This window comes from Coregonus lavaretus (assembly GCF_964263955.1).
Source record: "Coregonus lavaretus genome assembly, chromosome: 16".
Taxonomy (NCBI): Eukaryota; Metazoa; Chordata; class Actinopteri; order Salmoniformes; family Salmonidae; genus Coregonus; species Coregonus lavaretus.
In genome coordinates, this window is record NC_140003.1 from 7,339,527 (window position 1) to 7,411,615 (window position 72,089).

A 72,089-nucleotide genomic window follows, 5' to 3' on the forward strand; every position below is an offset into this window, starting at 1 on the left:
TGATTTATTTCAGCTTTTATTTATTTCATCACATTCCCAGTGGGTCAGAAGTTTACATACACTCAATTAGTATTTGGTAGCATTGCCTTTAAATTGTTTAACTGGGGTCAAACGTTCCGGGTAGCCTTCCACAAGCTTCCCACAATAAGTTGGGTGAATTTTGGCCCATTCCTCCAGACAGAGCTGGTGTAACTGAGTCAGGTTTGTAGGCCTCCTTCTTGCACACGCTTTTTCAGTTCTGCCCACAAATGTTCTATAGGATTGAGGTCAGGGCTTTGTGATGGCCACTCCAATACCTTGACTTTGTTGTCCTTAAGCCATTTTGCCACAACTTTGGAAGTAGGTTTGGGGTCATTGTCCATTTGGAAGACCCATTTGCGACCAAGCTTTAACTTCCTGACTGATGTCTTGAGATGTTGCTTCAATATATCCACATAATTGTCCTTCCTCATGATGCCATCTATTTTGTGAAGTGCACCAGTCCCTCCTGCAGCAAAGCACCCCCACAGCATGATGCTGCCACCCCAGTGCTTCACGGTTGGGATGGTGTTTTCGGCTTGCAAGCAACCCCCTTTTCCTCCAAACATAACAATGGTCATTATGGCCAAACAGCTCTATTTATGTTTCATCAGATCAGAGGACATTTCTCCAAAAAGTACAATCTTTGTCCCCATATGCAGTTGTAAACCGTAGTCTGTTTTTTTTATGGCGGTTTTGGAGCAGTGGCTTTTTCCTTGCTGAGCGGCCTTTCAGGTTATGTGGATATAGGACTCGTTTTACTGTGGATATAGATACTTTTGTACCTGTTTCATCCAGCATCTTCACAAGGTCCTTTGCTGTTGTTCTGGGATTGATTTACACTTTTCGCACCAAAGTTCGTTAATCTCTAGGAGACAGACTCCTTCCTGAGCGGTATGACGGCTGCTTGGTCCCATGGTATTTATACTTGCGTACTATTGTTTGTACAGATTAATACCTTCAGGCATTTGGAAATTGCTCCCAAGGATGAACCAAACTTGTGGAGGTCTAAAAAAAAAATTCTGAGGTCTTGGCTGATTTCTTTTGATTTTCCCATGATGTCAAGCAAAGAGGCACTGAGTTTGAAAGTAGGCCTTGAAATACATCAGCAGGTACACCGCCAATTGACTCAAATGATGTCAATTAGCCTATCAGAAGCTTCTAAAGCCATGACATCATTTTCTGGAACTTTCCAAGCTGTTTAAAGGAACAGTCAACTTAGTGTATTTAAACATCTGACCCACTGGAATTGTGATACAGTGAATTTCAAGTGAAATAATCTGTCTGTAAACAATTGTTGGAAAATTTACTTGTGTCATGCACAAAGTAGATGTCCTAACCGACTTGCCAAAACTATAGTTTGTTAACATGAAATTTGTGGAGTGGTTTAAAAACTAGTTCAAATGTAATTCGCTGATACTCCGTACTGGACCGTATAGGTTACTGGCTTAGACTACTTTCAACCCTAATTTAGTTACATTTCTGCTTATAATTCTCAACATATGGTAGGCAATTTCTTTCTCAACTATAGTTCTTTCTTTTTTTTGGGGAGGGGGCTGGGGGGGGGGGGTGGTAGATCACCTTAATATTGCAGATAGATTGTAACTTCCATCAATGTAATTGTCTACATCACTTCAAATCCCCCATGTTTTTTTAAAATAGATATATATACATATATACATACATATACATACACACACATACATACATACATACATACATACATACATACATACATACACATACAGTGGGGAGAACAAGTATTTGATACACTGCCGATTTTGCCCATTTTCCTACTTACAAAGCATGTAGAGGTCTGTAATTTTTATCATAGGTACACTTCAACTGTGAGAGACGGAATCTAAAACAAAAATCCAGAAAATCACATTGTATGATTTTTAAGTAATTAATTTGCATTTTATTGCATGACATAAGTATTTGATCATCTTTTACCAACCAGTAAGAATTCCGTCTCTCACAGACCTGTTAGTTTTTCTTTAAGAAGCCCTCCTGTTCTCCATTCATTACCTGTATTAACTGCACCTGTTTGAACTCGTTACCTGTATAAAAGACACCTGTCCACACACTCAATCAAACAGACTCCAACCTCTCCACAATGGCCAAGACCAGCGAGCTGTGTAAGGACATCAGGGATACAATTGTAGACCTGCACAAGGCTGGGATGGGCTACAGGACAATAGGCAAGCAGCTTGGTGAGAAGGCAACAACTGTTGGCGCAATTATTAGAAAATGGAAGAAGTTCAAGATGACGGTCAATCACCCTCGGTCTGGGGCTCCATGCAAGATCTCACCTCGTGGGGCATCAATGATCATGAGAAAGGTGAGGGATCAGCCCAGAACTACATGGCAGGACCTGGTCAATGACCTGAAGAGAGCTGGGACCACAGTCTCAAAGAAAACCATTAGTAACACACTACGCCGTCATGGATTAAAATCCTGCAGCGCACGCAAGGTCCCCCTGCTCAAGCCAGCGCATGTCCAGGCCCGTCTGAAGTTTGCCAATGACCATCTGGATGATCCAGAGGAGGAATGGGAGAAGGTCATGTGGTCTGATGAGACAAAAATATAGCTTTTTGGTCTAAACTCCACTCGCCGTGTTTGGAGGAAGAAGAAGGATGAGTATAACCTCAAGAACACCATCCCAACCGTGAAGCATGGAGGTGGAAACATCATTCTTTGGGGATGCTTTTCTGCAAAGGGGACAGGACGACTGCACCGTATTGAGGGGAGGATGGATGAGGCCATGTATCGTGAGATCTTGGCCAACAACCTCCTTCCCTCAGTAAGAGCATTGAAGATGGGTCGTGGCTGGGTCTTCCAGCATGACAACGACCCAAAACACACAGCCAGGGCAACTAAGGAGTGGCTCCGTAAGAAGCATCTCAAGGTCCTGGAGTGGCCTAGCCAGTCTCCAGACCTGAACCCAATAGAACATCTTTGGAGGGAGCTGAAAGTCTGTATTGCCCAGCGACAGCCCCGAAACCTGAAGGATCTGGAGAAGGTCTGTATGGAGTGGGCCAAAATCCCTGCTACAGTGTGTGCAAACCTGGTCAAGACCTACAGGAAACGTATGATCTCTGTAATTACAAAGGTTTCTGTACCAAATATTAAGTTCTGCTTTTCTGATGTATCAAATACTTATGTCATGCAATAAAATGCAAATTAATTACTTAAAAATCATACAATGTGATTTTCTGGATTTTTGTTTTTAGATTCCGTCTCTCATAGTTGAAGTGTACCTATGATAAAAATTACAGACCTCTACATGCTTTGTAAGTAGGAAAACCTGCAAAATCGGCAGTGTATCAAATACTTGTTCTCCCCACTGTACATATCCTTAAAAAATATATATATATATATTCCCCTTTATTACTTTCCAACCCCACCACCCTTTCCCTAATTGGAGTAAGCTAGTTAACAACAATGCTTAGGACTCTACTTCCAGCTTATACTTACTATATACATTTTATGGACACAGTCAATTTTACAATAATTATATTTTGTTAGTTTTTTCTCCTGAACTTCTTCTACTCTCAACCTCTCTGATCATTTTCATGATGTCCATCCGGTTTGCTTCTATATGCCATATCTTTCTAACTGTGCTCTTTCCCAAAAGCTCCCAACATACAACCTATATACTTATTATGGACACAGTATGCTTACATTATTAGCTATCTTTGTTATTATTTGTTGTTATGTGTTATTAGTCCCATCCTTCAACTCCATTCAATACCTCCCATCTATCTCTTAACACCATCCATATAGGATTTCTATTTGCCATATATATTTCAACCGTACTGTGATGATTTACAAAAGTTCTGAACCTTTCTATTCTCATTGCTTCTACAGATTTTGAGTTAAAAATAAACATTTTTGCTAAAAGTATTATTATATTATTGATTGATTGACTATGACTTTTCAGATCACCCTGTAATGCTATCTGCAAGGTTAGCTCCAGGTAAATATTGCAATCCTTTAGCCATTCCTGGACCTGTGTCCAGGGTAGGGGAGGGAATGTCCGGCAGTGATGTAGCTCAGTTGGTAGAGCGTGGTGATTGCAACGCCGGGGTTGTGGGTTCGATTCCCACAGGGGGCAAGTATTAAAAAAATAATAATGTATGTACTAGCTGTAAGTCGCTCTGGATAAGAGCGTCTGCTAAATGACTAAAATGTCAATAACTCCACCTGTCCTACCGATGAAAACATTTTGTCAATAAAACTATAGTTAGATACATTCAGCTTCTCTTCTGTCATAACTTGTTGCCCTAGAAGACAAAATAAAGTAGTGCTCACCAGAATAATGTCTTGCATCGATAGAATGAATGCTTTAGTAGCCTAATCTACACTGAACAAAAATATAAATGCATCATGCAACAATTTCAAAGATTTTACTGAGTTACAGTTCATATAAGGAAATCAGTGAATATAAATACATAAATTAGGCCTTAATCTATGGATTTCACATGACTGGGCAGGGGTGCAGCCATGGGTGGGCCTGGGAGGGCATAGGCCTACCCACTTAGGAGCCAGGCAAACCCACTTGGGAGCCAGGCCCAGCCAATCAGAATTAGGTTTTCCCCACAAAATGGCTTTATTGCAGACAGAAATACTCCTCCTCCTTTTACTGCAGCTCATGAATCATGGGACCAACACTTTACATCATGCGTTTATATTTTTGTTCAGTATAGTTAACACCGAAAAAGTTGTCTGTTTCGTCTAGGGACCAGGCAGAAAACGGAAAATGTCATCAGTTTCATCGGTTTTAAGGAAATGAAAAGCTGAGAACTATGAAACATGTTTCTGATAAGACTTCAGTTCCTCTTGGGTGCATATTTTATGTGGTTGAAATAATGTCTGCTTGCATAACAGTGTCAAAGATAAGTTACACTAATGCACATTCACATTTTCTCAAGAGATGCTGAAAGAACGAAATCATATTACTCCACTCCTGTTCCTATGACAAAATTAACATTTGTTGTATCATTTTACTGAAAGAAATGCATAATTCTGCAGGAATTCATATTATATTAGGCTACATGTGAGAGGTTATAGGCCTACAGTCAGTGTCCAGATTGCAGTTACTATTCCATTTAACGCATATGAATTTAAATTAGGAAAATTCTGTTTATTCATGGATACAGGGATACTCGTGAGAGGGATATCAAAGGTGCATGTAAACAGTTTATCGCGAATAAGACCTTAAGCGGGATATGAGCTATTATCCAGAATACTGTGCACATGTAAACGTGGTCACTTATGGGAGAGACAGGGGCGGACGTGGACGGAGATGTATTGCAACTGACGTCAAAGGCGTGTACTGGAATTTTAAGACATGTCCTGGTAAATGCAGTGGATGTGTGTGGTTGTTTCTGGGGGTTTACTAAACCGTTTTCTGTGTACGTCCATGCACATGAAGTGTTCATTATCAGAGATTTACGGGATGTGTGCAGGGCCGAACACGGCTGGACACGGGCCCTCAAATTTCCAGAAACTGTACATTTTAGGACCTGTGCACTGGAGTGTTCAACCCGTAAATGTGCCTTTTCATGCAATGTAAAAAAAACGGATTGATTGAATTTTGTCTATTTAGATTAAAAACCAAATTTTGAAAAATTTGAAATTAGAAAGATTCACCGTGCATGGGTTTGTAGTGAGAACGTACATGGCTCGAATGCAATGCAATTTCGTGGGAAGTGCAAATATGATCTGTAAGATGCTTTCATGATGTTTATTAAACATTACATTTGCAAGCAGTATAACGGTGAATGGACATTCCCCCTTTCTCTTTAGTTTCAAGTTTCAAGTTTTATTAGTCATATGCATGGGATACGCATGGTACACAACGTCCAATGAAATGCTTACTTGCAGGTTCCTTCTCGACAGTGCAAAAACAATAAGAAATAACAAAAGATAAGAATACATAAATGGCTCAGTAAAATAGAATAAACATTTTAGCATAAGTATAATACACAGTTTATAGTCAAATATATACACGTGTATTGGGGAAGGGTGGGAGGAATTGTATAAACTGAGTACGGGCGTTAGGTAGCTTAGTGGTTAGGAGCATTGTGCCAGTAACCGAAAGGTCGTTGGTTCTAATCCCCGAGCCGACTAGGTGAAAGATCTGTCGATGTGCCCTTGAGCAAGGCACTTAACCCTAATTGCTCCTGTAAGTCGCTCTGGATAAGAGCGTCTGCTAAATAAAAAATAATAAGAGTCTTTATATTGGATAGTGCTGAGCGATTAACCAACATTTTCTTTGGTTATTAAACAACTAATTGACCAACTTCGGTTCAATTACTTTAATTCCATGTAGTTTTTTTTAAGAGCCCAACGTGCCGTTTCTCTCAAATCATTGACAAGAGAAATCAAGTCAAGAACTATGTGGGATGCTGGGCTGAAGGGATTTGTAGTTTTCATTAAGCAAATATTCAACCTAGTTCAGTGCAGAAATGTAGTATTTAACTCCAATGACCATAATGCATTGTGACATTTTTCCCGGCTGAAGAGAAGCGAGATGTTTCACTCTCACCAAAATCTGTCCAAAATATTTATGGGCTTATTTTGGACCTAAGCTTGTCACCTGCCTTCCCGCCTTTGGGATGACGACTCACATTGTTAGGGCAAAGACATGAGCATCTCGTCATTGTATACTGATCTCTATACAGGTCTCTGGACGGATACACTTTTACGCCTTCTACATTAGGTTAAATGCACACAGACCACATAGACGCATGAGAGTGGAATAATGGGATTATAATGATGACAGAACTACGTGAGTTTGATACAAGCTTGAAAAAATCAATTATACATTTGCAAATCGTACATGCAACCACGAACCTCAATATGTGACCACGAAATTCTAAATACAATCTCACGTAGTTCTGTCATCATTATAATGCAAGTGGAGCTTGTCAAAATGGGGCATGAATTGTTGACATAATTGTCATCCAAACCAAACCTTATTTTACTTGTTGTGACGCACACAGGTTCCAAACTCTGTTTTAGACGAGACTGACTGTATGACCAAAATGATCCTATTTACACTTTGCAGTCAATTTTGACACTATAACAAATGTTCCTGAATCATATCGGTCCCACCTAGGCCGTTTTCAAATGGATTAGTTGGTTTTTAGGGTCAGTCACACTTTAAAATAGAGCCCATTATGTAATGTTCCATTATATACAATGGATGGTGAATATCTTCTGTTTGTCTTTTATTGTTACAAGAAGGCATGGCTTTGATGTTGACATTTGTTTCCCGGAGCCAGGTTTGCAGCTTATGTTAAAGATATGTAACCACATATAACCACAGATGTGAGCGCAAAACAGCCAAAGGCGGGGAAAGAGAGCTTTTGTTCTTATTTGTTTGTTTCTGTGCCCTGCCCCTCAGGCTTCATAGAAAGACTTCATAGATACCACCGCACCTTCATTACTTTGGATAGCCCAAGGATACACATGCCTTGATCCATCACTGAGCATATTAGGGGATAGGAAAGGGACTGATTGCAGGCTTACAGTACCAATTGGGCCATAATCTTCAACTCCCGTTACTGGTATAGAATAATAATAATATAATATAATTATAATAATTTATCCACTGTCAGCCCTTTCATTAATCAGGTTGTCCCTCCATTTGTCCGTTCGTATGTCCAGTCTTCTGTCTTTATGTCCGTCCGTCCATCCATCCATCCACCCGTCCACTACAGCCTATCTGCTAGGGCTGCACGATTTGGACAAAATATTGAATAGCTATTTTTTTTGTGTCCAGATACTGCAATTGCGATTATGAATTGCAATTTTTTAAGACTTGGGTGAAAACTTGGTAATTCCATCAGACATGGATAGAACAAGTGTCAGGGTAGAGAACATACATTTTTAAATGAGATCATATATGAATGAATACATACTGTGCTAACTGAATACAAAACCAAATGAAACAAATCTCTTCCAACATTGTTATAGGCTACATATGATAATATATAGGATTATTACACCTACATATTAACAAACATACATTTTTAACATGGTCATCAAAATATAGTTTGCTATAAACGCAGCACTAATTCATTAATTAATTAATAACATTGAGTTCCTATTTCCTATTTTACCATTGAGTTCTTAAATAACCTAAGTTAATGATTTATTCAGGCACCATGGGCTGTAGATGGAATAGGAAGCTTATGATTGTGTGATTATGTATCAGTAGGCTCAATCATTATTAGAATTGAAATGAAGTCAGTGCCTTAAAAACATGTAACACTTAGCCTATTGATTGCAAGGTGCAGCCTGTGTCCAAAACAAAGTCTTGTTCAGTCATTGAACGTGATGGCCTCTACCACGTTTCCGCCTTTATTGTTATGCACACTTGTTACACCTCACAGGCCCCAGGCGGCTAAAGCTTCTCTCAAGCCCAGAGCGATGTTTTCTCCCGTGTAATCTCCGGGGAAGTAGCCTATGATGTTTGCAAGCACCGACCTTTCAGTTGAAACTCATCATCCATAAGGTGTACTTTCAAACTAATGTAGGGCTCAGTTCTACTAGACCAAAGGTCTGTTTAAGTCTCGTAATAATCAGCGTGTGAGCTCTGTTTTTAATAATCAACGTGTGAGCTCTGTTTCAACTTCTCGGTTCATTTTGTTGTACAGTGTTGGGAATCTTTTATCTACTTTCCAGCTTGTTTATCATCTTCTTGAAGCTGTCTGCTGAAAGTGTAAATAGGAATCATGTCTTTGGTGATAGCCTCAGTGATTTCTATGTGTCTGCAGTATGTTTTTTCGTAGGGCGTCACTTGAAAACGCATTGGCAATCAATGCCTGCTTAATGTAGGTGGCTGGCTATTAATGAGGGTCTTTTTTCACCATGCAATCGTTGTAAAGTATGGGATGGTTCTTCTTCAAATTATTGAATAAATGTGTCATGTTGCCTTTTGTTGTCACCAAAACTGAGGCACGTTTTGCACAGCACTTTCATTTGGTTGACATCGGTTTGCCTGTAGCCGAAATACTGCCATACCACCAAAGATGCACCACTTTGGCACCAAAACAATGTTCTCGTTAGCACTAGGAGCACTCATCTTTCCGACACTCTGTGAAGATCTTTCTCTCCTCACTAACATCTAACTGCGTGCTCTAAGCGGGGACGATTGTGATTGGCCAGCATGTGCATGTCATGCAGAGAGTGAGAGAGCCCGCTTGTGATTGGTCAGCATCCTCTGTGCATGTAGAGAGTGAATGAATGAAGTCTAGTGCATCTCATTGGAGGAGGTACCGTAGTCTAGTTTTTGTTGTATTAACGGAGTGTCAAAGAAAGGAGAGAATCGCAGCCTCTTGCGATATGGATATTGCACATGTCAACATTGCAATTTCGGTCTGAATTCGATTAATCGTGCAGCCCTACAATCTGCCAAGCTATCCATCAGCTTCTGTTTATGTGTCAATCAATTGATCAATCCATCCTTGTCTCTTTCGCAGGGAACTAAAGACACAGCTAGAGAAGGAGGACACCAAGAGAGAGCTGCTGGGCACTGGGACCAGCCTGAAGAGTCCCACTACATCTGCTGCCTGCAGCCCGTTAAGTTCCTGGTGAACAGCAAGCGCCAGTGTCTGGACTGCCAGCTGTGCCCCTGCAAGGCCTGCAGCCGCAACAACAAGAAGGAGCGCTGCTGGGTGTATGACCCCTGCCGCATGGCCAGGTGAGCTGGGGAAACATGGTAATGATAAGATGTTAACACGCTATCTTTTACAACCCCCCAAAACTAAATGGAGGAAGACCACAGGCCATTTCAGGCAACCAGGAAAAATAAAAAAAAATAAGGGAGAATGTAACACATATCTTACATCTTGCCAATGTACAGGTTCTACTCCCAATTCCTACTCGAGGTCTGAAGGCAAGTAGATAGTCCCTTTCATCCACCCCTCTGACAAATCTCCCACATACCTGGCCAGATGCATTTCGCAAACTCCACATATCTAACATACTGTGTGTGATCATGATCCAAGTACTCTAATATTGGCTCCTACTCTGCACAGGGCCAGATTATTCAGATGTAAACCTTGGTAGGCTACTGTACTTTACAGGTAACTGCCAAAATAAAGGAAACACTAACATAAAGTGTCTTAATAGGGGGTTGGGCCACCACAACCCGCCAGAACAGCTTCAATGAGCCTTGGTAAAGATTTTACAAGTGTCTGGAACTCTATTGGAGGGATGCGACACCATTCTTCCACAATAAATTCCATCACTTGGTGTTTTGTTGATGGTGGTGGAAAATGCTCCAGAAACTCCCATAAGTGTTCAATTGGGTTGAGATCTGGTGACTGAGACACACACACACACACACACACACACAAACTCACCCTTTAAACCCCCTATGCTCCTTTGAAACCCCTCTTTCAAAGTCGCTGAGATCTCTTCTAGCCATGGTAGCCAAAATAATGGCCAACTGGGCATTTCTATACATGACCCTAAGTATGATGGGATGTTAATTGCTTAATTCAATCAGGAACCACACATGTGGAGAGCACCTGCTTCAATATACGTTGTATCCCTTATTTATTCAAGTGTTTCCTTTATTTGGGCAGTTACCTGTATGTACAGTATCTATTGATGTGTCTATATGCACTGTTGGGATTAATTACATTTAACAAAAGTAACATGTTACTTTACAGTATTACTTTGTGTGGAAAGTCATGCGTTATATTACTAGTTATATGACTTTGCGTTACTTTCATGAAATAAATCAAAAAATCTCCACCGCGCGCTCTACCAAAGATAGGCTACTTACTAACTCAGGTTAGATCACTAGATTCTCCTTTTATCTGTGGCACTGCTTTCCTGTGCTAAGTGCTGTGCTATATATGGGCTGCCATATATAGCCATATATAGCCATATATACTGTAAGCCAGTGGTCACCAACCTGTTCTGAGTCAAGATCACTTTTTGAGTCTAAATGCAAGCCGAGATCTACCACTCAGATCTTTTTTTGTTTTACGTCATCCTATGCAACAATAACCTATTAAAAACAGTTCTGTAGCAATGAGGTTTGTGCAGTAGGCTATAGGCCCAATACATTATCACTGCATGTTGGCTATGCTTGAATTGCCCTGCCAATGTTGTTATTCTCAGACCATTTTGAAATTATATTTATAAATATATATGATCACAGTGGTAATATATCATTTGTTGTATTACTTGTGAGGCACAGCTGAGTGAGCATAATAATTGTTTTACTGGACTGTACTGGATCTGATGGTCAGTCTGAGGGAGGGAGCAGCGGTGAGGCTGCCTCTCACCCGACTCACCGTCCCTCCGCTGAGAAAAGGGGACATGATGGCGAAACTCAAGTCGCACTGCATTATTTCTGTCTCGTGCACCAATTTATGTTGTTACTCCTATGACCAGAGAAAGTGAAATATTCCTTGATATTAAAAAAGACACAAGCTGCTAATAATAACAAAGCAAGCTTATAGGAACACTTTGCTATACTCCTTTATTGCAGCTGCAGTGCTGGTTGTAGCATGAGTGGAATTAGGGAGAATGCACATTTTATGGTTTAAAGTGTTGACAGTGCTGAATAACAACTTAACCATGAACTTACTCGTAAAAACAGCAGCTCTTTGCTGTATTCGTGGAGTCTTTCTCTAGTCATGGTTTTAAACTTTTTGAAATCTCACAGTATCAACTTTGCTGCGCGTTCAAGGCTTCTTTTTACACTCAATGGCTCGAGGAAATTGTGCAGACACAGTGATCTGAGCTATCTGATTGGCCAGTGGTAGGCCTATGGGTGCACTTGATTTGCTCTGTGGGCAAGCCGGGTAGGCGCAGTTCTACCTTCAGACATAAAATGGTTCAAAATGGGAGCACTTTGCCTTCCCGGCACTAGGGTTGCTGAATCAAGTGCACCAACCACTTTAACTCTACCCACATGTACATATTACCTCAATTACCTCGACTAGCCGGTGCCCCCGCACATTGACTCTGCACCAGTACCCACCTGTATATAGCCTCCCTACTGTTATTTTATTTTACTGCTGCTCTTTAGTTATTTGCTTTAATTTTTTTACTTAGCACTTTTTCTATTTTACATTTTAAATGCATTGTTGGTTAAGGGCTTGTAAGTAAGCATTTCACTGTAATGTCTACACCTGTTGTATTTGGCGCATGTGGCAAATAAAATTTGATTTGATTTGAATCTGAAATCAAACAACACAACATTTCTTTATTTTTTGTTTAAAGGAAATATGTGACTTGTTTCAGAAAACTAGGCGTATGTCGCGCGTCACTACTTCACAGGAGAGGCATTTGAACGTAACTTTTTTTTAAATCAAAATGTGTTTGTTGGCAGAAATGCCTTCTGGAATATGTGAACTTTCATGTGCCTTAATAACAAACTTGTATGCCATCTGTAAATACCAATAAATTGTTAAATTACTAGCCTAGTTGGTTTAGCCACGGAAAAAGACAGGAACCTTTCCGCTAGCCATGATTGGCTGAGATAATGGGTGGGCTAGATATGCCGAGAGATGAGTTTGGATTGGTCTGCCATGTAACACGCTTCTGTCTATAACATGGTCAGTATGTGTAGGTAATCCTTTCTAACGCTACTTTTTTGAAAGATATCACATAGTAGAACTGCAAAAATGTTGCTCTCCACTTTCTGGAGGGCCGAGTTTTGAAATCAGTGGAATTCCCAGTGGAATTAGAGTATAATAGCTAAGGAGATGGAGAAAATACTGCCGTTTGATTGCAAATATGCAGAGGAAGTCAAAAAGAGAACACACAGAAGGCTGTTATATAAAACACCTGTCTCTGGATTACATCTTCAAACTAAGGGCAACCATGGCATCCATGACAGAGAGGGAGAAGCTTCCATCCATGTATACGGGTAAGATAGTCTAGCTAGCTACATTTTCAGATATTATACATTTCTAATTTTGTCAGAAAGTCGTTCTCATTTCAAGTTAAAGCGTACTGTTAGCTAGCTAATGTTAGCTAGCTGGCTCGCTAGTTAACGTTATGTGTTTGATCTGTGTAGTAATATTATTCGTATCTCAGAGCCATTTGCATTGCTCGTTATAGCCTAATGTTAGCTAGCTAGCTAACATTGAACCTGGTTGGTTAGCTACCTGCAGATTCATGCAGGGTAGTAACATTATGAGTTGGGATTATGGTTCATTGTTTAACTAGCTAGCTACATGTCTAAACAAAAGACTCCACCATGCAAGTAACCATTTCACTAAACCTTCTGTATCCTGTGCATGTGACAAATAAACATGAATTTGATTTGATATAGTATGTGTTTACCAGAGACAGTAATGTGATGAACATGACCTGCACCAAAGTCAAATTAAGATATAACGTTAGGCCAATAAGACAGGCCAAAATGATAATCAAGGACAACAACCACCCGAGCCACTGCCTGTTCACCCCGATATCGTCCAGAAGGCGAGGTCAGTACAGGTGCATCAAAGCAGTGACCGAGAGCCTGAAAAACAGCTTCTGTCTCAAGTCCATCAGACTGTTAAACAGCCTTCACTAGCACATTAGAGGCATTAGAAATCACTGGCCACTTTAATAAATTGAACACTAGTCACTTTAATAATGTTTACATATCTTGCATTACTAATCTCTATGTATATACTGTATTCTATACTATTCTACTGTATCTTAGTCTATGCCACTCTGACATTGATCGTCCATATATTTATTTATATATTCTTAATTCTATTGCTTTACTTAGATTTGTGTGTATTGGGTATATGTTGTGAAATTGTTAGATATTACTTGTTAGATATTACTGCACTGTCGGAGCTAGAAAAACAAACATTTTGCTACACCCGCAATAACAGCTGCTAACCACGTGTATGTGACCAATAAAATGTCATTTGATTTGATTTGACAGTGTCCAAGTTCTAAAATTCTCTGGTAGAAGGCCCGGCTTTTATTTTGTTACACTCACAACCGTAAGCTATTTTCTGTAATTGGCTCACCATTAACTTGTAAATAATGATCTTGTTGTGAGTTTATTTTCCTGTAATAATGAAGACAAATGAGCTAAAGTGAAGATGTTGATAGCTACTGTATCTTATTTTGGACCCCCAGGCTGCTGATGTCATGCAGCCTGTAGTTTTTGTGTATATACTTTTTCATAACGACAACGACAAGTTTGACGACAATAGAATGTTCATGATGTCACTGCAACAACTGTCTACAGACATCTCAATAGACATAGTAAAAACCAGCCTTTAGTCTTGAAATCTTTGGTTGTTTAGTACACTACCATACTCACTCTGTTTAGCACATGGCCTCATATGTGATTCCTTAAAGAGAAGGGCTTAAGAGGGTGTGAACAATGGTGAATGGGTGTAGACAAAGAAGAGCTCTCCGGTAGGTGTACCAAAACATTCAAGAGCCATTTTCTCAAAAGTGGGGTTACAAGCAGAATTACTTTCCCATTGTTCCTCAACTGTAGTGTATGATATACCATTTTCTAGCTCTGAGTCTCTACTTTTATCCAATGTAAAAAACACAATATCAAATTTTGCTACAGAAGTCCGATTCGAGTTGTCGTTCACAAATAGTGTCCACTTGCCAAAATATAATATAATATAATATAATATGCCATTTAGCAGACGCTTTTATCCAAAGCGACTTACAGTCATGCGTGCATACATTTTTGTGTATGGGTGGTCCCGGGGCTCGAACCCACTACCTTGGCGTTTCAAGCGCCGTGCTCTACCAGTTGAGCTACAGAGGACCAAAATGCATCCACCCCTGCATCCCAAAGGCTTTATTGTGCGTTATCCTTGATGATTGTGTGGCTTTTTCAAGTTTGATGTGTGCTTGTTTTTTAAATGGTCTAATTAATAAGCTAAACTAAAGTACCTTGCTAAAACTTGCCAAATTCTGCCCGGGCTATGTAATGAAAGAAAAATATATATAGCGTTCATTGCTATGCTGGTTGCTATGTTCTGATTGTTCTGAGGTGCGCTGAGAGAGAGGCGCGTGCAGTCAAAAGACGGGGGAAAATGCCATTGATTATTTACGAGATGTTTTAGCTTTAATACTCACTGATTATTGGTGGATAAAGTACAAAACATGATCCATGCGTGGTCGTTGATGTTTACTTTCTTGCAAAACTTGATTGCAAACCTTGATTTAGCCAGCACGCGCATGCGGCAAGCAGGCATGGATGCTGCAAACGATGGATGCAAACACTAATGTTACTGCGTGGTAAGACCACTTTTCCAAATCTCTTTATTTAGCTAGCTAGCTAACTAGCTAAGCTTTGTTTTGCATTGAATTATTTGTGTTTGTAGAAAATCAGTTGATTTAAATAGGATACTTAGTATTAAAGAGAGCTATGACAAGTGTTATAACAAGTGCTATATCAACTGTAAAATGTTATTGGGAAAAGGTGAACCCCATTAATCAATCTTCTGGTCATGAGTGATCAGATTGTACCTGGGTCCACCATAAAAGAGAGGCTGGTTTCAGACTATATCTAGAACTATAGAACATGCTGTGGCCTTTACCAGGGAAATGCATAAGAGGAAGGACCTGTACTAGTAGATCATAGGAAACCCTATCGCAATGAGGTTATTGTAGAAATAACAATACCTATTGAATACCAATGTAGGTGTGTAAATGAATTAATTTCTTGCTGAATTACTACATTCATGATAGCTTGGTTTTTTATCCATATACTAAAATTAATTTAGTATATGTCAATCTAGCAAACCAGGCAACTAAAAGCAACTTTCTAAACAATGTTTTGGTTCATTTCTAGCTTGTTAGCTGGCTAGGCAGTTCAAATAATGACCACATCATATAGCTGACAACGTTTTCACTTTAGCTCATTAGTATTCATTATTACAGGAAAATAAACTCACAACAAGATCATTATTTACAAGTTAATGGCGAGCTAATTACAGAAAATAGCTTACCGTTGTGAGTGTGATGAAATAAAAGTAGGGCATTCTACCGGAGAATGTTAAAACTTGGACACTGTCTCATTGGCCTAATGTTATATCCTAATTGACTTTGGTGCAGGTCATGTTGTTCTTCACATTACCGTCTCTTGTAAACACATACTATATCAAATAAAATCTAAGTGTATTTGTCACATGCATAGGATACAGAAGGTGTAAACTGTACATTTCAATTGCTACTTGCATAGTGGAGTCTTTTGTTTAGACATGTAGCCAGCTAGCTAGCTAAACAATGAACTATAATCCCAACTCATATCATTACTACCCTGCATGAATCTGCAGGTAGCTAACCAACTGGGTTCAATGTTAGCTAGCTAGCTAACGTTAGGCTATAACGAGCAATTCAAATGGCTCTGAGATACGAATAATATTACTACACAGATCATACACGTAACGTTAGCTAGCGAGCCAGCCAGCTAACTTTAGCTATATATCTAACAGTATGCTTTAACTTGAAAAGGAAACGACATTCTGACAAAATTAGAAACGTATAATATCTGAAAATGTAGCTAGCTAGACTATCTTACCCGTATACATGGTTGGACACTTCTCCCGCTCTGTCACGGATGCCATGATTGCCCTTAGTTTGAACATGTAGTCCAGAGACAGGTGTTTTATACAACAGCCTTCTGTGTGTTCTCTTTTCGACTCCCTCTGCATATGTACAATCAAACGGCAGAATTTTCTCCATCTCTTTAGCTATCATACTGTGCTTCCACCAGGCATTCCATTGATTTCAAAACTCGGTCCTCCAGAAAGTGGAGAGCAACACTTTTGCTGTTCTTCATGATATCTTTCAAAAAAGCTGTGTTAGAAAGGATTACCTACACATACTGAGCATCTGATGATATAGACAGAAGCGTACTACATGGCAGACCAATCCGAACTCATCTCTCCGCATGTCCAGCCTATCCATTATCTCAGCCATTCATGGCTAGCGGGAAGGTTCCTGCCTAGTTTCCTGAAACGAGTCACAAGTGTTTACCAAGACAATTGTTGCCTATTTGGTTCAGTTCAATGTTGACTCTAATATCTTGCCTGCTCATTTTAAATGTAAGTAATTTAGCAGACACTCTTATCCAGAGTGACTTACTGGAGCAATAAGGGTTAAGTGCCTTGCTCAAGGGCACATTGACAGATTTTTCACCTAGTCAGCTCGGTGATTCTAACCAGCGACCTTTTGGTTCCTGGCCAAAACCCACAGTCCTTGTGTTACAAGCGCAAAGCTCTACCAACTGAGCCACATGGGACTCAGACTATGCTGTGAGGATGGCACCATCAGGTCTGGGTGTCTCTCAGTTCACACACTAACTCACTCTACTGGAGGTCTCACTCAGGTAACATACACATAAAACACATTTCAAATATTGTTTATGGACATCTCTCATCTTTTTTTTTTCTCTCTCTCTCGCTCTCTTCCTCTGTGTCTGTTAATCTCTCCCTCTCTGTGTCTGTATGGTTGGTCTCTAGGGAGGAGGATTTCAAGTTTGTACGTCTATAAGAAAGAAGAGAAAGGAGTTCCAGGGCTACGCACCCGTCAGCCCAATGAACAAGCAGCTTTCATTCAAAATTGGAGGGGTGGGCCTAAAGTCAACCTCACAGCTGTCTCTCATCTTCCTCATGGACCCAGCCTGGAACTTAGCAAAAGAGGACCGCTGTAACCACTTCAGCCAGAAGAGGGACATTGTCATCATTACGTTTATATAGTAAAGGACTCCGTAGAGGAGAACATAGTGAGGATTCAGAGGCAGAAGTAGGATTTGGTGGCGGAGAGCCCTAACCTATATATCATATAGATGATATTCAAGCCCTAAAGGCAAATGGTTTGATTTTGATTATTGCTCCACTTCACCTTTCAACAAAGTTTAGAATTGTAAAGAATAGAGAATAAAACCGTATTATTTGTAACTTCAAGCACTGCTTCGGGACTCCTGGTTATACACCACATGACCACACCATCAGACCAGGCTAAACATTGATGTGTGATTTTGACTCCCTCTGTCATTACTTGTACTCCATGTAAAATCTGTGTTTCAGGATTGTTTAGCTTTGTTTAGCTAAACTGAATAGGCGATATTACGTTTATTTGGCAGGGACAATCTAAAAAAAGTTTCAGAATGTGAGTAGTGACGCTTTCCACCAGAGATGTCCTTAACATAAAATAGCCCACCAAATCATGATTTATATAATAAATATATATGTACAGTATATACTGCACATGTCCTTATCACATTGCACATGGTCTCCCCCTACATACTGCTGTTTAGGAGTATTACTAAGGGGATGAATAAGTGCTTCTATCTGTTGAGTCTGCCTGAGGAGAACATTTGAAACTTTGGGTAAAGTACATAGTAAAGGTCTGAGATTCTTTTATTTGGCCGTCCCATGATTGTTTGTTCACACCCATCATATTAATTGATGTCTGGACAGTCATTTTAAACTAACTGACAATTTCACAAACCTGGCTAAAATGCCATATAATAGAAAGCTCTCTATAACAGACTGGTTAGGAGCATGACCTTGGGTTTGACTCCAAAAACCCTGAATCTACCATAAGTAAAGTCCACATTAATTAGGACCACACCACAGGTGAGTAGCCACCAATGGGTTTTAATCAAAAAACATTGTCTTGACATGTATGAGGTGGTGGTAATCACACCACTGCACAAAACTCTCAATCAATCGTATGTTATTTATAAAGCCCTTTTTACATCAGGAGTTGTCATTTATGTCTCCTGAGTGGCGCAGTGGTCTAAGGCACTGCATCGCAGTGCTAACTGTGCCACTAGAGGTTTGAATCCAGGTTCTGTCGCAGCCGGCCGCGACCGGGAGACTCATGGGCGGCGCACAATTGGCCCAGGTTAGGGGAGGGAATGGCCGGCAGGGATGTAGCTCAGTTGATAGAGCTTGGCGTTTGCAACGCCAGGGTTGTGGGTTCGATTCCCACGGGGGGCCAGTATAAAAAAAATATGTATTCACTAACTGTAAGTCGCTCTGGATAAGAGCGTCTGCTAAATGACTTAAATGTAAATGTAAATGTAGTGCTTATACAGATACCCGGCCTAAACCCCCCAAGAACAAGCAAAGCATAGTGGCTTGGAAAAACTGACTAGAAAGGCAGGAGCCTAGGCCCTAGGGGAAAACTAGAGAGGAGTGGCCATTCCTCTTCTAGCTGTGCCTAGTTGAGATTTAAGAGTGTCAGAACGGCTGATGTGGATGTGGTGTAGGAGTCAAACGCAGGACACAGAAGCTTCGTCCAACAGACTTTACTAAACGAAAAAAATAATAACACTGGGCCTCAACTAATCAGGAGGCGAACGATTACACAGCAGTGCGTAAAACACCTAAATACTATAGCGCACGAAATACAGTGCGACTGTCCTGAACATACAAATAGCAAAAACGAGCAGCACCAAAAGACAGGCGGAACAATTACACACAACACACAACTAACAAAACGAGAAACTTATAGGAGACATAATTAACACTAAATGGAAACAGGTGTACAAAGAAGACAAAACCAAACAAACATCGATAACCTACAACGGTGGCAGCGAGTACTCCAGGGACGACGACCGCCGAAGCCTGCCCGAGCAAGGAGGAGGAGCAGCCTCGGCCGAAACCGTGACAAAGAGTACACGTGGCCAATTAAGGCCACATTTTCTTCAAGATTTTGAACATGTTAACAAACTTTACAGTTTCAGTCAAACTTTATTTAGAAGTCATTAGGTTAATTTGACAGTCTTTTCATAATAGGCAACATAACATATTATTTTATGTTGCCTACAGTGGATTTACAGTGGATTTCTGGTAGGAGTCATATTGTTGACCTTGTCATTGAATAGAATGAAAATACAATACAGAGCCCAGCAGTTCCCATTCTAAGCTGGTTTGCTGCCAGATTCTACAAGAGTAGATTATTGAGCCAAAAACGATTTTATTGTCATCCTATGATGATAGCCATGAGTTATAATAAGGAAATACACAGTACCAGTCAAAACTTTGGACACACCTACTCATTCAAGGGTTTTTCTTTATTTTCACGATTTTCTACATTTTAGAATAATAGTGAAGAAATCAAAACTGAAATAACACATATGGAATCATGTAGTAAACAAAAAAGTGTTTAACAAATCAAAATATATTTTATATTTGAGATTCTACAAATAGCCACCCTTTGCCTTGATGACAGCTTTGCACACTCTTGGCATTCTCTCAACAAGCTTCACCTGGAATGCTTTTCCAACAGTCTTAAAGGAGTTCCCACATATTCTGAGCACTTGTTGGCTGCTTTTCCTTCACTCTGCCGTCCGACTCATCCCAAACCATCTCAATTGGATTGAGGTTGGGGGATTGTGGAGGCCAGGTCATCTGATGCAGCACTCCATCACTCTCCTTCTTGGTAAAATAGCCCTTACACAGCCTGGAGGTGTGTTGGGTTATTGTCCTGTTGAAAAGTCCCACTAAGCCCAAACCAGATGGGATGGTGTATTGCTGCAGAATGCTGTGGTAGCCATGCTGGTTAAGTGTGCCTTGAATTTTAAATAAATCAAAGACAGTGTCACCAGCAAAGCACCCCCACACCATAACACCTCCTCCTCCATGCTTTACGGTGGGAACTACACATGCAGAGATCATTCATTCACCCACACCGTGTCTCACAAAGACACGGCGGTTGGAACCAAGAATCTCCAATTTGGACTCCAGACCAAAGGACACATTTCCACCGGTCTAATGTCCATTGCTCGTGTTTCTTGGCCCAAGCAGGTCTCGTCTTCTTATTGGTGTCCTTTAGTAGTGGTTTCTTTGCAGCAATTCGACCATGAAGGCCTGATTCACACAGTCCCTTCTGAACAGTTGATGTTGAGATTTGTCTGTTACTTGAACTCTGTGAAGCATTTATTTGGGCTGCAATTTCTGAGGCTGGTAACTCTAATGACCTTATCCTCTGAAGCAGAGGTAACTCTGGGTCTTCCATTCCTGTGGCGGTCCTCATGAGAGCCAGTTTCATCATAGCGCTTGGTGGTTTTTCGACTGCACTTTAAGAAACGTTCAAAGTTCTTGACATTTTCCGTATTGACTGACCTTCATGTTTTAAATTAATGATGGACTGTCGTTTCTCTTTGCTTATTTGAGCAGTTCTTGCCATAATATGGACTTCTTTTACCAAATAGGGCTATCTTCTGTATAACCCCTTTTCCTTGTCACAACACAACTGATTGTCTCAAACGCGTTAAGAAGGAAAGAAATTCCACAAATTAACTTTTAGGAAGGCACACTTGTTAATTGAAATGTATTCCAGGTGACTACCTCATGCAGCTGGTTGAGAGAATGCCAAGAGTGTGCAAAGCTGTCATCAAGGCAAAGGGTGGCTATTTGAAGAATCTCAAATCTCAAATATATTTTGATTTGTTTAACACTTATTTGGTTACTACATGATTCCATATGTGTTATGTCATAGTTTTGATGTCTTCACTATTATTCTACAATGTAAAAAATTGTAAAAATAAAGGAAAACCCTTGAATTAATATGTGTGTCCAAACTTTTGACTGGTAGTGTAGATTTACTGGTAAATCTAAAACCTGTTTAGTCTGTTTGGTGCCTAGTAATAAGTCTACAACAGTAATTATAATAAGCCTTACTAACAAAACACAATTTTACTGTCATCATATGATAGCCAAACAGACGTCATAATGAGTTATAAACCTAATATGACAGGCATTCATTCCTCTTCTGTTCCCATGCTGGAGACCAGGGCTTGATTACAACCTGTTATAATGGTGCCAATATTTTGAGGCTGAACTTTCAGCGGGGGAGTGGGTGAGTGTGTCAAAGACTTGATTGGGCCCAGCACTGTGCGGTATGGCTCGTTTTTGCTGTGTGCGTGTTTGTGTACTGAGGAACAAGGCACTTTCAATTTCTTTAGGTTGGTTCATCAAGGTAAGTGTTTCTTGGTGTAACGCAGGGTTCTTCAATTCCGGTCCTGGAGGGCCGAAGCACCTCTGTTTTTCATCCTCTCCTTCTAATCAGGGGCTAATTCAGACCTGGGACACCAGGTGAGTGCAATTAACTACCAGGTAGAAATACAAAACAGAAGTGTTTCGGCCCTCCAGGACCGGAATTGAAGAACCCTGGTGTAACGTCATCCCCAGGTTATTGCACACACAGCACATATAAGCCTGGGATATCAACCATTCAAAGTTGGCCTTAGTGGGAGTGACCATAAAATTCTATAGGAGTGACCTTACCGAGTAAAGTATTTGTCATCATCACAACTTTTTTTTATTTCTTTTTTATTTACTTTTTATCAATGTTTTTATTCAATGGCTTCTCGTATTTGCATCAGTAAAAGCTATATCTAGTAACAGGACTCGTTGATACGTCTCATGCTCATGAACCTCATGCCCATGCCCATCTGGTTGAAGTTTCTGTACTCTCCAGGCCTCATGTACATCATCCTGCCTCTGTACTGGGGCTGCTCATACATGAGCCAGTGGCCGTCCATAACGTTGCAGGACATGCAGTTGTTCATGCGGTAACGATCCATGATGTTGTCACAGTCGTCCATCATCTCGTGCATCTGACCTCCGAAGTTCTCCCTCTCGTAGATCCTCATCCTGAAAGATCCTCTGTGCATGGGGATCATGCGACAGGACCTAATGTCGGTCATTCCCATCATGCGCTGGTAGTCGTGGTACTCTCCCCTCTTCATGAACCACTGGTTTCCCATGTAGTTGGGGCGGTCGTACACCATGAAGCAGCCGCTCTCAACCCTGCAGGATTGGCAGCGGCTCAGGTAGGAGGACATGTCAGCGCAGTCGCTGCTGCACTCATAGGAACGACCCTGGAAGTTCCTGTCCTCGTAGAAGGTGTTACGGTCCGGCACTGTTGGTCCTGTTCCTGCTGGTTTTCCTTTCCCTTTTTTCCCCCTGTTTGTGTCTGTCTCCCCCTGCTGTGCAGTCAGAGGATCTAGGTCAGGGGGCGTGGCCATTCTCTCTCCAAGATCAGTTACATCAAGCTGCAGCTCATTGTCACCAATCAAGCAGCAGTTATCTACCCGGGCTGGACACCTCTCCAGCGCCAGTTCGTTCCTACACTACCTGTGATCCCGTCTGTTCCTGCTGCCTGCCTGCTTGCCATTCCCACGCCGCTACCTGCTCCTCTGTTACCTGTTATCCTCGTCATCCAGCTCTCAGGACTACCGGCTCTCCACCCCACTCAGCTCCTACCCCGGCCTGAAGCTACTCCACCCTGAACTGCTTCTCTCTGCCAAAACACGTTGAATAAACTACATCCTAATTCACTCTCTTTGTCCGTGTGTCCGTCTCTGCACCTGAGTCCCCCACCCAACCTAATTGAACGAACTGGCCTAACATGGACTCAGCAGAGATGCCACATGAAACAACGGGTGATGGCGTACAACACGCCCTCCATTCACAGGGAATGCTATTGGGACAACACGAACAACTCATCCGGACTCTATTGGATAACAACCAGCAGTTGTTGGATCAAGTATCTCATCTCACCTCTCAGGTAGCTAACCTGGTAACACTCACTACCCTTCCTCCCTCTGCTTCTCCTCCGCCTGTTCCTCCTACAGTGGCTCCAGGCTCGGCTTCCGCTCCTGCCCTTCGGGAACCCCCTACAACCGCACCCGAACCTTTCACCGGGGACCTGAACAAATGCCGTGGTTTCCTGCTTCAGTGCCGCTTGGTGTTCCAACAGAAGCCCCTGTCTTTCTCCACGGAATCCTCCAAGGTACATTACGCACTGGGGTTAATGAGGGGCAAAGCTTTGATTTGGGCAGAAGCGGCTTGTTCTACTCAGCAGATTGCCAGCCTGTCGTTTGACGATTTTTCCTCTCAATTGAAAGTTGTGTTTGATCACCCGGACCATGCCGGGACCGCCACAAAGAGACTATTGAAGCTACGACAGGGCACGGGTAGCGTGGCTGAATACGCCATTGAATTTTGGACCTTGGCAGCCGATTCCAAGTGGAACGACGAAGCTCTTCAGGGAGCGTTTGTTAACGGTCTAAGTGACACGATTAAGAATGAACTAGCTGTTCGTGATGAGCCTGCTAACCTTCATGTTCTCGTTTCCCTTGCTACACGAATAGACAACAGGCTACGGGAGAGGAGACAGGAGAGGGGCGGTCGGGTCCACACCTCTAACGGGGCTCCCTCGCTTTCTGCAGCCCGAGCTACACCACCACTCGGACACCGCCCACACACCTCAGCGGATCCTTCCACGGAACTAGACGAGCCCATGCAGCTGGGCCGTGCTCGTCTGTCCCATGTCGAAAAGGAACGGCGCATACGGGCTGGTGAGTGCATGTACTGTGGGGACCGCACTCATTTCCTGGTTAACTGTCCGGTTCGCCCCAAAAGACCTAGCTCGCAGGTAAAAGTGGGCGTACTTGCGAGTGCTATACCTGACTCAATGCCCACAACACCCCGTCTAGTGATCCCAGTTACAGTCCAGTTCAGGAATCTATCTCTCCCACTAGCTGCTCTCATCGACTCTGGTGCTGAGGATAGTTTCATTGACGCTAACCTGGTCACTCAGGCTGAGATCCCTGTTAAGCCCCTGCCTAAGCCTATAACAGTAACCGCTATTGACGGCCATCAGTTTGCCAACATCACCCACCAAACTGTCCCCGTTTCTCTCATGCTGTCCGGCAATCACAAAGAAACCATCCAGTTTAAAGTAGTCTCCTCCTCGGCCTCCCCCCTTATCCTCGGTTTCCCCTGGCTTAGCCTTCACAACCCCCATATTGATTGGCAAAACCACAAAATACACAGTTGGAGCACTCACTGCCATTCTGTGTGCCTTGGGTCGGCTATTCCGCCCTCGGTCGGCTCCCCTGATTCCCCTGTCAAAACTCCAGACCTCTCTTCAGTCCCTGAGGAGTACCTGGACCTGGCCGAGGTATTCAGTAAGTCCAAGGCACTTTCATTACCACCTCATAGGCCATACGATTGCGCTATTGAGTTACTTCCTGGAGCCCCTTTGCCGTCCAGTCGGCTTTTCAATCTGTCCCGTCCTGAGAGAGAAGCTATGGAAACCTACATAGGCGACTCCCTAACCTCTGGCATCATTCGTCCCTCATCGTCCGCTGTTGGTGCTGGGTTCTTTTTTGTAGAGAAGAAGGACAAAACATTACGCCCCTGCATTGACTACAGAGGACTTAATAACATCACAGTCAGAAATACATACCCCCTGCCTCTCATCAACTCAGCATTTGACTCCCTTCATGGTGCCACTGTGTTTACCAAACTCGACCTCCGGAACGCTTACCACCTCGTTAGGATCAGGCAGGGAGACGAATGGAAGACTGGGTTCAATACCCCTCTCGGACACTTTGAATACCTAGTCATGCCATTCGGTCTCACTAATGCCCCAGCAGTGTTTCAGGCCATGGTTAACGATGTGTTGAGGGATTTTCTACACCGTTTTGTGTTTGTCTATTTGGATGACATTCTTATATTCTCTAAGTCACAGGATGAACACGTCTCCCACGTCCGTCTGGTTCTCCAACGCCTCATGGAAAACAAACTGTATGTGAAAGCAGAAAAATGTGAGTTCCACCGGCAGTCCGTCCCCTTTTTGGGCTTTATTATCGAGCGGGGACAAGTGTCACCAGACCCTGACAAGATCAGAGCGGTTGTGGAGTGGCCCACACCCACGTCTCGGAAGCAGCTACAACGCTTCCTGGGCTTCGCCAACTTCTACCGCCGCTTCATCAGGGGTTTCAGCCGAGTGGTTGCCCCCCTGACCAAGCTCACCTCCCCTAAGGTGCCATTCCTGTGGACGCCTGAGGCCGAGTCAGCCGTGAGTACATTGAAGGAACTGTTCACCACCTCACCTGTTCTTATTCATCCAGACACTAGTTTACAGTTTATTGTGGAAGTGGACGCCTCTGATTCGGGGGTGGGGGCTGTCCTGTCACAACGTTCCCCCACGGACCAGAAGCTCCATCCTGTGGCTTTTTTCTCCAGGAGATTGACCCCTGCTGAGAAGAACTACGACGTGGGTAACCGGGAGTTGCTTGCTGTCAAGTTGGCGTTGGAGGAGTGGAGGCACTGGCTAGACGGAGCAGAGCAACCCTTCATAGTCTGGACAGACCACAAGAACCTGGCTTACATCCAGTCGTCCAAGAGGCTGAACTCCCGTCAGGCCAGATGGGCTCTGTTCTTCAGCAGGTTCAAGTTTATTTTAACATATCGTCCTGGCACACGTAATGTCAAGCCTGATGCTCTCTCTCGCCAGTTTACAGACAATGAAGACTCCAGCAATCCTGAATCTGTTCTGCCCGCTTCCTGTTTGGTGGCGGCTGTTCATTGGGAAATCGAGTCCCTCGTCCGATCGGCACAAGAGTTGGAACCTGGACCGGCCGATGGCCCCCCCGACCTTCTCTATGTTCCCGCAGCCGTGCGGCCGCAAGTGCTCAACTGGATCCACACCTCACGCTTCTCCTGCCACCCTGGTATGAAACGAACACTATCGCTACTGAAGAGGCACTTTTGGTGGCCATCCGCCGAGGCTGACGTCCGGGAGTACGTGGCGGCCTGTTCCATCTGTGCCCAAAATAAGGCTTCCCACAGGGCTCCTTCGGGCCTGCTGCGGCCTCTCCCAGTCCCGAGTCGTCCTTGGTCTCACGTGGGCTTGGACTTCGTCACTGGACTTCCTATGTCTGAGGGTAATGACACCATACTCACCATCGTGGACAGATTCTCTAAATCTGCCCATTTTGTTGCATTACCAAAATTACCATCTGCCAGTGAGACAGCCGACCTCTTTGTCCTACATGTATTCCGTCCCCATGGAATACCTGTGGACATAGTGTCCGATAGAGGTCCACAGTTTATTTCTCGGGTATGGAAGGAGTTTTGTTCGGCTCTGGGTGCCTCTGTCAGTCTCTCATCAGGTTTCCATCCCCAGTCCAATGGCCAGACTGAGAGGACCAATCAGGACCTGGAGGCTGCCCTACGCTGTGTGACATCCCAGAACCCGTCCACCTGGGCCAAACATCTCCCGTGGGTCGAATATGCCCACAATTCCCTCACCTCATCTGCCACCGGCCTCTCACCATTTGAGGCGGCTTTGGGGTACCAACCGCCATTGTTCCCGTCTCAGGAAAGGGAGTTAGCCGTCCCGTCAGTTCAGGATAACCTTCGTCGCTGCCGCAAGGTGTGGGTGGACACCCGTGAGGCCCTTCTACGGACAGCAGAGCGTAATAAGAGGGTGGCGGACAGGCACAGGGTAGTCGCTCCACAGTTCCAGCCTGGTCAGCAAGTCTGGCTCTCCTCCAGCAACATTCCCCTGCGCACTGACTCCCGTAAGCTGTCGCCCCGGTATTTGGGTCCTTTCGAGATCGAATCCATCATCAACCCTTCGGCTGTTCGGTTGAAGCTTCCCCAGGCCATGAGAGTCCATCCTACATTTCACGTGTCCCAGCTGAAGCTGGTCTCCTCCAGCCCTTTGTGTCCGCCTGTGGATCCCCCTCCGCCACCGCGCATTATTGACGACCATCCAGCCTACACGGTGCGGAGACTGCTGGACGTCCGGAGGCGTGGTAGAGGGCTTCAGTACCTGGTGGACTGGGAGGGATACGGTCCCGAGGAGAGGTCCTGGATTCCCCGACGATTTATACTGGATCCGCAGCTAGTGGCTGACTTCCATAGGGACCACCCTGACAAGCCGGGTGGGTCGCCGGGTGGCGCCCGTTGAGGGGGGGGTACTGTTACGGTCCGGCACTGTTGGTCCTGTTCCTGCTGGTTTTCCTTTCCCTTTTTTCCCCCTGTTTGTGTCTGTCTCCCCCTGCTGTGCAGTCAGAGGATCTAGGTCAGGGGGCGTGGCCATTCTCTCTCCAAGATCAGTTACATCAAGCTGCAGCTCATTGTCACCAATCAAGCAGCAGTTATCTACCCGGGCTGGACACCTCTCCAGCGCCAGTTCGTTCCTACACTACCTGTGATCCCGTCTGTTCCTGCTGCCTGCCTGCTTGCCATTCCCACGCCGCTACCTGCTCCTCTGTTACCTGTTATCCTCGTCATCCAGCTCTCAGGACTACCGGCTCTCCACCCCACTCAGCTCCTACCCCGGCCTGAAGCTACTCCACCCTGAACTGCTTCTCTCTGCCAAAACACGTTGAATAAACTACATCCTAATTCACTCTCTTTGTCCGTGTGTCCGTCTCTGCACCTGAGTCCCCCACCCAACCTAATAGAAGGTGATTCTGCCGTTCATGTTCATGCCGGTGGAGGTCATTTCGTCTCTCTGTGCTTCTGCTGCTGCTCTTGCTGTGGAACTGTTATCCTACTGGTTTAAAACCTTTCTTTTTATACCTGTGAACCCCATTGTACTAACCCCTGACTCAGCAACATGGCATAGAGGGCCATAGAACACTGAGGTCTGTTCACATGTCCAGGGACACGGGTCTCTCAAAAGAACAAAGTTCTGTAACCATGAGCCTTTGTGAAAGGGTTTTAACACTAAAAGGTCACACCTTTGCAATTGTAAAGTGTGCATTTTGTTCATCTCACAATACCTTCCTACATTTGAGATTTTCTCCTTAGTATTTTACTATTGGAAATGCTATATTGTGTTACATTGTGGATGATAATATATAGTATAGTAACTTTTAACAAGGCACACCTGTTAACTGAAATGCATTCCAGGTGACTACCTCATGAAGCTGGTTGAGAGAATGCCAAGAGTGTGCAACGCTGTCATCAAGGCAAAGGGTGACTACTCTGAAGAATCTAAAATCTCAAATGTGTTATGTTTACGACATGATTCCATATGTTATTTCATAGCTTTGATGTCTTCACTATTATTCTACAATGTAGAAAATAGTAAAAATGAAGAAAAACCCTTGAATGAGTACGTGTGTCCAAACTTGATCCGATTGTACCTGGGTCCACCATAAGAGAGGCTAGTTTCAGACTATATCTAGAATTATAGAACATGCTGTGACCTTTACCAGGGAAATGCATAAGAGGAAGGACCTGTACTAGTAGATCATAGGGAACCCTATTGCAGTGAGGTTATTGTAGCAATAACAATACTTATTGAATACCAATGTATGTGTGTAAATGAATTAATTTCTTGCTGAATTACTACATTCATGATAGCTTGGTTTTTTTATCCTTAGTTTTTTTTTAGGTTGGGTCACTCTTTAAATGACGTGCAGCTTATAAAGGCTTCATAAAGCCTTCATAAACACTACATAAATGTGTTACTAATAATCAATAAATGTATGTCATACTTTATAAAGGGTTCATAAATGTGGCATAACTGTGTGACATAACCGCCAATGTCAAATGTGACATAACCAACTGTGTCAAATATGACATAAACGGGGGCGGCAGGTAGCTTAGTGGGTAAGAGCGTTGTGCCAGTAACCGAAAGGTCGCTGGTTCTAATCCCCGAGCCGACTAGGCGAAAAATCTGTCGTTGTGATCTTGAGCAAGGCACTTAACCCTAATTGCTCCTGTAAGTCGCTCTGGATAAGAGCGTCTGCTAAATGACTAAAAAAAAAAAAAAAAAAAAAAAAAAAAAAAATAAAAAAAAAAAAATAATAATAAATAAATTAAAAACAAAATATAAATATAAAAATAAATATAAAAAATATAATAAAAAAAAAAAATACCTGTGCTTTATAAAGGGTGGCATAAACACTGCTTAATAAAGGCCTTATAAATCCTATTAAATTGAGGCTTCACAAAGCATTTATAACCCTGTCATGCATATTGGTAGAGCATTGCAACGCCCAGATATTGGGTTAGATTCCCGGGACCACCCATACTTAAAAATGTATTCATGCATGGCTGTTAGTCGCTTTGGATAGAAGTGTCTGCTAAATTGTATGTATTATATTTCACTAAAACATTTGTAGGAGGGCCCAACCTCATTCCCATTTGGGTGCATAGTCAATATGTGACCGACCGGCTCAATGGTATATCATACAATGCAGTTGAGGAACAATGGGAAAGTAATTCTGCTTTGAAAGTTGAAAAACTTGTAACCCCCCTTTTGACAAAATGGCCATTGAATGTTTTGGTACACCTACTGGAGAGCTCTTCTTTGTCTACACCCATTCAGCATCGTTCACACCCTCTTAAGCCTTAGCCACACCCATCTCTTTAAGGATTCACATGTGAGGCCATGTACTAAACAACCAAAGATTTCAAAACTAAAGGGTGGTTTATACATTTACATTTACGTCATTTAGCAGACGCTCTTATCCAGAGCGACTTAAAAGTTGGTGCATTCACCCTATAGCCAGTGGGATAACCACTTTACAATTTTTTTTTGGGGGGGGGGGGTAGAGCTGTCTATCGACAGTTGTCACAGTGACATCATGAACATTCTATTGTCGTCCGATATCAAACTTGTCGTTGTCATTATGAAAAAGTATAAACAGAAAAAGCAGCCAGGTGGTCCAAAATAGCATAACTGGTGTATTTTAACACCAATAAAAACACCCTTTTAAAATGAATTTAGTATATGTCAATCTAGCAAACCAGGCAACTAAAAGCAACTTTCTAAACAATGTTTTGGTTCATTTCTAGCTTGTTAGCTTGCTAGATAATGTCAAGTTAGCTGGCCAGCCAGTTCAAATAATGACCACATCATATAGCTGACATTTTCACTTTAGTTCATTAGTATTCATTATTACAGGAAAATAAACTCACAACAAGATAATTTTTTACAAGTTAATGGCAAGCCAATTACAGAAAATAGCTTCCGGTGGTGAGTGTGACGAAATAAAGCAGGGCATTCTACCGGAGAATGTTAGAACTTGGACACTGTCTCTTTTGGCCTAATGTTATATCCTAATTGACTTTGGTGCAGGTCATGTTGTTCTTCACATTACCGTCTCTTGTAAACACATACTATCTCAATTAAAATCCAAGTGTATTTGTCACATGCATAGGATACAGAAGTTGTAAACTGTACATTTAAATTGTTACTTGCATAGTGGAGTCTTTTGTTTAGACATTGTAGCTAGCTATCTAGCTAAACAATGAACTATAATCCCAACTCATATCATTACTACCCTGCATGAATCTGCAGGTAGCTAACCAACCGGGTTCAATGTTAGCTAGCTAGCTAACGTTAGGCTATATCTAGCAATGCAAATGGCTCTGAGATACGAATAATATTACTACACAGATCATACACGTAGCGTTAGCTAGTGAGCCAGCCAGCTAACTTTAGCTATATATCTAACTGTATGCTTTAACTTGAAAAGGAAACGACTTTCTGACAAAATTAGAAACATATAATATCTGAAAATGTAGCTAGCTAGACTATCTTAACTGTATACATGGATGGAAGCTTCTCCTGCTCTGTCACGGATGCCATGGTTGCCCTTAGTTTGAAGATGTAGTCCGGAGACAGGTGTTTTATACAACAACCTTCTGTGTGTTCTCTTTTCGACTCTCTCTGCATATGTGCAATCAAACAGCAGAATTTTCTCCATCTCCTTAGCTATCATACTGTGCTTCCACCAGGCATTCCACTGACTTCAAAACTTGGTCCTTCAGAAAGTGGAGAGCAACACTTTTGCAGTTCTTTGTGAAATCTTTCAAAAAAGCTGCGTTAGAAAGGATTACCTACACATACTGAGCAGCTGATGATATAGACAGAAGCATGCTACATGGCAGACCAATCCGAACTCATCTCCCCGCATGTCCAGCCTATCCATTATCTCAGCCATTCATGGCTAGCGGGAAGGTTCCTGCCTAGTTTCCTGAAACGAGTCACAAGTGTTTACAAAGACAATTGTTGCCTATTTGGTTCAGTTCAATGTTGACTCTAATGTCTAGCCTGCTCATTTTAAATGTAAGTAATTTAGCAGACACTCTTATCCAGAGTGACTTACTGGAGCAATAAGGGTTAAGTGCCTTGCTCAAGGGCACATTGACAGATTTTTCACCTAGTCAGCTCAGTGATTCTAACCAGCAACCTTTTGGTTCCTGGCCAAAACCCACAGTCCTTGTGTTACAAGCGCAACGCTCTACCAACTGAGCCACATGGGACTCAGACTATGCTGTGAGGATGGCACCATCAGGTCTGGGTGTCTCTCAGTTCACACACTAACTCACTCTACTGGAGGTCTCACTCAGGTAACATACACATAAAACACATTTCAAATATTGTTTATGGACATCTCTCATATATTTTTTTCTCTTTCTCTCTCTCTCTCTCTCTTCCTCTGTGTCTGTGAATCTCTCCCTCTCTGTGTCTGTATGGTTGGTCTCTAGGGAGGAGGCTTTCAAGTTTGTACGTCTGGACGGCACTATAAGAAAGAAGAGAAAGGAGTTCCAGAGCAACGCACCCGTCAGCCCAATGAACAAGCAGCTTTCATTCAAAACTGGAGGGGTGGGCCTAAAGTCAACCTCACAGCTGTCTCTCATCTTCCTCATGGACACAGCCTGGAACTTAGCAAAAGAGGACCGCTGTAACCACTTCAGCCAGAAGAGGGACATTGTCATCATTACGTTTATATAGTAAAGGACTCCGTAGAGGAGAACATAGTGAGGATTCAGAGGCAGAAGTAGGATTTGGTAGCGGAGAGCCCTAACCTATATATCATATAGATGATATTCAAGCCCTAAAGGCAAATGGTTTGATTTTGATTATTGCTCCACTTCACCTTTCAACAAAGTTTAGAATTGTAAAGAATAGAGAATAAAACCGTATTATTTGTAACTTCAAGCACTGCTTCGGGACATCTGGTTATACACCACATGACCACACCATCAGACCAGGCTAAACATTGATGTGTGATTTTGACTCCCTCTGTCATTACTTGTACTCCATGTAAAATCTGTGTTTCAGGATTGTTTATCTTTGTTTAGCTTAACTGAATAGGCGATATTACGTTTATTTGGCAGGGACAATCTAAAAAAAGTTTCAGAATGTGAGTAGTGACGCTTTCCACCAGCTATGTCCTTAACATAAAATAGCCCACCAAATCATGATTTATATAATAAATACAGTGGGGAGAACAAGTATTTGATACACTGCCGATTTTGCATGTTTTTTTACTTACAAAGCATGTAGAGGTCTGTAATTTTTATCATAGGTACACTTCAACTGTGAGAGACGGAATCTAAAACAAAAATCCAGAAAATCACGTTGTATTATTTTTAAATAATTAATTTGCTTTTTATTGAATGACATAAGTATTTGATCACCTACCAACCAGTAAGAATTCCGGCTCTCACAGACCTGTTAGTTTTTCTTTAAGAAGCCCTCCTGTTCTCCACTCATTACCTGTATTAACTGCACCTGTTTGAACTCGTTACCTGTATAAAAGACACCTGTCCACACACTCAATCAAACAGATTCCAACCTCTCCACAATGGCCAAGACCAGAGAGCTGTGTAAGGACATCAGGGATAAAATTGTAGACCTGCACAAGGCTGGGATGGGCTACAGGACAATAGGCAAGCAGCTTGGTGAGAAGGCAACAACTGTTGGCGCAATTATTAGAAAATGGAAGAAGTTCAAGATGACGGTCAATCACCCTCGGTCTGGGGCTCCATGCAAGATCTCACCTCGTGGGGCATCAATGATCATGAGGAAGGTGAGGTATCAGCCCAGAACTACGCGGCAGGACCTGGTCAATGACCTGAAGAGAGCTGGGACCACAGTCTCAAAGAAAACCATTAGTAACACACTACGCCGTCATGGATTAAAATTCTGCAGCACACGCAAGGTCCCCCTGCTCAAGCCAGCGCATGTCCAGGCCCATCTGAAGTTTGCCAATGACCATCTGGATGATCCAGAGGAGGGATGGGAGAAGGTCATGTGGTCTGATGAGACAAAAATAGAGCTTTTTGGTCTAAACTCCACTCGCCGTGTTTGGAGGAAGAAGAAGGATGAGTAGAACCCCAAGAACACCATCCCAACCGTGAAGCATGGAGGTGGAGACATCATTCTTTGGGGATGCTTTTCTGCAAAGGGGACAGGACGACTGCACCGTATTGAGGGGAGGATGGATGGAGCCATGTATCGCGAGATCTTGGCCAACAACCTCCTTCCCTCAATAAGAGCATTGAACCAGGGCAACTAAGGAGTGGCTCCGTAAGAAGCATCTCAAGGTCCTGGAATGGCCTAGCCAGTCTCCAGACCTGAACCCAATAGAAAATCTTTGGAGGGAGCTGAAAGTCCGTATTGCCCAGCGACAGCCCCGAAACCTGAAGGATCTGGAGAAGGTCTGTATGGTGGAGTGGGCCAAAATCCCTGCTGTAGTCTGTGCAAACCTGGTCAAGAACTACAGGAAACGTATGATATCTGTAATTGCAAACAAAGGTTTCTGTACCAAATATTAAGTTCTGCTTTTCTGATGTATCAAATACTTATGTCATGCAATAAAATGCAAATTAACTACTTAAAAATCATACAATGTGATTTTCTGGATTTTTGTTTTAGATTCCGTCTCTCACAGTTGAAGTGTACCTATGATAAAAATTACAGACCTCTACATGCTTTGTAAGTAGGAAAACCTGCAAAATCGGCAGTGTATCAAATACTTGTTCTCCCCACTGTATATATGTACAGTATATACTGCACATGTCCTTATCACATTGCACATGGTCTCCCCCTACATACTGCTGTTTACGAGTATTACTAAGGGGATGAATAAGTGCTTCTATCTGTTGAGTCTGCCTGAGGAGAACATTTGAAACTTTGGGTGAGGTACATAGGAAAGGTCTGAGATTCTTTTATTTGGCCGTCCCATGATTGTTTGTTCACACCCATCATATTAATTGATGTCTGGACAGTCATTTTAAACTAACTGACAATTTCACAAACCTGGCTAAAATGCCATATAATAGAAAGCTCTCTATAACAGTCTGGTTAGGAGCATGACCTTGGGTTTGACTCCAAAAACCCTGAATCTACCATAAGTAAAGTCCACATTAATTAGCACCACACCACAGGTGAGTAGCCACCAATGGGTTTTAATCAAAAAACATTGTCTTGACATGTATGAGGTGGTGGTAATCACACCACTGCACAAAACTCTCAATCAATCGTATGTTATTTATAAAGCCCTTTTTACATCAGGAGTTGTCATTTAGTGCTTATACAGATACCCGGCCTAAACCCCCCAAGAACAAGCAAAGCATAGTGGCTTGGAAAAACTGACTAGAAAGGCAGGAGCCTAGGCCCTAGGGGAAAACTAGAGAGGAGTGGCCATTCCTCTTCTAGCTGTGCCTAGTTGAGATATAAGAGTACACGTGGCCAATTAAGGCCACATTTTCTTCAATCAAACTTTTCAATCGAACTTTATGTAGAAGTCATTAGGTTAATTTGACAGTCTTTTCATAATAGGCAACATAACATATTATGTTATGTTGCCTACAGTGGATTTACAGTGGATTTCTGGTAGGAGTCATATTGTTGACCTTGTCATTGAATAGAATGAAAATACAGAGCCCAGCAGTTCCCATTCTAAGCTGGTTTGCTGCCAGATTCTACAAGAGTAGATTATTGAGCCAAAAACTATTTTATTGTCATCTTATGATGATAGCCATGAGTTATAATAAGGAAATACACAGTACCAGTCAAAACTTTGGACACACCTACTCATTCAAGGGTTTTTCTTTATTTTCACTATTTTCTACATTGTAGAATAATAGTGAAGAAATCAAAACTGAAATAACACATATGGAATCATGTAGTAAACAAAAAAGTGTTTAACTAATATTTGAGATTCTACAAATAGCCACCCTTTGCCTTGATGACAGCTTTGCACACTCTTGGCATTCTCTCAACAAGCTTCACCTGGAATGCTTTTCCAACAGTCTTAAAGGAGTTCCCACATATTCTGAGCACTTGTTGGCTGCTTTTCCTTCACCCTGCCGTCCAACTCATCCCAAACCATCTCAATTGTGTTGTGGTTGGGGGATTGTGGAGGCCAGGTCATCTGATGCAGCACTCCATCACTCTCCTTCTTGGTAAAATAGCCCTTTCACAGCCTGGAGGTGTGTTGGGTCATTGTCCTGTTGAAAAGTCCCACTAAGCCCAAACCAGATGGGATGGTGTATTGCTGCAGAATGCTGTGGTAGCCATGCTGGTTAAGTGTGCCTTGAATTTTAAATAAATCAAAGACAGTGTCACCAGCAAAGCACCCCCACACCATAACACCTCCTCCTCCATGCTTTACGGTGGGAACTACACATGCAGAGATCATTCATTCACCCACACCGCGTCTCACAAAGACACGGCGGTTGGAACCAAGAATCTCCAATTTGGACTCCAGACCAAAGGACACATTTCCACCGGTCTAATGTCCATTGCTCGTGTTTCTTGGCCCAAGCAGGTCTCGTCTTCTTATTGGTGTCCTTTAGTAGTGGTTTCTTTGCAGCAATTCGACCATGAAGGCCTGATTCACACAGTCCCTTCTGAACAGTTGATGTTGAGATGTGTCTGTTACTTGAACTCTGTGAAGCATTTATTTGGGCTGCAATTTCTGAGGCTGGTAACTCTAATGACCTTATCCTCTGAAGCAGAGGTAACTCTGGGTCTTCCATTCCTGTGGCGGTCCTCATGAGAGCCAGTTTCATCATAGCGCTTGGTGGTTTTTCGACTGCACTTTAAGAAACGTTCAAAGTTCTTGACATTTTCCGTATTGACTGACCTTCATGTTTTAAAGTAATGATGGACTGTCGTTTCTAATAATAATAATAATAATAATAATAATAAATAATAATAATAATAATAATAATAATAATAATAATAATATGCCATTTAGCAGACGCTTTTATCCAAAGCGACTTACAGTCGTGCGTGCATACATTTTTGTGTATGGGTGGTCCCGGGGATCGAACCCACTACCTTGGCGTTACAAGCGCCGTGCTCTACCAGCTGAGCTACAGAGGACTGCTTATTTGAGCAGTTCTTGCCATAATATGGACTTCTTTTACCAAATAGGGCTATCTTCTGTATAACCCCCTTACCTTGTCACAACACAACTGATTGTCTCAAACGCATTAAGAAGGAAAGAAATTCCACAAATTAACTTTTAGGAAGGCACACTTGTTAATTGAAATGTATTCCAGGTGACTACCTCATGCAGCTGGTTGAGAGAATGCCAAGAGTGTGCAAAGCTGTCATCAAGGCAAAGGGTGGTTATTTGAAGAATCTCAAATCTCAAATATATTTTGATTTTTTTGACACTTATTTGGTTACTACATGATTCCATATGTGTTATGTCATAGTTTGGATGTCTTCACTATTATTCTACAATGTAAAAAATAGTAAAAATAAAGAAAAACCCTTGAATTAATATGTGTGTCCAAACTTTTGACTGGTAGTGTAGATTTACTGGTAAATCTAAAACCTGTTTAGTCTGTTTGGTGCCTAATAATAAGTCTACAACAGTAATTATAATAAGCCTTACTAACAAAACACAATTTTACTGTCATCATATGATAGCCAAACAGACGTCATAATGAGTTATAAACCTAATATGACAGGTATTCAATCCTCCTCTGTTCCCATGCTGGAGACCAGGGCTTGATTACAACCTGTTACAATGGTGCCAATATTTTGAGGCTGATCTTTCAGCGGGGGAGTGGGTGAGTGTGTCAAAGACTTGACTGGGCCCAGCACTGTGCGGTATGGCTCGTTTTTGCTGTGTGCGTGTTTGTGTACTGAGGAACAAGGCACTTTCAATTTCTTTAGGTTGGTTCATCAAGGTAAGTGTTTCTTGGTGTAACGCAGGGTTCTTCAATTCCGATCCTGGAGGGCCGAAGCACCTCTGTTTTTCATCCTCTCCTTCTAATCAGGGGCTAATTCAGACCTGGGACACCAGGTGAGTGCAATTAACTACCAGGTAGAAATAAAAAACAGAAGTGTTTCGGCCCACCAGGACCGGAATTGAAGAACCTGGTGTAACGTCATCCCCAGGTTATTGCACACACAGCACATATAAGCCTGGGATATCAACCATTCAAAGTTGGCCTTAGTGGGAGTGACCATAGAATTCTATAGGAGTGACCTTACCGAGTAAAGAATTTGTCATCATCACAACTTTTTTTTATTTCTTTTTTATTTACTTTTTATCAATGTTTTTATTCAATGGCTTCTCGTATTTGCATCAGTAAAAGCTATATCTAGTAACAGGACTCGTTGATACGTCTCATGCTCATGAACCTCATGCCCATGCCCATCTGGTTGAAGTTTCTGTACTCTCCAGGCCTCATGTACATCATCCTGCCTCTGTACTGGGGCTGCTCATACATGAGCCAGTGGCCGTCCATAACGTTGCAGGACATGCAGTTGTTCATGCGGTAACGATCCATGATGTTGTCACAGTCGTCCATCATCTCGTGCATCTGACCTCCGAAGTTCTCCCTCTCGTAGATCCTCATCCTGAAAGATCCTCTGTGCATGGGGATCATGCGACAGGACCTAATGTCGGTCATTCCCATCATGCGCTGGTAGTCGTGGTACTCTCCCCTCTTCATGAACCACTGGTTTCCCATGTAGTTGGGGCGGTCGTACACCATGAAGCAGCCGCTCTCAACCCTGCAGGATTGGCAGCGGCTCAGGTAGGAGGACATGTCAGCGCAGTCGCTGCTGCACTCATAGGAACGACCCTGGAAGTTCCTGTCCTCGTAGAAGGTGATTCTGCCGTTCATGTTCATGCCGGTGGAGGTCATTTCGTCTCTCTGTGCTTCTGCTGCTGCTCTTGCTGTGGAACTGTTATCCTACTGGTTTAAAACCTTTCTTTTTATACCTGTGAACCCCATTGTACTAACCCCTGACTCAGCAACATGGCATAGAGGGCCATAGAACACTGAGGTCTGTTCACATGTCCAGGGACACGGGTCTCTCAAAAGAACAAAGTTCTGTAACAATGAGCCTTTGTGAAAGAGTTTTAACAATAAAAGGTCACACCTTTGCAATTGTATAGTGTGCATTTTGTTCATCTCACAATACCTTCTTAAATTTGAGATTTTCTCCTTAGTATTTTACCATTGGAAATGCTATATTGTGTTACATTGTGGATGAGAATATATAGTATAGTAACTTTTAACAAGGCACACCTGTTAACTGAAATGCATTCCAGGTGACTACCTCATGAAGCTGGTTGAGAGAATGCCAAGAGTGTGCAACGCTGTCATCAAGGCAAAGGGTGACTACTCTGAAGAATCTAACATCTCAAATGTATTATGGTTACGACATGATTCCGTATGTTATGTCATAGCTTTGATGTCTTCACTATTATTCTACAATGTAGAAAATAGTAAAAATGAAGAAAAACCCTTGAATGAGGACTTGTGTCCAAACTTTTGACTGGTACTGTATATTTGTAATTAAAAGTGATAAATCGATTCATCATCACTACTTAACACCGTCAAAAATGATTGCTAAACCCTGCCCATTTCCACAAATGATCTTCTTAAATAGTTGGTTATTATGCACGTTAGTGTGCCTTTTTGGTGTATTTGACCTGTTAAGAGAGTTAGTAATTATTAGTTGGTCAGGCCTAAGATGGTGCTGGAGCATGTTCATTTGGTAGTTGTATTAGGTCCCACCCTTTCCAGTGTCTTTGTAGGAATTAGTCATATTCCATCCATTCAGTCGTTCGTAATGGCCTAGTCATTGGGTTACTACTGCCACCTAGTGGTGCTTTAGTTTAAGCCCTTTGTAGTAACATGGTTATTTATAGTGATGCCTTTATAGTTTGTATTCTAAGTGGTGTCATATAATGTAATTGTATTTCTATGTCTGTTATCATGATATAAATGGCACTTTGTGTTCTGCTCTCTCCTACAGAAACCACACATGCACCCTTCCACGGCCATAGTTATGGATCCGTGGTGCAAACAGAAGCCTTCCACGCCAGAACTAAGAGATACAAAAGAATCACCCTTCTTCTGCCAAGACTCTGAGGATCCCCCTCTCTTCTATTATGTACCTTACTTGTCATTTATACTTCTGTTTTCTCAACTAAATTGTATTTTATATGTGTTGATGTTAGCCTATACCCATGTATTGCAGTCTATAACTACCATGTGGGTATATTCAATGAAATAAATAAGTTAATGACAACGTTTTAGTATTTCAATCTTAAATATTGCCAGGTTGGTTTTGACAGGGTGCTCATTTAATGAATTAATTGTTGTAACTCTTTTTGGTATTTTCGAGTTCAACATTATTCAACTGTCTTGTGTCCTGCATTATGTTAATTCAACCAGTGTACTACTGTAGTACTGAGCTATGCCTATGCCATGTGGTGGGAGGGAGAAAATTAATCATATTAGGACTATTAGCATAATTTAGTGTACACTCAAAAAAGGTGCTTTCTAGAACCTAAAAGGGTTCTTCGGCTCTCACCATAGGAGAACCACAGAGGGTTCTACATGGAACCCAAAGGAGTTCTACCTGGAACCCAAAAATATTCTAACTGTAACCAAAGGTTTCTACTTGGAACCAAAAAGGGTTCTTTAAAGGGTTCTCCTATGGGGAGAGCCGAAGAAGGGGAGGGAAGCACAAAATAAAAACATTCCATCCAGATGAGCCAATGTATGAATTGAATTGATTTGCACATTAATTAAGTGATAATAGCTGCATAGGAGCTCACTTTACAATCTGAAAAGTTAGTTAATGTGCAGTTTACCCGTTTTCTTTGCTATTTCAAATTGTAGAAATGTTTAAGACATGGATTTTAATGTTGTTGAAATGTTTTTATTATATTTTATTATTAGTGAATATTAAAACATACAATCTACCTGCAGTGATGTCGCTCAACATTTACATTCATTCAGTCATCTAACAGACTCCCATCCAGAGCGACCCACAGAAGCAACCATGGTCAACACCCTGCCCAAGGGCACGTCGACAGGTCTCCCACCAAGTCATAACGGGGCACCCGAACCAGCAACCTATCGGCCACCGGCCCAAGCTCCCAACCGCCAGGCCACCAACCCTCCAAGATCCCCCCACCGTTCCCCAAGACCCCCCCTCCAAATTGTTTAAATAATAAATAATAAACAAAAATACCTCTCCCTCCTTTCCCCACCCCCAAATCCCCCCCTCCCCCAATGCACCAACAACCAGGAAAATGAACAAGAGAGAAAAAATAGAAAAACAAAGGAACACAACAGAAAACAACAACGCAAAAACAAAAGACATCAAGGACAGCAAAAATCTAAACAGCAAGGCCAACTGTATATGTTTGAGTGCATGTGTGGCACTATTTACATGTGTGTATGTGTGTGTGTGTGTCCATGTGTGTTCACATGTGTGTGTTTGAATGCGAGCATGTGTATCTGCATGTGTACACGTGTAAAAGCACCTGCGCGGCATCAGCCTCAGCCAACAGGCATTGGATGTAACAGCGTTGCCACTCAGTGTCATTCAAACTTATTTTTTGTTTTGTTTATTTTTACTTTATTTTTACTGTTATCTTTGACCGTACTTCTATCCCCCGCCCAGCAACTCCACTCCCACTTGTATCCACATCCCAACCCTCAGCTTCCCTCATCCCATCCCATCTATGGTGAATATTATCTTCACAAACTTGAAACTCACGTGAGCTTATGTATGCCAGTTAGGCTCTACACCCTTTGTAAAGTGGATTAATGTGCTTCATTTTAAGAATTTTTTTGGCCACTTTAGTTGTGATACAAACCTACACACATGTACATATCACCTCAATTACCTCGACTAACCGGTGCCACACCCATTGACTCTGTACCGGTATCCCCTGTATATAGCCACCCTACTGTTATTTTATTTTACTGCTGCTCTTTAATTATTTTTTACTTATCAATTTTTTACTTAACACTTTTATTTTCTTAAAGCTGCATTGTTGGTTAAGGGCTTGTAAGTAAGCATTTCACTGTAACCTGTTGTAGTCGGCACATGTGGCAAATAACATTAGATTTGATCTGATTTATCAAAACATATAGGCCTATGGGCTAGGATACATGAGATGTGAGACTATGATTTGAAAAAGTCGCAACAAAAGGCATGTGTTTTTTGCCTTACTGCACACAAGCTGGGCATCATTCACAAGTGATAATACAGTGAGGGAAAATAGTATTTGATCCCCTGCTGATTTTGTACCTTTGCCCACTGACAAAGAAATGATCAGTCTATAATTTTAATGGTAGGTTTATTTGAACAGTGAGAGACAGAATAACAACAAAAAAATCCAGAAAAACGCATGTCAAATTTTTAAAAATTGATTTGCATTTTAATGAGGGAAAAAGGTATTTGACCCCCTCTCAATCAGAAAGATTTCTGGCTCCCAGGTGTCTTTTATACAGTTAACGAGCTGAGATTAGGAGCACACTCTTAAAGGGAGTGCTCCTAATCTCAGCTTGTTACATGCATAAAAGACACCTGTCCACAGAAGCAATCAATCAATCAGATTCCAAACACTCCACCATGGCCAAGACCAAAGAGCTCTCCAAGGATGTCAGGGACAAGATTGTAGACCTACACAAGGCTGGAATGGGCTACAAGACCATCGCCAAGCAGCTTGGTGAAAAGGTGACAACAGTTGGTGCAATTATTCGCAAATGGAAGAAACACAAAATAACTGTCAATCTCCCTCGGCCTGGGGCTCCATGCAAGATCTCACCTCGTGGAGTTGCAATGATCATGAGAACGGTGAGGAATCAGCCCAGAACTACACGGGAGGATCTTGTCAATGATCTCAAGGCAGCTGGGACCATAGTCACCAAGAAAACAATTGGTAACACACTACGCCGTGAAGGACTGAAATCCTGCAGCGCCCGCAAGGTCCCCCTGCTCAAGAAAGCACATATACAGGCCCGTCTGAAGTTTGCCAATGAACATCTGAATGTTTCAGAGGAGAACTGGGTGACAGTGTTGTGGTCAGATGAGACCAAAATCGAGCTCTTTGGCATCAACTCAACTTGCCATGTTTGGAGGAGGAGGAATGCTGCCTATGACCCCAATAACACCATCCCCACCGTCAAACATGGAGGTGGAAACATGATGCTTTGGGGGTGTTTTTCTACTTAGGGTACAGGACAACTTCACCGCATCAAAGGGACGATGGACGGGGCCATGTACCGTCAAATCTTGGGTGAGAACTTCCTTCCCTCAGCCAGGGCATTGAAAATGGGTCGTGAAAGGGTATTCCAGCATAACAATGACCCAAAACACATGGCCAAGGCAACAAAGGAGTGGCTCAAGAAGAAGCACATTAAGGTCCTGGAGTGGCCTAGCCAGTCTCCAGACCTTAATCCCATAGAAAATCTGTGGAGGGAGCTGAAGGTTCGAGTTGCCAAACGTCAGCCTCGAAACCTTAATGACTTGGAGAAGATCTGCAAAGAGGAGTGGAACAAAATCCCTCCTGAGATGTTTGCAAACCTTGTGGCCAACTACAAGAAACGTCTGACCTCTGTGATTGCCAACAAGGGTTTTGCCACCAAGTACTAAGTCATGTTTTGCAGAGGGGTCAAATACTTATTTCCCTCATTAAAATGCAAATCAATTTATAACATGTGTTTTTCTGGATTTTTGTTGTTGTTATTCTGTCTCTCACTGTTCAAATAAACCTACCATTAAAATTATAGACTGATCATGTCTTTGTCAGTGGGCAAACGTACAAAATCAGCAGGGGATCAAATACTTTTTTCCCTCACTGTATATAATTCACAAGAGATAGGCTAATATTGTCACCCATCAGACTATTCTTGTTGTAATCTTGTCTTTACATATACTAAACAATATATGTGTGAAATTTGTTTTGATTTAGAATGGACCATTATCATGCACCTGTCTCGAACAGGGACAGGGGAAAAAAATACATGTCATCTATGCACTTATATAGCATATGGAGGATGCTTTTTCCATGGTTCATTTTCATGCCAGCCAGGTAGGCTATACTCCTGTTGTAAAGAGAAGCAATGTGCCTAAACACAATGAAGACCAGGGACGTGCTCATTAGGCACCAAATGGAAGAAAACGGACTGAAACAAGGAGGCACTACCGGGACATATCCAATAAGAAACGCTCATTTTGGTTTTCCATTGCAAAAAAAACAATTTTTTCATTTTCTATTGCGTGCCCTAATGAACACAAACCAGCAGTCCATTTGGCGCTTCAGAAGCTTGTTCTCTGTCAACTAAATCCCATATTCTATATTTAAATCCCATATCTCTCTTTCGATAGTCATTCTTAAGCCAATGTTTACCCATGTTTTCAATCAGCAAAAAATAAGATGCAGCCTTCTGCTGGAAACTTGGAACGATCCTGGGAGAAAATACTGCTTGAGTGTCTTGAGAAGACAGGAGAACAAATAAAAGCACAAATATTGGAATAGATGGAGTCCCATGCTGATGCAAAGTGGTGGGACTCTGTGGGAGGGACTGTACTTCTAACATCATAGAATATAGACTGATGCCAGTAAAACATAACGATGAACAGGCTCTCTCTGCACACACACACATGCACAAACACACACACAAACACACAAACTTTCTTTGGGTTCAAGAACATCTGTCAATGTCTGCTATGGCTGTAGATTGCCACTCGAAAGAGGCAGATTCACACTCTAACCCACACATACACATAGACACATTATCAGTACACACACTCACGCATGTGTATAGTACATACATAAACACTGACACTTTCACACACAGGCAGTGATATTGTTTGTGTCATGGTATACATTTTTGACACACACATGTATTTCATTTGACAGAGGATCATGTGCCATAATGAATACGACCCACCCAGCTCCCTCAGGATCATTCTTCTGGGCTTGGCTCTGGGGGTACAGAGGGACACTGTATCTAATTGGTATCCGTTGAATATCTGCCTTTATTTAAAAGCCCAATGCAGCCGTTTTTATATCATCAAATCATTTCTGGGTTACAATTAGGTACTTCAGTTTAATAGATTACCATTGAAATTAGCAAAAATAGCTTTCTAGCTAAAAACTATTTCTCAAGACAGAATTTTGCTAGAAATATCTGTGAGTGGTCTGAGTGGGGAGGGGAAAACTGAAAACTAGCTGTTATTGGCAGAAAGGTTTGGAACTCTCTTGGTTATTGGACTATTAACCAATTTACCGCATGGTGATGTAACCATGGAAATCCGAAAGTCCCGCCCATGCAACCTGCTGATTAAAAAGGTCCTGTGTAGACTGTATTTTCAACCAGCAACTATCAGGAAATAACACTGGTCAAATTGTTTCAAACTTTCACAGTGTTAGTTTTGTCAGCTGTTGTACAATATGATATAAAATACAGGAAAAAAAAAAATATTGACTGCACTGGGTCTTTAAGCCTCAAAGTATGCTCAGTCAAATTCATACTGACACCATCCGAGATTAGCATTGTCAACAAACTGAAATGTATTTGTCCGGCACAACTTTGTCGTTGCATTTCTGTTATGAACATCAGAGAGGCTATATTCTTTTAATATTGGTTCCTCTCCCTGACTATTATGGGTAAGCACTGTCTATTGACTTGGCATTAGCAGTTACACAGCACCATTCTCAAAATATGTATTTTTTGTGGTTTATGCCATAACCCTTCTCTTTTTCAGATGGTACGTTTTAGAGTCTGGTTAGGAGGTTTGTCCACGGGCAATCACGGTCAAAGATACGATTGGTGCCTTATCAAGACTCAATTATCTTTAATGTTCCATTCACTTTTTCCACATTTTGTGACGTTATAGCCGTATTCTAAAATTGATTAAATTGTTTTTCCCCCCTCATCAATCTACACACAATACTCCATAATGACAAAGCAAAAACTGGTTTTTAGACATTTTTGCAAATGTATATTGAAAAGAAACTGAAATATCACATTTACATAAATATTCAGACCCTTTACTTAGTACTTTGTTGAAGCACCTTTGGCAGTGATTACAGCCTCTAATCTTCTTGGGTATGATGCTACAAGCTTGGCACACCTGTATTTGGGGAGTTTCTCCCATTCTTCTCTACAGATCCTCTCAAGGTCTGTCAGGTTGGATTGGGAGCGTCGCTGCACAGCTATTTTCAGGTCTCTCCAGAGATGTTCGATCGGGTTCAAGTCCAGGTTGTGGCTGGGCCACTCAAGGACATTCAGAGACTTGTCGCAAAGCCACTCCTATGTTGTCCTGTTGGAAGGTAAACCTTTGCCCCACTCTGAGGTCCTGAGCGCTCTGGAGCAGGTTTTCATCAAGGATTTCTCTGTACTTTACTCTGTTCATCTTTCCCTCGATCCTGACTAGTCTCCCAGTCCCTGCCGCTGAAAAATATCCCTACAGCATGATGCTGCCACCACCATGCTTCACTGTAGGGATGGTGTCAGGTTTCCTCCAGACGTGATGCTTGGTATTCAGGCCAAAGAGTTCAATCTTGGTTTCATCAGACCAGCAAATCTTGTTTCTCATGGTCTGAGAGTTCTTTTGGTGCCTTTTGGCAAACTCCAAGTGGGCTGTCATGTGTCTTTTACTGAGGAGTGACTTCCATCTGGCCACTCTACCATAAAGGCCTGATTGGTGGAGTGCTGCAGAGATGGTTGTCCTTCTGGAAAGTTTTCCCATCACCACACAGGAACTCTGGAGCTCTGTCAGAGTGACCATCGGGTTCTTGGTCACCTCCGTGACCAAGGCCCTTCTCCTCAGGCGGCCAGCTCTAGGAAGAGTTTTGGTTGTTCCAAACTTCTTCCATTTCAGAATGATGGAGGCCACTGTGTTCTTGGGGACCTTAAATACTGCATACATTTTTTGGTACCCTTCCCCAGATCTGTGCCTCGACACAAGCTCTACAGACAATTCCTTCGACCTCTTGGCTTGGTTTTTGCTCTGACATGCACTGTCAACTGTTGGACCTTATATTTGCAAACATTTCTAAAAACCTGTTTTCACTTTGTCATTATGGGGTATTGTGTGTATATTGATGAGGAAAAACATGTATTTAATCAATTTTAGAATAAGGCTGTAACGTAACAAAATGTGACCGACCAGCTCGATTCGGTCTTATATAGCAACATTTGAAATGGTGTTTTTTACATTGGATAAAAGTAGAGACTCAGAGCTATAAAATGGTATATCATACACTACCGTTGAGGAACAATGGGAAAGTAATTCTGCTTTGAAAGTCGATGTACTTGTAACCTCACTTTTGAGAAAATGGCCCTTGAATGTTTTGGAACCTACTGGAGAGCTCTTCTTTGTCTACACCCATTCAGCATCGTTCACAGCCTCTTACGCTTTAGCCCCACCCATCTCTTTAAGGAGTCACATGTGAGGCTATGTACTAAACAACCAAAGATTTCAAGACTAAAGCTGGCTTATACTACGGGTGTGTTCCTAAATGTAATCTAGAGTGCCAGAGTGTGCTCTGTGCATTCGTAAACTCAGAGCGTTGTCAGATTGTCCGTTTGTAAATTCAGAGCGTTTCGCTCTCTGAGCATTCAGAGCACACACTGGACGAGGAGTAGGGTTGATCCGAGTGTTCTGACCTAACAACAGCAGTCAAGCACCCAAGCTAACTAGCTAATGTTGGCTAGCTTGCTAGCTACTTCCAGACACAAATGAGAGAACAACTCACTCTGACCATTTTACTCGCCCTAGAAGAGCTGGTTAGGCTGTTTTTATGTTATCCAGAGCTTTGGTGACTGCAACTGTGCTGCTTGCAACAATTTAATTATGCTTTTTGCCAACGTTTACTGACGCTGACCATATTCAACGGGTGTCGAGCGTTCGTAAATTTGTCAGTTATTCTGTGCTCTGGCACACTCAGATGAGATTGCTCTGAAATCGGAGTAGACAGGCAGAGTGAATTTACCAGCTACGTCTATCGACAGTTGTCACAGTGACATCATGAACATTCTATTGAAATAGTTAATTGCATAGTGGAGTCTTTTGTTTAGACATGTAGCTAGCTAGCTAGCTAAACAATTAACTGTAATCCCAACGCATGAATCTGCAGGTAGCTAACCAACCAGGTTAGGCTATAACTAGCAATGCAAATGGCTCTGAGATACGAATAATATTACTACACAGATCACACACGTAATGTTAGCTAGCGAGCCAGCCTGCTAACGTTAGCTAGCTAGCTAACAGTACACTTTAACTTGAAATGAAAATACTTTCTGACATAATTAGAAACGTGTAATATCTGAAAATGTAGCTAGCTAGCTAGCTAGACTATCTTACCCTTATACATGGATGGACGCTTCTCCCTCTGTCACGGATGCCATTGTTGCCCTTAGTTTGAAGATGTAATCCGGAGACAGGTGTTTTATACAACAGCCTTCTGTGTGTTCTCTTTTCGACTCCGTCTGCATATTTGCAATCAAATGCCAGAATATTCTCCATCTCCTTAGCCATCATACTATAATTCCACTGATTTCAAAACTCTAGAAAGTGGAGAGCAACACTTATGCAGTTCTACTACGTGATATCTTAAAAAAAAACTGTGTTAGAAAGGATTACCTACACATACTGACCAGCTCATGTTATAGACAGAAGTCTGCTACATGGCAGACAAATCCGAACTCCCGCTAGCGATGCTTGGCTGAGATATTGAGTGGGCTGGACATGCCGAGAGATGAGTTGCTGTCTTTTTCCGTGGCTAAACCAACTAGGCTCATAATTTAACAAACGTATTTGTATTTACAGATGGCATACAAGTTTGTTATTAAGGCACATTAAAGTTCACATGTTCCAGAAGGCATTTCTGCCAAAAAAACGTATTTTGATTTTTAAAGAAAGTTTACGTTCAAATGCCGCTCCTGTGAAGTAGTGACTCGCGACATATGCCTAGTTTCCTGAAACAAGTCACAAATGTGGAAAAAGAGAAAGGGTCTGAATACTTTCCGAATGCACTGCACATAAGTAAAAGATACAGAAAATATACAAAGATGCACAAAGTAAAAGATATTGGTAAGGGCAATCGGATGCACTTTAACATTCCCAAAGAGTTCTCTTGTACAAATAAGGCAAGGTTCGATTTAGGTTAACCTTAAATCTTTGAACATAGTTTCTCCTCTTCCCTTAAGGATTTCACATTCGGGTGAGCAAACTAAAAGGTCATGGGGGAACTGCAGTTCCATTAGGGTCTGTAATCTTATCATCTCTGTTACGCACGCCTCTCGGAAGAGGGAACGCAACACCCTGCTACAACTCAACTCTCCGTGGTGTGAAAGAGGTATGGGACTGTAGGTGTGAGTAAGGATGACAAAAGGCAGAGAATACCGTTAACAGGGAATTTATTCCTTCGCACGGTAAGTTTGGGGAAAAGGGGCTGGACTGAACCAAAGCAAAGAAAGTAAATATCAAAGCCCCCTCTCCTACCTTACCTGCCTACCCACTACTTACTGAACTAGCACCACCTGGTGCACTAACCAAAATACAAGGGATGGTCCGCCCAGGTCTTTCCTAGTGTTTATAGACAGTCAACTTCTACGGGTAATGTATGCCCGCGGGCCTCTTGCCTAAGCACTCCCTAGGTGCCTTCCCCTTCCCCCCTTGGGAACAAATGAAACAAAAATAGCATAAACTGGTTCACAACAAAAACCTGAGAAAAACTAACTCAGGACATTATAGAAACTCTGAGCCACAAACTAACACAAAACATTATAATTGGTTCTCAGAGCAACAACAACATAGTACATACCAACTCTTAGCATATAACCAACATGCTGTACCTCTCAGCAATTAGTTCCCCTTTTTCCTGCCTTTTCTGAGCAACTGGGGCTTATATAGCTTCAGGAGGAGTTGTTAAATTGGAGACAGCTGCGTCCTGATGAGGGTGCGGTGTTAGCTCTCCAATTATCAATGTTTTTAACCAATCAGCTGCTTGTTGGGGAATTTCAGGAACCCATTTCCTACACAAACCACAACATAGAAACTGGGGAACGTAACAATCTCTCTTCACAACAACAACACACACACACACACATACACATACAACACACATAAGGGTCCAATATATATGTTTCTGTCTGTATCTGCTGCTCTCTAGTGGTCTATCTTCAGACCTACACATTCAAAGCTGTTAGAAAACATTTTATGTCGCAATTTTGAATATCAAAGAACAGAAATTGGGAAATATTATAATATATATATATTGAGTACAATGACAATTCTTACAGATGCCCAACTACTTACCAATAGCCAGCATCAGTTCACTGACTTGATTCCCTGACTTGACCAAGGTCTCCATAAAAAGCAAGCCTCTGTCAATGGCAAGACTATGTCCTTCCTATGAAATAAATAGAGAGGATCAAATAGTAATCGAATATGAGTGGGAAGTTGCATTGCTGACACGTGGTGACCAATGTGAAAGTACAGTACAATGTGTATAGGTTTGTAGGATGGGGGAAGGGATGTTTATGTCAGAATCGTCATCATATAGGAATGCAGTCAATATCCACGTGCGACATATGTATGACTCCCTATAGTCTCCCTACAGAATGTGTTTGTGTGCTGTTACATGTACACTGTATGTGGATGTGTTATGAGGGTGGGTGCAAGTGTGACTATGCAAGAGTGTGTACATGTATGTGTGTGTGTGTTGTTTGTATACAGTGAGTACAGTACCTGTAATGTCTCCTGGCGCAGCTCTGAAAGGTCCCCCTTGTTCCCTAGTAGAACCATCACGATGGATCCTGGGATACAGTGCTTCTCCAGCTCCTTAAGCCACATCTGGAACCTTATGAAGCTCTCCTAAACACACACACACACACACACGCATGCATTAGGTATGCGCACATGTAATCTACATCCAGTGTGTGTTTGTGTGTGTGCCTTTGTGCATGTGCGTGTTCGTTTTACCTGTTTGCTGATGTCGTACACCACCAGTGCATCGTGGGCTCCTCTGGAGTATCCCAGATCTAAAAGCGAAGTGTGACATCATTCAGACACACCATCTGGGTGAGGTAGGCACTTTGGAGGGGGACAGAATATACTGTGACACCAGGTAGAATAAAGACATACAGTAACCTACCCTGAGGCAACTTTCCTCAACCAGATCTCTGAGGTAGTAACAGTAACAGTATTGAAATGTAATCCACATCCCCTGATACACACAGGAAGTTATAAGCAGTGACTTTGGCAACCTTATGAAATAAATATTTTTTTACCAAAACAGCATGGCAAAAAATGTTCATGAAAAAATATACCAGCGAGACAACTTAGCTTGTGGTTTTGAAAGAAAATACTACTACAGTGTATGAGACTTGTTCCCCAGAGACAAAGAGAGAGCCGCTACAAGTGCAGTATGAGCGAGTGGGTGTGTCGAAAGGAAAATAGTGGGCGTGTGGAAAGGAGTGAGTGTGTCGAAAGCGCTCTGCTATAGGTTAGACGGTTTTGATTGAGCTGTTTTTTTCTTCCGTTTCTTACCACCCAACAACCATACATTTGAGCTACCATATCGGGAGAGTTTGGACTTCTGCTTGAGTCTGAGACATATTTCACTGTTAGTTTTACACAAATAATTGTAAATGTTCAGTTATAAAACTGACAATTATTTATTTTTGATTAAAAGTATTGATGATCGGTGTACTGTTTTTACTGTGCTTACTGTGACTGTCACCCTGATATTGGCTACTACAGTGGTTCCTCAATTAAAACCTTCGAGCTTATGCCGCAACCATTTGTGGTAGATGGTGGCAGATTGTGGTAAATTGCGTAATTATGTCACTGCACCACACTATCACAAGGGGGAGTTAGAACGCTGATCTATCGGTAGTCAGAACTGTGGCACAAATTGACTACCTTTTCGTAAATTAATGGAGGTGTGAATGTTTCAGTCCAAGAGTCTCTCTTCTCTGGCACTAGAGTCCTGTATCAGGCAACAACAACAAAAAATAGCTGGCGGGTGGTCCCGGAGTTGAGAGAACTTGGATAAATACAATGGCGCAATTACACTTGACATGTGGACTGACGATTTTCGAAAAATAGGCACGGTGGGCTTTTGGTTTCTGTCCCTCTAAAAACAGACAGAAATAATTCTAAATAACAAACTGGCTTTATTTACCACAGTGTGAAAGAGTGATAGCCCCTCTATGTAAAGTGAGTCCTTCTTTGCTGATGTGAAGAAACGGAATGAAAGAGAGTTCAGCGAGGATAGGGAGGGAAACAAGGTTCCCCATATTTTCAAGACCTGAGCTACTTCATTTATTTATGAAATGTACTATTTAGGCAATTTAATATATTTGTTTAGGCTTGGCCTATTTAATAGGCTATTTCACAGCATAAAGCTATATTTGTCAGCATAAAGCTGAGTGACTCACTCATTCATGGCTTTGGATCAAAATAAATAAGTACCAACATTCTTTCTGATAGTCTTTATTAAAGAAATGTTTTGACCAAGTTAATCTGCTCATGTTGTGTGTGTTCAATTACTTGTGACAATGTGGTTACAATGAAGAACGTAAATAAATCCTATTCATAATGAATAATCAGACACGTGTTGCAAGCTTGTCATTTTTCCTAATTACATATTTTTTGTACGATTTAATTGTATCTTTTTAGACAATACAAAACATACACATACAAACGACAACTACATCACACCTACCCAGACCCACCTGCACACCCCCCAATCTCCAGCGCCCGCATCACTCTCCGCCACATGCCCTCAAACTGCACCATTTTGTTTCTCGCCGTTGCCCACACACACTTTGAAGATTTAGATAAAGGCTGACATTGATTGATTTTCAGTTTTTAAGTATACGTTTTTTTCAAGATAATTGATGAGAAATGTATCGTCCAACCCATCTCACTGCACCCTTATATGCCATGTCTTGAAATATGCGGACAGGCGGATTTAAAGTTAATTTCCATTGTAATACTTCTTACAGCCAACTTTCTAACTCCACCCATAACTTTTGGACTTTATAACATTCCCAGAAGGCATAGATTATTATAACCTAATGAAAAATGAACCTGGTAATCTAATTTAATTTACTGCAGGCCTAAGACCTATGGGTTTAACCTTCTGAATTAATGATTATATTGAAAATAGAAGCCGCCTCTTAATGAGTTCCGAGAGCCGATCAGTTACCCAACCAAATAATATCAATTTATTTTGCCTAATTGTTTTTATGACTACAGACAGTAATTAATTTGGCATTAATTAATTTGTCTGCATGTCTATTCAACATTGGGCTAAAAATAAACCATGCCATTAATTTTTTTTTTTTTTACACAATGCAATGCAGCACATTGACAACTCAAATCGCTTTAAAGAGCCTTCTAATATTAGACAAAAAATAAATATACAGTGGAGGAAAAAAGTATTTAGTCAGCCACCAATTGTGCAAGTTTCCCACTTAAAAAGATGAGAGAGGCCTGTAATTTTCATCATAGGTACACGTCAACTATGATAGACAAATTGAGGGAAAAAAATCCAGAAAATCACATTGTAGGATTTTTAATGAATTTATTTGCAAATTATGGTGGAAAATAAGTGGTCACCCACAAACAAGCAAGATTCTGGCTCTTACAGACCTGTAACTTCTTCTTTAAGAGGCTCCTCTGTCCTCCACTCATTACCTGTATTAATGGCTGAGAATTAGTGGATGAGAATATATAGTATAGTAACTTTTAACAAGGCACACCTGTTAACTGAAATGCATTCCAGGTGACTACCTCATGAAGCTGGTTGAGAGAATGCCAAGAGTGTGCAACGCTGTCATCAAGGCAAAGGGTGACTACTCTGAAGAATCTAAAATCTCAAATGTGTTATGGTTACGACATGATTCCGTATGTTATGTCATAGCTTTGATGTCTTTACTATTATTCTACAATGTAGAAAATAGTAAAAATGAAGAAAAACCCTTGAATGAGTACGTGTGTCCAAACTTGATCAGATTGTACCTGGGTCCACCATAAGAGAGGCTGGTTTCAGACTATACCTAGAATTATAGAACATGCTGTGGCCTTTACCAGGGAAATGCATAAGAGGAAGGACCTGTACTAGTAGATCATATGAAACCCTATTGCAGTGAGGTTATTGTAGCAATAACAATACTTATTGAATACCAATGTATGTGTGTAAATGAATTAATTTCTTGCTGAATTACTACATTCATGATAGCTTGGTTTTTTTATCCTTAGTTTTTTTTAGGTTGGGTCACGCTTTAAATGACGTGCAGCTTATAAAGGCTTCATAAAGCCTTCATAAACACTACATAAATGTGTTACAAATAATCAATAAATGTATGTCATACTTTATAAAGGGTTCATAAATGTGGCATAACTGTGTGACATAACCACCAATGTCAAATGTGACATAACCAACTGTGTCAAATATGACATAAACCTGTGCTTTATAAAGGGTGGCATAAACACTGCTTAATAAAGGCCTTATAAATCCTATTAAATTGAGGCTTCACAAAGCATTTATAACCCTGTCATGCATCTTGGTAGAGCATTGCAATGCCCAGATATTGGGTTAGATTCCCGGGACCACCCATACTTAAAAATGTATTCATGCATGACTGTTAGTCGCTTTGGATAGAAGTGTCTGCTAAATTGTATGTATTATATTTCACTAAAACATTTGTAGGAGGGCCCAACCTCATTCCCATTTGGGTGCATAGTCAATATGTGACCGACCGGCTCGATGGTATATCATACAATGCAGTTGAGGAACAATGGGAAAGTAATTCTGCTTTGAAAGTTGAAAAACTTGCGACCCCCCTTTTGACAAAATGGCCATTGAATGTTTTGGTACACCTACTGGAGAGCTGTTCTTTGTCTACACCCATTCAGCATCGTTCACACCCTCTTAAGCCTTAGCCACACCTATCTCTTTAAGGATTCACATGTGAGGCCATGTACTAAACAACCAAAGATTTCAAGACTAAAGGCTGGTTTATACTACGTCTATCGACAGTTGTCACAGTGACATCATAAACATTCTATTGTCGTCCGATATCAAACTTGTCGTTGTCATTATGAAAAAGTATAAACAGAAAAAGCAGCCAGGTGGTCCAAAATAGCATAACTGGTGTATTTTAAGACCAATAAAAACACCCTTTTAAAATGAATTTAGTATATGTCAATCTAGCAAACCAGGCAACTAAAAGCAACTTTCTAAACAATATTTTGGTTCATTTCTAGCTTGTTAGCTTGCTAGATAATGTTAAGTTAGCTGGCTAGCCAGTTCGAATAATGACCACATCATATAGCTGACATTTTCACTTTAGTTCATTAGTATTCATTATTACAGGAAAATAAACTCACAACAAGATACTTTTTTACAAGTTAATGGCAAGCCAATTACAGAAAATAGCTTACGGTGGTGAGTGTGACGAAATAAAGCAGGGCATTCTACCGGAGAATGTGAGAACTTGGACACTGTCTCTTTTGGCCTAATGTTATATCCTAATTGACTTTGGTGCAGGTCATGTTGTTCTTCACATTACCGTCTCTTGTAAACACATACTATCTCAAATAAAATCAAAGTGTATTTGTCACATGCATAGGATACAGAAGTTGTAAACTGTACATTTAAATTGTTACTTGCATAGTGGAGTCTTTTGTTTAGACATGTAGCTAGCTATCTAGCTAAACAATGAACTATAATCCCAACTCATATCATTACTACCCTGCATGAATCTGCAGGTAGCTAACCAACCGGGTTCAATGTTAGCTAGCTAGCTAACGTTAGGCTATAACTAGCAATGCAAATGGCTCTGAGATACGAATAATATTACTACACAGATCATACACGTAACGTTAGCTAGAGAGCCAGCCAGCTAACTTTAGCTATATATCTAACAGTATGCTTTAACTTGAAAAGGAAACGACTTTCTGACTAAATTAGAAACATATAATATCTGAAAATGTCGCTAGCTAGACTATGTTACCTGTATACATGGATGGAAGCTTCTCCCGCTCTGTCACGGATGCCATGATTACCCTTAATTTGAAGATGTAGTCCGGAGACAGGTGTTTTATACAACAGCCTTCTGTGTGTTCTCTTTTCGACTCTTTCTGCATATGTGAAATCAAACGGCAGAATTTTCTCCATCTCCTTAGCTATCATACTGTGCTTCCACCAGGCATACCACTGATTTCAAAACTTGGTCCTTCAGAAAGTGGAGAGCAACACTTTTGCAGATCTTTGTGATATCTTTCAAAAAAGCTGCGTTAGAAATGATTACCTACAGATACTGAGCAGCTGATGATATAGACAGAAGCGTGCTACATGGCAGACCAATCCGAACTCATCTCTCCGCATGTCCAGCCTATCCATTATCTCAGCCATTCATGGCTAGCGGGAAGGTTCCTGCCTAGTTTCCTGAAACGAGTCACAAGTGTTTACAAAGACAATTGTTGCCTATTTGGTTCAGTTCAATGTTGACTCTAATGTCTAGCCTGCTCATTTTAAATGTAAGTAATTTAGCAGACACTCTTATCCAGAGTGACTTACTGGAGCAATAAGGGTTAAGTGCCTTGCTCAAGGGCACATTGACAGATTTTTCACCTAGTCAGCTCGGTTATTCTAACCAGCGACCTTTTGGTTCCTGGCCAAAACCCACAGTCCTTGTGTTACAAGCGCAACGCTCTACCAACTGAGCCACATGGGACTCAGACTATGCTGTGAGGATGGCACCATCAGGTCTGGGTGTCTCTCAGTTCACACACTAACTCAATCTACTGGAGGTCTCACTCAGGTAACATACACATAAAACACATTTCAAAAATTGTTTATGGACATCTCTCATATATTTTTCTCTCTCTCTCTCTCTCTCTCTCTCTCTCTCTCTCTCTCTCTCTCTCTCTCTCTCTCTCTCTCTCTCTCTCTCTCTCTCTCTCTCTCTCTCTCTCTCTTCCTCTGTGTCTGTGAATCTCTCCCTCTCTGTGTCTGTATGGTTGGTCTCTAGGGAGGAGGCTTTCAAGTTTGTAGGTCTGGACGGCACTATAAGAAAGAAGAGAAAGGAGTTCCAGAGCAACGCACCCGTCAGCCCAATGAACGAGCAGCTTTCATTCAAAACTGGAGGGGTGGGCCTAAAGTCAACCTCACAGCTGTCTCTCATCTTCCTCATGGACCCAGCCTGGAACTTAGCAAAAGAGGACCGCTGTAACCACTTCAGCCAGAAGAGGGACATTGTCATCATTACGTTTATATAGTAAAGGACTCCGTAGAGGAGAACATGGTGAGGATTCAGAGGCAGAAGTAGGATTTGGTGGCGGAGGCTTTCGGCCTCCGCCACCAAAGGCACAGAGCCCTGACCTATATATCCTATAGATGATATTCAAGCCCTAAAGGCAAATGGTTTGATTTGGATTATTGCTCCACTTCACCTTTCAACAAAGTTTAGAATTGTAAAGAATAGAGAATAAAACCGTATTATTTGTAACTTCAAGCACTGCTTCGGGACTCCTGGTTATACACCACATGACCACACCATCAGACCAGGCTAAACATTGATGTGTGATTTTGACTCCCTCTGTCATTACTTGTACTCCATGTAAAATCTGTGTTTCAGGATTGTTTAGCTTTGTTTAGCTTAACTGAATAGGCGATATTACGTTTCTTTGGCAGGGACAATCTAAAAAAAGTTTCAGAATGTGAGTAGTGATGCTTTCCACCAGATATTTCCTTAACATAAAATAGCCCACCAAATCATGATTTATATCATAAATATATATGTACAGTATATACTGCACATGTCCTTATCACATTGCATATGGTCTCCCCCTACATACTGCTGTTTAGGAGTATTACTAAGGGGATGAATAAGTGCTTCTATCTGTTGAGTCTGCCTGAGGAGAACATTTGAAACTTTGGGTGAGGTACATAGGAAAGGTCTGAGATTCTTTTATTTGGCCGTCCCATGATTGTTTGTTCACACCCATCATATTAATTGATGTCTGGACAGTCATTTTAAACTAACTGACAATTTCACAAACCTGGCTAAAATGCCATATAATAGAAAGCTCTCTATAACAGTCTGGTTAGGAGCATGACCTTGGGTTTGACTCCAAAAACCCTGAATCTACCATAAGTAAAGTCCACATTAATTAGCACCACACCACAGGTGAGTAGCCACCAATGGGTTTTAATCAAAAAACATTGTCTTGACATGTATGAGGTGGTGGTAATCACACCACTGCACAAAACTCTCAATCAATCGTATGTTATTTATAAAGCCCTTTTTACATCAGGAGTTGTCATTTAGTGCTTATACAGATACCCGGCCTAAACCCCCCAAGAACAAGCAAAGCATAGTGGCTTGGAAAAACTGACTAGAAAGGCAGGAGCCTAGGCCCTAGGGGAAAACTAGAGAGGAGTGGCCATTCCTCTTCTAGCTGTGCCTAGTTGAGATTTAAGAGTGTCAGAACGTCTGATGTGGATGTGGTGTAGGAGTCAAACGCAGGACACAGAAGCTTCGTCCAACAGACTTTACTAAACGAAAAAATAATAACACTGGGCCTCAACTAATCAGGATGCGAACGATTACGCAGCAGTGCGTAAAACACCTAAATACTATAGCGCACGAAATACAGTGCGACTGTCCTGAACATACAAATAGCAAAAACGAGCAGCACCAAAAGACAGGCGGAACAATTACACACAAAACACAACTAACAAAACGAGAAACGTATAGGAGACATAATTAACACTAAAAGGAAACAGGTGTACAAAGAAGACAAAACCAAACAAACATCGATAACCTACAATGGTGGCAGCTAGTACTCCGGGGACGACGACTGCCGAAGCCTGCCCGAGCAAGGAGGAGGAGCAGCCTCGGCCGAAACCGTGACAGTACCCCCCCCCCCCTTGACGCGCGGCTCCAGCCGTGCGCCGACCCCGGCCTCGGGGACGACCAGGAGGACGCGGAGCAGGGAGCGTGGGATGACCACGGTGGAACTCAGTCAGGAGAGACGGGTCTAAGATGTCCCTCCTCGGCACCCAGCACCGTTCCTCCGGGCCGTACCCCTCCCACTCCACGAGATATTGGAGACCCCCCATCCGACGTCTCGAATCCAAGATGGACCGAACTGTGTACGCCGGAGCCCCCTCGATGTCCAGTGGGGGCGGAGGAGTCTCTCCAATCTCACAGTCCTGGAGTGGACCAGCTACCACCGGCCTGAGAAGAGACACATGGAACGAGGGGTTAACGTGATAATCAATAGGCAGTTGTAAACTGTAACACACCTCGTTCAGTCTCCTCAGGTCTATAAAAGGCCCCACAAACCGCCGACCCAGCTCCGGCTGGTACCCTAACACACATTGGAAAGGGGTTAGGTTGGTGGAGGAGTGGCGGAGAGAGTTCTGTGCCATCTCTGCCCAGGGGATATACCTCGCCCACTCCTCCGGCCGGCCCTGGCAATACGATCTCAGAAACCTACCCACATCCTGGTTCACTCGTTCTACCTGCCCATTGCTCTCCGGGTGGTACCCCGAGGTAAGGCTCACCGAGACCCCCAAGCGCTCCATGAACCTCCTCCAGACTCTGGAGGTGAACTGGGGACCTCGATCAGACACTATATCCTCGGGTAGCCGAAAGACGTGGGTGAATAGTGCCTCAGCGGTCTGTAGGGCAGTAGGGAGACCCGGCATTGGGAGTAGACGACAGGCCTTAGAGAACCGATCCACAACGACCAGTATAGTGGTATTCCCCTGAGAGGGGGGAAGGTCTGTAACGAAATCCACCGAGAGGTGAGACCAGGGTCGTTGTGGAACGGGCAGGGGTTGTAACTTCCCCCTGGGCAGGTGTCTAGGCGCCTTACACTGGGCGCACACCGAGCAGGAGGAGACATAAACCCTCACATCCCTGGCTAACGTTGGCCACCAGTACCTAGCGCTAAGGCAGTGCACTGTCCGGCCAATACCTGGATGTCCAGAGGAGGGGGACGTGTGAGCCCAATAAATCAGTCGATCCCGAACCTCGAGCGGAACGTACGTCCGACCCTCAGGACACTGTGGATGACTAGGGTCGGTACGCAACGCCCGCTCGATTTCCGTATCGACCTCCCACACTACCGGTGCCACAAGACAAGACTCCGGCAGTATGGGAGTGGGCTCAATGGACCTCTCCTCTGTGTCATACCGCCGGGACAGGGCGTCTGCCTTACCATTCTGGGACCCAGGGATGTACGTGATTTTAAATACGAACCGGGCTAGAAACATGTTCCATCGAGCCTGACGAGGGTTCAATCTCCTAGCTGCCCGGATGTACTCCAGGTTACGGTGGTCAGTCAAAATGAGAAAAGGGTGTTTTGTGAGGGGGCTCAAGCCAATGCCTCCACACCTTTAGGGCCTGTACCACGGCTAACAGCTCCCTGTCCCCTACGTCATAATTTCGCTCCGCTGGGCTGAGCTTCTTGGAGTAAAACGCACAGGGGCGGAGTTTAGGTGGCGTGTCGGACCGTTGCGTTAGTACGGCCCCAATACGAGCCTCTGACGCGTCCACCTCTACCTGAAATGGTAAAGCGGGGTCCGGATGCGCCAGCACCGGAGCCGAAGTAAACAGGTCCTTCAGTCTCCCAAATGCCCTGTCCGCCTCAGCAGACCCCTGCAAGCGCGCCGGACCCCCCTTCAGAAGAGACGTTATGGGAGCTGCCACCTGTCCAAAACCCCGGATAAACCTCCGGTAGTAATTTGCAAAACCCAAGAACTGCCACACCTCTTTAACCGTGGTTGGGGTTTGCCAATTACGCACAGCTGACACACGGTCAACCTCCATCTTCACCCCTGACGCGGACAACTGATAACCCAAAAAGGAGATAGACTCCTGGAAAAACAGACATTTCTCTGCCTTGACATACAAGTCGTGCTCCAACAGCCTCCTCAACACTCGGCGCACCAGAGCTACATGCTCGGCTAGGGTAGAAGAGTACACTAGAATGTCGTCAATGTACAGGACCACACCTTGCCCCTGCATGTCCCGGAAAATCTCGTCCACAAAGGATTGGAAGGAGCATTCATCAACCTGTATGGCATGACGAGATACTCGTAATGACCCGAGGTGGTACTAAATGTTGTCTTCCATTCATCGCCCTCCCTAATGCGCACCAAGTTGTAGGCGCTCCTGAGATCCAGTTTTGTGAAGAAACGCGCTCCGTGTAATGATTCCGTCATAGTCGCAATCAGAGGGAGTGGATAACTGTATTTCACAGTGATCTGATTGAGACTACGGTAATCAATACACCGGCGCAACCCTCCAACCTTCTTCTTCACAAAAAAGAAGCTCAAGGACGCAGGGGAAGTGGAGGGCCGTATGTATCCTTGTCTCAGAGACTCGGCTATGTATGTCTCCATAGCCCCCTTCTCTTCTTGAGACAGAGGATAAACATGGCTCTGCGGAAGCGCTGCTCCTGCCTGGAGGTCTATCGCACAATCCCCCTGTCTATGAGGAGGCAACCGCGTCGCCCTCGTCTTGCTAATCACGAGTGCTACTTCCTCATACTCAGGGGGAATGTGCATTGCGGGCACTTGGTTCGGACTCTCCACCGAGGTCGCCCCCACGGAAACACCTAGACATCGCCCCACACACTGGGCAGACCACTCCTTAAGAGCCCTCTGTTGCCACGAAATGGAGGGATTATGGGTAATCAACCAGGGAAGCCCCAGCACCACTGCATACGCAGGAGAGTCGATCAGATATAACTGAATAGTTTCCTCATGACCCCCCTGCGTACTCATCCTAAGTGGTGCTGTGACCTCCCTAATCAACCCCGATCCCAACAGGCGGCTATCTAGTGCATGGACAGGGAAGGGAGCATCAACAGGAAGGAGGGGAATCCCTAACTCTACACAAAAATTCAGATCAACAAAATTCCCAGCTGCGCCTGAATCTACTAGCGCCTTATGCTGGGAATGAGGTGCAACCTGTGGAAATCTTACAGGTATACATAAGTGCACAACAGAGAGCTCTGGGTAAGTGGGGCGCCTACTCACCTGGAAGGGCTCCCCAGTGCGTGGCCTGTTGTCCCCTCCCCCTGGAGACCCTCCCCAGCACCTAGCCGCAGTGTGCCCTCCACGGCCACAGTTGGTGCAGGGGACGGCCCCCCTCGGGCTCCTTCTCCTCCTCTCTCTAGCGCCAGCACCCCCGAGCTCCATAGGGCTCGGCTCGGAGGTGCTGGAGGATGGAATGGACGGCCCCCACTCGGGACATCCGCGGGTGGCCAGCAGGGCGTCGAGACGGATGGACATGTCCACCAACTGGTCGAACGAGAGGTTGGTGTCCCTGCAGGCCAGCTCTCGGCGGACGTCCTCCCGTAGACTGCACCGATAGTGGTCGATGAGGGCCCGCTCATTCCACCCTGCATCCGCCGATAGAGTCCGGAATTCCAGGGCGAACTCCTGTGCGCTCCTCTTCCCCTGTCGGAGGTAGAATAGACGCTCCCCCGCCGCTTTCCCCTCAGGTGGATGGTCGAACACGGCCCTGAAGCGGCGGGAGAACTCCGCGTAGGTGATGGTGGCGGTGTCTATCCCCCTCCATTCGGCGTTGGCCCACTCCAACGCCTTGCCGGTGAGACAGGAGATGAGGGCGGAAACGCTCTCGTGTCCCGAGGGCGCCGGGTGTACGGTGGCCAGGTAGAGTTCCACCTGCAGGAGGAACCCCTGACACCCGGCAGCGGTGCCGTCATACGCCCTCAGGAGCGAAAGCCGAATCCCACTGGATTCCGGAGCTTGGATGGGAGGACTGACCGATGGTGGTGGTAAGGTAGGTGGAGGTGTGGGTACCCCTCTGGTCTCCCATCGGTGCAGAGTATTAATCACGTCCTGCAGGGATGTCCCGAGTTGTAGGATCCTATCGTCCTGCCCGCGGACGCGCTCCTCCAATGACTCGGGCGCTGCTGCTGCTCCTGCTGACTCCATTAGATGGTGTGTAATTCTGTCAAACGCAGGACACAGAAGCTTCGTCCAACAGACTTTACTAAACGAAAAAATAATAACACTGGGCCTCAACTAATCAGGAGGCGAATGATTACGCAGCAGTGCGTAAAACACCTAAATACTATAGCGCACGAAATACAGTGCGACTGTCCTGAACATACAAATAGCAAAAACGAGCAGCACCAAAAGACAGGCGGAACAATTACACACAACACACAACTAACAAAACGAGAAACTTATAGGAGACATAATTAACACTAAAAGGAAACAGGTGTACAAAGAAGACAAAACCAAACAAACATCGATAACCTACAACGGTGGCAGCTAGTACTCCGGGGACGACGACCGCCGAAGCCTGCCCGAGCAAGGAGGAGGAGCAGCCTCGGCCGAAACCGTGACAAAGAGTACACGTGGCCAATTAAGGCCACATTTTCTTCAAGATTTTGAACATGTTAACAAACTTTACAGTTTCAGTCAAACTTTATGTAGAAGTCATTAGGTTAATTTGACAGTCTTTTCATAATAGGCAACATAACATATTATGTTATGCTGCCTACAGTGGATTTACAGTGGATTTCTGGTAGGAGTCATATTGTTGACCTTGTCATTGAATAGAATTAAAAAACAATACAGAACCCAGCAGTTCCCATTTTAAGCTGGTTTGCTGCCAGATTGTACAAGAGTAGATTATTGAGCCAAAAACGATTTTATTGTCATCCTATGATGATAGCCATGAGTTATAATAAGGAAATATACAGTACCAGTCAAAACTTTGGACACACCTACTCATTCAAGGGTTTTTCTTTATTATCACGATTTTCTACATTTTAGAATAATAGTGAAGAAATCAAAACTGAAATAACACATATGGAATCATGTAGTAAACAAAAAAGTGTTTAACAAATGAAAATATATTTTATATTTGAGATTCTACAAATAGCCACCCTTTGCCTTGATGACAGCTTTGCACACTCTTGGCATTCTCTCAACAAGCTTCACCTGGAATGCTTTTCCAACAGTCTTAAAGGAGTTCCCACATATTCTGAGCACTTGTTGGCTGCTTTTCCTTCACTCTGCCGTCCGACTCATCCCAAACCATCTCAATTCCTGTGGCGGTCCTCATGAGAGCCAGTTTCATCATAGCGCTTGGTGGTATTTCGACTGCACTTTAAGAAACGTTCAAAGTTCTTGACATTTTCCGTATTGACTGACCTTCATGTTTTAAAGTAATGATGGACTGTCGTTTCTCTTTGCTTATTTGAGCAGTTCTTGCCATAATATGGACTTCTTTTACCAAATAGGGCTACCTTCTGTATAACCCCCTTACCTTGTCACAACACAACTGATTGTCTCAAACGCATTAAGAAGGAAATAAATTCCACAAATTAACTTTTAGGAAGGCACACTTGTTAATTGAAATGTATTCCAGGTGACTACCTCATGCAGCTGGTTGAGAGAATGCCAAGAGTGTGCAAAGCTGTCATCAAGGCAAAGGGTGGCTATTTGAAGAATCTCAAATCTCAAATATATTTTGATTTGTTTAACACTTATTTGGTTACTACATGATTCCATATGTGTTATGTCATAGTTTTGATGTCTTCACTATTATTCTACAATGTAAAAAATAGTAAAAATAAAGAAAAACCCTTGAATGAATATGTGTGTCCAAACTGACTGGTAGTGTAGATTTACTGGTAAATCTAAAACCTGTTTGGTCTGATTGGTGCCTACTAATAAGTCTACAACAGTAATTATAATTAGCCTTACTAACAAAACACAATTTTACTGTCATCATATGATAGCCAAACAGACGTCATAATGAGTTATAAACCTATTATGACAGGTATTCATTCCTCCTCTGTTCCCATGCTGGAGACCAGGGCTTGATTACAACCTGTTACAATGGTGCCAATATTTTGAGGCTGATCTTTCAGCGGGGGAGTGGGTGAGTGTGTCAAAGACTTGACTGGGCCCAGCACTGTGCGCTATGGCTCGTTTTTGCTGTGTGCGTGTTTGTGTACTGAGGAACAAGGCACTTTCAATTTCTTTAGGTTGGTTCATCAAGGTAAGTGTTTCTTGGTGTAACGCAGGGTTCTTCAATTCCGGTCCTGGAGGGCCGAAACACCTCTGTTTTTCATCATCTCCTTCTAATCAGGGGCTAATTCAGACCTGGGACACCAGGTGAGTGCAATTAACTACCAGGTAGAAATAAAAAACAGAAGTGTTTCGGCCCACCAGGACCGGAATTGAAGAACCCTGGTGTAACGTCATCCCCAGGTTATTGCACACACAGCACATATAAGCCTGGGATATCAACCATTCAAAGTTGGCCTTAGTGGGAGTGACCATAAAATTCTATAGGAGTGACCTTACCGAGTAAAGTATTTGTCATCATCACAACTTTTTTTTATTTCTTTTTTATTTACTTTTTATCAATGTTTTTATTCAATGGCTTCTCGTATTTGCATCAGTAAAAGCTATATCTAGTAACAGGACTCGTTGATACGTCTCATGCTCATGAACCTCATGCCCATGCCCATCTGGTTGAAGTTTCTGTACTCTCCAGGCCTCATGTACATCATCCTGCCTCTGTACTGGGGCTGCTCATACATGAGCCAGTGGCCGTCCATAACGTTGCAGGACATGCAGTTGTTCATGCGATAACGATCCATGATGTTGTCACAGTCGTCCATCATCTCGTGCATCTGACCTCCGAAGTTCTCCCTCTCGTAGATCCTCATCCTGAAAGATCCTCTGTGCATGGGGATCATGCGACAGGACCTGATGTCGGTCATTCCCATCATGCGCTGGTAGTCGTGGTACTCTCCCCTCTTCATGAACCACTGGTTTCCCATGTAGTTGGGGCGGTCGTACACCATGAAGCAGCCGCTCTCAACCCTGCAGGATTGGCAGCGGCTCAGGTAGGAGGACATGTCAGCGCAGTCGCTACTGCACTCATAGGAACGACCCTGGAAGTTCCTGTCCTCGTAGAAGGTGATTCTGCCGTTCATGTTCATGCCGGTGGAGGTCATTTCGTCTCTCTGTGCTTCTGCTGCTGCTCTTGCTGTGGAACTGTTATCCTACTGGTTTAAAACCTTTCTTTTTATACCTGTGAACCCCATTGTACTAACCCCTGACTCAGCAACATGGCATAGAGGGCCATAGAACACTGAGGTCTGTTCACATGTCCAGGGACACGGGTCTCTCAAAAGAACAAAGTTCTGTAACAATGAGCCATACTCAAAAAAATGTATCCACGCATGACTGTAAGTCGCTTTGGATAAAAGCGTCTGCTAAATGGCATATTATTATTATTAAAGAGTTTTAACAATAAAAGGGCACACCATTGCAATTGTAAAGTGTGCATTTTGTTCATCTCACAATACCTTCTTAAATTTGAGATTTTCTCCTTAGTATTTTACCATTGGAAATGCTATATTGTGTTACATTGTGGATGAGAATATATAGTATAGTAACTTTTAACAAGGCACACCTGTTAACTGAAATGCATTCCAGGTGACTACCTCATGAAGCTGGTTGAGAGAATGCCAAGAGTGTGCAACGCTGTCATCAAGGCAAAGGGTGACTACTCTGAAGAATCTAAAATCTCAAATGTATTATGGTTACAATGTAGAAAATAGTAAAAATGAAGAAAAACCCTTGAATGAGTAGGTGTGTCCAAACTTGATCAGATTGTACCTGCGTCCATCAAACAACATAAGCAAAAACATGGATGTGGAGAGTGGTATTTGTCAGCGAAACGGGGACTCTGGTCCTAGTGAGTTCGGCGTTAAGATCCCCGAGAGGATGCTGAAACGGGAACAGGATAGGCTCGAGGACGTGGAGAGAAAGAAAGAGGAGAAAAAGAGCCAGTCTGTCACGGAGGAGAAGAGTGGGTTCTTCACCGCGACGTTCGGCAGCGAAAGGGCGGCTATCGAGAAGTTACTGGCTGGCTGCTCCGGGGCTACTGACCGCGCCCTGGCCACCCAAACCTTAGAGGATGTGACTACTAAAGCACAACAGCTCCAGAAGTTTCTTAACGATAGCATGGTGTTTTTACCGCAGTACGAGCTGAGACAGGCACAGATGGCGCTCCAGAAACTACAGAACTCTCTTGCCGAGAAGAGAGACGAGATTATCCCCAAGAAGAAGTTCTCCTTTAGGTCGCGCGCAGCAAATGCACCCAAAGTAGATCCACCTGTCGCGAACCCAGCGCCACCTGTAACGCCTAAGGATTCTGGCCGAACTAAAGTGGACGGAGCCATAAGCCCCCCAGAGCAGTGCGGCTTCTCCCACTTTGAGTGCCAGGTGCTGACCAAGTCAGGTGAGGAGATCAAACAACAGGATGTTCTCCTGACCCACCTGACCAATTGCAAGGTCAGACTCCTGGGCTCCCCCAGCACCGTCCACATCAAACACGTCCAGAACTGTGAGATCTTCTCAGGGCCGGTCTCCAGCTCTGTATTCGTGGACCACTGCACTGGCAGCACCCTCTCCTTCCCCTGTCAGCAGCTACGGACGCACCACACCACCGACACACAGGTCTATCTGCACGTCACCAGCCGCGCCATCATAGAAGACTGTCAAGGGGTGCGCTTCGCCCCTTTTGCCTGGTCCTACACAGGTCTGGACCAGGACTTTAAGGTGTCTGGTCTGGACCGGGACAGGAACAACTGGAACCAGGTGGATGATTTTAACTGGCTGGCCATAGGGACCCAATCACCTAACTGGTCTGTCATCCCAGAAGCTGAGAGAAGAACTGAATGGGACTCCTAGAGACATAAAGAAAGAAAGAGCCTTTCAGTCAAACAAATGAATAGTGTTTTCTTATTTTCTAGATTTTATGCAGTTGACTTCACAACAACAATCACTCAGCCCTGATGGTGACAAAGCCTTATGCTACTTTGCTTTTCATATGATTTAATGCTGATGGGTTATTTCATAATGTCCTGACAGGGTAATATTGTCATGTCGTTCATGCTGCCTGAAAGCTTTTTAATATTTACTCACAGGGAGAAAAGGTTTACGCATTACTGATGTCTCACAACCCTACTCTGAGCAGTTCAATTAGAATGTTAACAACAGGTAATGTCACTAAAACCGTTTGTTACACGTTCATTTAATCAGAAAGGACCACCTTAGTCCTTTAAAAAAAATGCAGCACCTTAATATGTTTACAAACAGCATTTCTGTCACTGTTCTCTGGTCCTCTGTAGCTCAGCTGGTAGAGCACGGCGCTTGTAACGCTAAGGTAGTGGGTTCGATCCCCGGGACCACCCATACACAAAAAATAATAATTATGCACGCATGACTGTAAGTCGCCTTGGATAAAAGCGTCTGCTAAATGGCATATTATTATTATTATTATAAGAGAGGCTGGTTTCAGACTATATCTAGAATTATAGAACATGCTGTGGCCTTTACCAGGGAAATGCATAAGAGGAAGGACCTGTACTAGTAGATCATAGGAAACCCTATTGCAGTGAGGTTATTGTAGCAATAACAATGCCTATTGAATACCAATGTATGTGTGTAAATGAATTAATTTCTTGCTGAATTACTACATTCATGATAGCTTGGTTTTTTATCCTTCGTTTTTTTTAGGCTGGGTCACGCTTTAAATGCCGTGCAGCTTATAAAGCCTTCATAAAGCCTTCATAAACACTACATAAATGTGTTACAAATAATCTATAAATGTATGTCATGCTTTATAAAGGGTTCATACATGTGGCATAACTGTGTGACATAACCGCCAATGTCAAATGTGACATAAGCAACTGTGTCAAATATGACATAAACCTGTGCTTTATAAAGGGTGGCATAAACACTGCTTAATAAAGGCCTTATAAATCCTATTAAATTGAGGCTTCACAAAGCATTTATAACCCTGTCATGCATCTTGGTAGAGCATTGCAACGCCCAGATATTGGGTTAGATTCCCGGGACCACCCATACTTAAAAATGTATTTACGCATGACTGTTAGTCGCTTTGGATAGAAGTGTCTGCTAAATTGTATGTATTATATTTCACTAAAACATTTGTAGGAGGGCCCAACCTCATTCCCATTTGGGTGCATAATCAATATGTGACCGACCGGCTCGATGGTATATCATACAGTACAGTTGAGGAACAATGGGAAAGTAATTCTGCTTTGAAAGTTGAAAAACTTGTAACCCCCCTTTTGACAAAATGGCCATTGAATGTTTTGGTACACCTACTGGAGAGCTCTTCTTTGTCTACACCCATTCAGCATCGTTCACACCCTCTTAAGCCTTAGCCACACCCATCTCTTTAAGGATTCACATGTGAGGCCATGTACTAAACAACCAAAGATTTCAAGACTAAAGGCTGGTTTATACTACGTCTATCGACAGTTGTCACAGTGACATCATAAACATTCTATTGTCGTCCGATATCAAACTTGTCGTTGTCATTATGAAAAAGTATAAACAGAAAAAGCAGCCAGGTGGTCCAAAATAGCATAACTGGTGTATTTTAACACCAATAAAAATACCTGTTTAAAATGAATTTAGTATATGTCAATCTAGCAAACCAGGCAACTAAAAGCAACTTTCTAAACAATGTTTTGGTTCGTTTCTAGCTTGTTAGCTTGCTAGATAATGTTAAGTTAGCTGGCCAGCCAGTTCAAATAATGACCACATCATATAGCTGACATTTTCACTTTAGTTCATTAGTATTCATTATTACAGGAAAATAAACTCACAACAAGATACTTTTTTACAAGTTAATGGCAAGCCAATTACAGAAAATAGCTTACGGTGGTGAGTGTGACGAAATAAAGCAGGGCATTCTACCGGAGAATGTTAGAACTTGGACACTGTCTCTTTTGGCCTAATGTTATATCCTAATTGACTTTGGTGCAGGTCATGTTGTTCTTCACATTACCGTCTCTTGTAAACACATACTATATCAAATAAAATCAAAGTGTATTTGTCACATGCATAGGATACAGAAGTTGTAAACTGTACATTTAAATTGTTACTTGCATAGTGGAGTATTTTGTTTAGACATGTAGCTAGCTATCTAGCTAAACAATGAACTATAATCCCAACTCATATCATTACTACCCTGCATGAATCTGCAGGTAGCTAACCAACCGGGTTCAATGTTAGCTAGCTAGCTAACGTTAGGCTATAACTAGCAATGCAAATGGCTCTGAGATACGAATAATATTACTACACAGATCATACACGTAACGTTAGCTAGTGAGCCAGCCAGCTAACTTTAGCTATATATCTAACAGTATGCTTTAACTTGAAAAGGAAACGACTTTCTGACAAAATTAGAAACATATAATATCTGATTATGTCGCTAGCTAGACTCTGTTACCTGTATACATGGATGGAAGCTTCTCCCGCTCTGTCACGGATGCCATGATTGCCCTTAATTTGAAGATGTAGTCCGGAGACAGGTGTTTTATAAAACAACCTTCTGTGTGTTCTCTTTTCGAATCTCTCTGCATATGTGCAATCAAACGGCAGAATTTTCTCCATCTCCTTAGCTATCAAACTGTGCTTCCACCAGGCATACCACTGATTTCAAAACTTGGTCCTTCAGAAAGTGGAGAGCAACACTTTTGCAGTTCTTTGTGATATCTTTCAAAAAAGCTGCGTTAGAAAGGATTACCTACACATACTGAGCAGCTGATGATATAGACAGAAGCATGCTACATGGCAGACCAATCCGAACTCATCTCTCCGCATGTCCAGCCTATCCATTATCTCAGCCATTCATGGCTAGCGGGAAGGTTCCTGCCTAGTTTCCTGAAACGAGTCACAAGTGTTTACAAAGACAATTGTTGCCTATTTGGTTCAGTTCAATGTTGACTCTAATGTCTAGCCTGCTCATTTTAAATGTAAGTAATTTAGCAGACACTCTTATCCAGAGTGACTTACTGGAGCAATAAGGGTTAAGTGCCTTGCTCAAGGGCACATTGACAGATTTTTCACCTAGTCAGCTCGGTGATTCTAACCAGCGACCTTTTGGTTCCTGGCCAAAACCCACAGTCCTTGTGTTACAAGCGCAACGCTCTACCAACTGAGCCACATGGGACTCAGACTATGCTGTGAGGATGGCACCATCAGGTCTGGGTGTCTCTCAGTTCACACACTAACTCACTCTACTGGAGGTCTCACTCAGGTAACATACACATAAAACACATTTCAAATATTGTTTATGGACATCGCTCATATATTTTTTTCTCTTTCTCTCTCTCTCTCTCTCTCTCTTCCTCTGTGTCTGTGAATCTCTCCCTCTCTGTGTCTGTATGGTTGGTCTCTAGGGAGGAGGCTTTCAAGTTTGTACGTCTGGACGGCACTATAAGAAAGAAGAGAAAGGAGTTCCAGAGCAACGCACCCGTCAGCCCAATGAACAAGCAGCTTTCATTCAAAACTGGAGGGGTGGGCCTAAAGTCAACCTCACAGCTGTCTCTCATCTTCCTCATGGACCCAGCCTGGAACTTAGCAAAAGAGGACCGCTGTAACCACTTCAGCCAGAAGAGGGACATTGTCATCATTACGTTTATATAGTAAAGGACTCCGTAGAGGAGAACATAGTGAGGATTCAGAGGCAGAAGTAGGATTTGGTGGCGGAGAGCCTTAACCTATATATCATATAGATGATATTCAAGCCCTAAAGGCAAATGGTTTGATTTTGATTATTGCTCCACTTCACCTTTCACCAAAGTTTAGAATTGTAAAGAATAGAGAATAAAACCGTATTATTTGTAACTTCAAGCACTGCTTCGGGACATCTGGTTATACACCACATGACCACACCATCAGACCAGGCTAAACATTGATGTGTGATTTTGACTCCCTCTGTCATTACTTGTACTCCATGTAAAATCTGTGTTTCAGGATTGTTTATCTTTGTTTAGCTTAACTGAATAGGCGATATTACGTTTATTTGGCAGGGACAATCTAAAAAAAGTTTCAGAATGTGAGTAGTGACGCTTTCCACCAGATATGTCCTTAACATAAAATAGCCCACCAAATCATGATTTATATAATAAATACAGTGGGGAGAACAAGTATTTGATACACTGCCGATTTTGCATGTTTTTTTACTTACAAAGCATGTAGAGGTCTGTAATTTTTATCATAGGTACACTTCAACTGTGAGAGACGGAATCTAAAACAAAAATCCAGAAAATCACGTTGTATTATTTTTAAATAATTAATTTGCTTTTTATTGAATGACATA

At 42.7% G+C, this 72,089-nt stretch overlaps 1 protein-coding gene and 3 pseudogenes across 4 annotated transcripts; 1 reads left to right on the forward strand and 3 right to left on the reverse strand.

Annotated features, from left to right (window-relative positions):
* Nucleotides 1-22,390: 22,390 nt before the first annotated feature.
* Nucleotides 22,391-28,395, reverse strand: LOC311143466 (gamma-crystallin M2-like; annotated as a pseudogene). Its single transcript has 2 exons — nt 28,253-28,395; nt 22,391-22,886 (listed from the first exon to the last, which is right to left on the reverse strand). The product of its transcript is annotated as a gamma-crystallin M2-like (transcript).
* A 9,782-nt stretch (nt 28,396-38,177) lies between these two features.
* Nucleotides 38,178-38,857, reverse strand: LOC311143923 (gamma-crystallin M2-like; annotated as a pseudogene). The gene has a single exon. The product of its transcript is annotated as a gamma-crystallin M2-like (transcript).
* Nucleotides 38,858-65,346: 26,489 nt separating this feature from the next.
* Nucleotides 65,347-66,026, reverse strand: LOC311144159 (gamma-crystallin M2-like; annotated as a pseudogene). Its single transcript has one exon. The product of its transcript is annotated as a gamma-crystallin M2-like (transcript).
* Nucleotides 66,027-66,580: 554 nt separating this feature from the next.
* LOC311143971 (tubulin-specific chaperone C-like) lies at nt 66,581-68,153 on the forward strand. Its single transcript, XM_084179879.1, has one exon. It carries the CDS (start codon nt 66,593-66,595, stop codon nt 67,637-67,639), a length of 1,047 nt encoding a protein of 348 aa, XP_084036005.1. The 5' UTR covers nt 66,581-66,592; the 3' UTR covers nt 67,640-68,153.
* The last annotated feature ends 3,936 nt before the right edge of the window (nt 68,154-72,089 follow it).

Bases quoted from the DNA above. Each gene is read 5' to 3' on its own strand.
- LOC311143971 (XM_084179879.1), top strand. From the start codon at position 66,593: ATGGATGTGGAGAGTGGTATTTGTCAGCGAAACGGGGACTCTGGTCCT.